The 67,052-nt window shown below is 54.6% G+C and overlaps 4 protein-coding genes across 10 annotated transcripts; 1 reads left to right on the top strand and 3 right to left on the bottom strand.

Moving 5' to 3' along the window:
* Positions 1–9,923: 9,923 nt before the first annotated feature.
* On the bottom strand, positions 9,924–16,625 carry EFNA4 (ephrin A4). Its single transcript, XM_049781606.1, has 7 exons — positions 16,610–16,625; positions 16,179–16,328; positions 14,742–14,924; positions 14,460–14,655; positions 11,863–12,158; positions 10,546–10,614; positions 9,924–10,060 (listed from the first exon to the last, which is right to left on the bottom strand). The coding sequence occupies exons 1-7, from the start codon at positions 16,623–16,625 to the stop codon at positions 9,924–9,926; spliced, it is 1,047 nt and encodes a 348-aa protein (XP_049637563.1).
* ADAM15 (ADAM metallopeptidase domain 15) lies at positions 16,476–33,121 on the bottom strand. 7 transcript variants are annotated; one of them, XM_049782227.1, is made up of 23 exons: positions 32,978–33,121; positions 31,692–31,807; positions 31,173–31,249; positions 30,625–30,703; positions 30,435–30,511; positions 30,161–30,353; positions 25,475–25,537; positions 25,134–25,202; positions 24,893–25,062; positions 24,695–24,779; positions 23,805–23,953; positions 23,539–23,713; positions 23,301–23,393; positions 22,763–23,067; positions 22,481–22,676; positions 21,998–22,075; positions 21,553–21,625; positions 18,679–18,817; positions 18,372–18,441; positions 17,700–17,771; positions 17,237–17,308; positions 16,847–16,971; positions 16,476–16,770 (listed from the first exon to the last, which is right to left on the bottom strand). In XM_049782227.1, exons 1-23 carry the CDS (start codon positions 33,054–33,056, stop codon positions 16,725–16,727), a joined length of 2,601 nt encoding a protein of 866 aa, XP_049638184.1. In that variant the 5' UTR covers positions 33,057–33,121; the 3' UTR covers positions 16,476–16,724. The 7 variants fall into 7 exon arrangements, with proteins under 7 accessions (XP_049638184.1, XP_049638179.1, XP_049638183.1 ...); XM_049782222.1 differs by lacking the exon at positions 17,237–17,308; XM_049782221.1 differs by lacking the exon at positions 17,237–17,308 and having other exon boundaries at positions 16,658–16,770; positions 17,700–17,828; positions 18,367–18,441.
* A 1,109-nt stretch (positions 33,122–34,230) lies between these two features.
* Positions 34,231–53,786, bottom strand: DCST1 (DC-STAMP domain containing 1). Its single transcript, XM_049781605.1, has 16 exons — positions 53,654–53,786; positions 53,236–53,361; positions 53,092–53,166; positions 48,867–48,995; positions 48,097–48,236; positions 46,947–47,148; positions 46,717–46,860; positions 45,205–45,326; positions 44,793–44,950; positions 42,376–42,475; positions 41,966–42,061; positions 41,760–41,886; positions 41,024–41,140; positions 39,454–39,596; positions 38,747–38,860; positions 34,231–34,482 (listed from the first exon to the last, which is right to left on the bottom strand). Exons 1-16 carry the CDS (start codon positions 53,784–53,786, stop codon positions 34,231–34,233), a joined length of 2,178 nt encoding a protein of 725 aa, XP_049637562.1.
* Positions 53,787–53,967: 181 nt separating this feature from the next.
* Positions 53,968–64,636, top strand: DCST2 (DC-STAMP domain containing 2). The gene is made up of 15 exons (XM_049781604.1): positions 53,968–54,223; positions 54,476–54,646; positions 54,840–54,941; positions 55,176–55,373; positions 56,271–56,336; positions 56,897–57,185; positions 57,430–57,587; positions 57,961–57,988; positions 58,053–58,198; positions 60,084–60,251; positions 60,336–60,436; positions 62,288–62,418; positions 64,112–64,128; positions 64,330–64,423; positions 64,498–64,636. Exons 1-15 carry the CDS (start codon positions 53,968–53,970, stop codon positions 64,634–64,636), a joined length of 2,064 nt encoding a protein of 687 aa, XP_049637561.1.
* The last annotated feature ends 2,416 nt before the right edge of the window (positions 64,637–67,052 follow it).

Below are 67,052 nucleotides of genomic sequence, written 5' to 3'. Positions count from 1 at the left end.
TGGACAGGAGGACAGGGCCTCAGATTAAGTTCTCAGAGCCCCAGGTGACCAGCTGGGCCCAGGGAGCCAGGCCTAAAACTCTGCTCTTTGGTTTCAGGAGAAAGGACACAGAGACCCACTTGGTTTGTCACCAGGCAGCACCTGGCCTTGAGTGCAAAGCAGAAGCAGCATTGGGACTGAGAGAGCGGCCGCCCCATGCTCAAGAGACTTGGCTAGTGCCTTGCTGCTGCCAGGCAAGCAAACGCTCTGCTCTGCCCTCTCTGGGCTCCTTTCCACCCCAGGAGAGCTCCCTTCTCAGGAGTCAGAAAATAAATTAGGCCCCTTGTGGGGGTACTGGGGGACTGCGCAAGCAGGCAAGCAGATCTCCACCCACCAGACTCCTTATCCCCCAAGAGATGGTTTCACCCAGTGATACTGCCTGCTCCCGGAGATAATGTCCCAGTACCCCCCATTGGCCTGGCTCTCCACAAACACACTGGGGCAGAGGCTCCCATCAGTGGGGGTGAGAACACACTGCATTCTGGGGGTGCTTAGATTTCTCAGTGGAATAGCAAGGCCTTTCGTAGCTTGGCTCCCTTATTTTTGGTGGGGGCCACACCCGGTGATGTTCAGGGGTTACTCCTGGCTATGCACTCAGAAATCACTCCTGGATTGGGAGACCATATGGGATGCCGGGGGATGGAACCGCAGTCCGTCCTAGGCTAGCACAGGCAAGGCAAGACACCTTACCTCTTGCACCACCACTCAGGCCCCTTAGATCCCATTTTTAAAGTTGGGTCCTTTTCCTTCCATGGAACTCACTATTCTTCCTTAGACCCTAGCATCCTTGTTCCCCTTCCAGCAATAGCTGTTTCCTTCTCTGTAGCACCTTTCTGGAATCTAGGCAGTGCTAGCCCCATAGCACTATAGGAGTTAGAGCTTTGTTCTGGTGCCCAGGCCTCTCTGACCCTGGAAGCTCTTTTTTGATGTTTTTTTTGTTTGCTTGTTTGGTTGGTTGGTTGGTTTTGGGCCATACCCGACAGCGTTCCTGGCTCTATGTGCAAAAATTACCCTTGGCTTGGGGGACCATCTGGGATGCCGGGAACCAGACCCGGATCTGTCAGGTGCGCAAGGCAAACGCCCTACCACTGTACTATCATTCCAGCTGATCCTGGAAGCTCTTGCCAGGCCTGATTCCAAGTGAGCTGCAAAAGGTCAGACTTTTGTGCAGAGCACAGAAAGTGCCCCTCTGTACAGACCCAGTCTTAGGGTGTGTCTCGGATAAGCACAAAACATAGTGTTGCTTTCTTTAGTAGAAAGCTGCTCTATGTATCTCTCCAGGATGAAGGCACTGGGGTGGGCAGCAGCTCTGAGAGCCTCCCAGGGGCCATGGGGGCTGCCTTTACTTATGACACTCAACCTGTACATGGGTGTCTGTGCAGGGGGTCGATCATCTCTGGGATTGGGTCTTTATGCAGGAGACCTAGTCACTGCCCACTTCAGACCTGACCTGAAGGCTCATTCAGTGGCATGTAGGATATGAAAGGATCCAGGGCTCCACCCGTGTTTATTATTTTATTTATTTATTTTTGATTTTAAAGCCATACCTGGAGATGCTCAGGGGGTTATTCCTGGCTCTGCACTCATGAATCACTTCTGTTGTTTTTTTGTTTTGTTTTTGGGTCACACCCCAAAACAGCAAGTGTTCAGGGGCTACTCCTGGTTCTATGCTCTATGCTCAGAAATCGCCCCCGGCAGGTTCGGAGGACCATATGGGATGCTGTGATTCGAACCACCATCCTTTTGTATGCAAGGCAAATGCCATACTGCTGTGCTATCTATATGGCCCCCATGAATCACTCTAGCAGTGCTCAGCACCTTACTTACTATTCTGTATCACTCCAGCCCCATCTACCTATGTTTATTGCTGTGTCTGAGATCTTTCCCACCTATGACTCACAGTAAGATGTTTATATGGGTTTGGGGCCCCTGCAGTGCTCAGGGCTTATTCCTGGTTCTATTATCAGAGGTCATTTCTGGCAACACTGAAGGACCCTTTGTGGTACTGGGGATCAACCCAGAGTTGTCCATGTGCAAGGCAAGTGCCTTAACCTTAACCACTGTGTTATCTCTTCAGTGTCTAAGATGTATGTTTTGCATCTGTAACATATATGTGTGATATGCCCACACATATAACAAACGGAAACTACATGCATTAGATGCACCCTGAAATATGTTACTTTAATTCTTTGTCTTGTTTCATTGTTTGCTATTGTGGGGCCACACTGAGCAAGACTCAGGGGCCACCAGTCTATACCTGTAAGTGCTCAGGGGATACTCCTGACTCCATGGTCAAGGGGTCATTTGTGGAAGGGTTGGGGTACCAGATGTGGGGCCCAGAGGCAAACCCAAAAATCTTGCCTACAAAACACATGCCGCTGTCCGTTGAATTTTCTCTCCAGTCCTGCTCTTTTAGCCTTTGCGAAATAAAACCAAAACTTGTTGAGACCCATAAAACTGGTTTGTTTCACCACCCCTCATGGGGCTTAAACTGTAAAGACTTGGTCTCCAGGGCCTGGATCCAAGCAGGCAGCTCTCCTGAGGGTCAGAACCTCTGAGAAGAATGGGACTCCCAGAAGACTGGTCCCCTCTCTCGAGGGCCCGGGGGCCTCTCTTCACACGCATGCTCTGCCTCTGCTGTCCTCTAACCTCTGCCTTGCCCCACTGCCACTGCTGTATTCTCTAGAGAGACTTCAAGCTCAGGCTCCCCAGAGCTCTCTGAACACAGAGCCTCACCCTTGGCCCCCAGGGACTGCTGGAGCAGGGAGCTGAGCAGGCTGGGGACAGAGGGAATGCTCAGGCAGTGTGGCCGAAGATGGCTCAAGGGACCTCCACTGGCAACCACGGAGCTGAACTGTGTTCAATAAATCATGGCGGCAGGGCCTGGGGGAGGGGGAGGCCAGCAGGGAAAGGGGGGGGCCAAGGGATAAATAATTCATTAAACAAATAAACAAGGAGTCTGCGAGAGGAGGAGCAGGCATGTGTGCAAATGGGAGAGGCAGCCGCCAGCTCCAGCCATGAAATATTCACGGCTTCTGCACCTTGAGCAGCCATGTGCGTGCCCCAGCTTGGGCAGCTGTTTGCAGGGGTTGAACCTGGTATTAGCAGGAAGACGGCAAACATATGCTCCAATGCGTGTGCATATGTGTGTGTGTGTGGGGGGGGGGTTACATAGTGCCCTAACAGCATGAGTCCATAATAGGGACAGACAGACAGACATCCAGGACCCAATGATGTGAACCATTGAGACAGGCAATCAGGATGCCAGATTTGGTGGGTGGAGTTGGGGTGTAACTGTTCCACTTCCAGTCCTGCCCTGATCCCTCTCACAAGTCCCACCAGCTGTAAAGCCTGAAGCAGGAGGTATTGGGAGATGGGGGATGGAAAAGGGGGTGAGTCCTCTGACAAGGAGGCAATGGGGCTCCACATGGAGCAGGACACGAATTCCAGTTCCACCTGTCCCAGGTCCTGCTCATCACCTCACTTTTACTGTCTGTAAAATGTGGAGAGGAACACCCTACCTCAAGGCAGAGGGTGTTATGAGTCTTCAGAGGCAAGTATGGGGAGACACCTTGTTAAGGAAAACTTCAGAATTAGGAGGGGCTCTCCTGGGACTCCTAAGATTGGACAGTGAGTGGGTCAGGGACTGTGTAGTAAATGGCCGACTCCAACTCAATCCCTGGCACTACATAAAGTCTTCTAAATCCCAGCAGAAGTGATCCCTAAGCTCAGAGTCAGGAATCAGCCCTGAGTATCACTGGTATGGTTAAAAAAAAAAAAACAACAAAAAAAAAAACGAGCCAAACAAATAAAACCTAAAAACCAAGGCTGAGAAACTAGTGGCCCTTGACCTGTGAAGAATTCCCTGATCCTGGCTCTCTGTTTTCTCCTGCCACAGAAATGGCGAAGGAAGGAAGGAAGGAAGGAAGGAAGGAAGGAAGGAAGGAAGGAAGGAAGGAAGGAAGGAAGGAAGGAAGGAAGGAAGGAAGGAAGGAAGGAAGGAAGGAAGGAAGGAAGGAAGGAAGGAAGGAAGGAAGGAAGGAAGGAAAGGAGGGAGGGAGGGAGGGAGGGAGGAAGAGAGGAAGGAAGAATGGAAGAAAGGGAGAGAGGAAGGATGAAAGGAACGAAGATAGGAAGAAAGAGAGAGAAAGAAAGGAAGGGAGGAAGGAAGGATGGAAAGAAGGAAGGAAGGAAGGAAGGGAGAGAGGAAGGAAGGATGGAAGGAAGAAAGGGAAAGAGGAAGGAAGGATGGAAGGAAGGTAGGAAGGAAGGAAGGGAGAGAGGAAGGGAGAGAGGAAGGAAGGATGGAAGGAAGGAAGGTAGGAAGGAAGGAAGGAAGGGAGAGAGGAAGGGAGAGAGGAAGGAAGGATGGAAGGAAGGAAGGAAGGAAGGTAGGAAGGAAGGGAGAGAGGAAGGGAGAGAGGAAAGATGGAAGGGAGAGAGGAAGGAAGGAAGAAAGGAAGGAAGGGAGAGAGGAAGGATGGAAGGGAGAGAGGACGGATGGAAGGGAGAGAGGAAGGAAAGAAGGAAGGGAGAGAGGAGGGATGGAAGGGAGAGAAGGAAGGATGGAAGGAAGGAAGGAAGGAAGGAAGGAAGGAAGGAAAGAAGGAAGGAAGGAAGGAAGGAAGGAAGGAAGGAAGGAAGGAAGGAAGGAAGGAAGGAAGGAAGGAAGGAAGGAAGGAAGGAAGGAAAGAAGGAAGGAAGGAAGGGAGGAAGGAAGGAAGGAAGGGAGGAAGGAAGGAAGGAAGGGAGGGAGGAAGGAAGGAAGGAAGGGAGAGAGGAAGGAAGGATGGAAGGAAGGAAGGGAGAGAGGGAGGGAAGAAGGAAGGAGGGAAATTACACTGTTTACTGCAGGAAGTGGGGGAGTGGTTTCTGAGTAGTGTCACTTCTTATACCACCCCAGTTCTCGCCTTGTCCCACAGCAATCATTCCAGGGTTTTCCTGTGAAGATGGCTATGCCTGGGCAAAACCCAGGCCATGGTCCTCCAAGTGGGTGTGGAGAACTGGGGCTAGAGAGAAGCAGAAGGCCAGGGTGGAGTCCCAGGGCCTCCAGGGAAAGCCTCGCATTCCCCAGCCCTCTGTCCCCTGGAAAGAATTGAGAGTCAGCAGACAGGTCTGAACCAGCCTGCGCCTGCATGCTGGGCAGGCCGGGGAGGGGGCTTGGTGGGGAGTGGTGAGTGGAGCCCTGGCATCTTCTGCAGGGAGCAAAGGGCCCTGGGAACTCACCTGGGCACCCGCAGCCAGTGTCCCTTGACCTCACTTGGACTACAGGCTGCCACTTGAGGAGCCAGGGTTCTGGGAGCCCAGGTGTGAAGCTGGTGCCTGCCCACCCCTTCCCAGAGAATCACCTCCGTTTTCGACTTCCCCTCCCCTGGGCTGGGCAGGTCTAGGCTAATCTGTGCCAGAGCTTCACAGCAAACATTGATCTGCAATAAAACCACAATGTGTGTTGGGAGAAGGGATTCCAGACACAGAAACCCAGACAACATGCTCTCTCTTTCACACATTCGCACACTCAGAAACACTCTCACAGTCACTCCCAAACACTCTCACACCTTCACACACACAGTCACTCATCCAGCCACGTTCTGTCACACATACATCCACGAACACACACGTCACGCTCATGCTATCGCATATACACACGCTCACACGTCTCGCACACAGACACTTAACTCACGAATACCAACACAGACGCTTTCACACACAGACCTACACTCTCCCACACACATTCACACTTACACATAATATGAACACACACATACAACCATCCATGCACATTCACACGAGTAACTTTAACCACACACACATATTCTCACACATACAGAGCTACCACTCTAAACACGCGGTGCAGCAGGGCAGCCCCCAGTCTTAAAAAGCCAGATGACGGGAGGCCGGAGAGATAGCATGGAGGTAAAGCGTTTGTCTTGCATGCAGAAGGTCGGTGGTTGGAATCCCAGCATCCCATATGGTCTCCTGAACCTGCCAGGAGCGACTTCTGAGCATAGAGCCAGGAGTAACCCCTGAGTGCGGCCAGGTATGACCCAAAAACCAAAAAACCCAAGATGATGGGGGGGGGGCACCTCCTGATACATACAAAAGCAAATTGAGATCCATCTGTCCTTTCACCCCAGTCCTTTTGGGACAACCTGTGTTCTCAAAGCACCTTTTAAAACATTTACACGACATAGTAAGCATTCGTGAGGGAGGCAGTTTATTTTCTCTGGTAATCTGCAGAGTCCTAGGAAATGGAATATTGTCTCTGTCTCGTGCAAGTGGCTCTCCCTAGCATCTAGCATGCTTCCTGCTATTGAGTAGGACCAGGTGAGGTGCTTAAGAAATAATTGCTGAATTGAACAGAAAAATAAAGACAATAGCACAGATCTCATATTTGAACTCTTCAGAAGCACAAAATCAGTGTGGCCTACTTCGGTGGCCTTTTCCTAGTTTCAAACACTCTCCCTCATTTCTGCCTCTTCCTTCAGTGTGAGGCCTTGAATTCTAGTTCTACGCTCTAGCTGGCAGGCGAGGTAAGGGTTAATGACACCTCATTAGTGTTTAATTGGAGGAAGGAAGCTGCCCTGGCACCAGACAGGTGGGCAGGCCTGCCCCTTGCTGGAAACAGGCATCCTTCTTCCAGCACCCCTGCCGGGCATGTGGGTGATTTGGCCCTGGAGACCCTCAGCCCAGCCGGGCCACCTCCCCCCACCACTTGCTTTGCCAATTTAGTCTCCAGGCAGTATGGACCAGCTCTCCCCATCTGCCACCAGATCCAGAGGGAGGGCTCTGCTCTTCCAGCCCCCGAGAAACTGGAGGCCGAGAGAAAGGGTGGACAGAGGAACTGGATGCAGGAGAGACAGCAGCGAAGGGATGGATTCTGGATCCAGACAAGCGACAGGCCTGGGAATGTGGAGCTGTCTGCCCAGTTTGACCTTAAATGAAGAGAATGCAAATGAGATGCAGCCGATATGCAAATGGGCGCCAGGATCTCAGAATGAACCTTCTAGATGGCAGCTGTTTCCATGTGCCCAGGACCCAGTTCTGTGGCCAATGGCACCCCTCTCCTGACCATGCTGGGTGGGGTGCATCGGACTTTACTTTGAGAAATAGGAAGTTGAGATGGAGATGGAGAACCATTTAGCCTTGCTCCTGCTTCCCAGCCCCCAGCCCAAGCTCTCAAGACCACAGATCTCCAGCATCCAGCAGAGATGCACCCTCGTTGCTATGGGCCCCCCTCCCCGCCAAGTGAGGCCTGAACCAATGGGCCTCCCGGAGAATGACCTCATGCCCCTGGACTGGGGATTCGAGGTGGCTCTCTTTGGAAGCCAGAAAGCCCCCCTTTAACTTCGTCACCGCTGGGGATCCCCCCTGCGACCTCAGCTGGCCAGGCCCACTGAAAGAAGGGCGCCCCGGGAGCTCCTTTTGCTGAATGGATGAACGAATGAATGAATCAGGAAAGGAAGGCCGATTTAATGAGAGCGAAGAAGAAAAAACAAGGGGGGCTCCGGAAAAGACCAAAAACTACATAGAAAAGGAGGCCCTTCCCTGCAAACAAGCGCCCCGCAGGACTCAACTCTTGGGACAGGGAACCCCCACAGTGAGGCCTCATGGCTGTGGGAGTGGACGCTTCCGCTCTGGAAAGCCAAGGGAGGGTCAGCCCTGCCAATTGGGGGCCCCACCCTGAGCCGCTGCTGCTGAGTTTAGGGGAGACCGGTGACACCCCAAAACCTGCAGTCCTGCCTGGCCTCCTGGAACCACGCCCTGGAACATGCCTGGAGGACTTCTCAGGGGTAGGGCCCGGCCCTAGAAGGCCGCCCGTGCCTGCAGTGCGTCTTGGGTGCGCTTGGGCCCTAGTTGTGCCCACCCGGGTCGTTGGAAATGAGGGGGTGCATATGGGGGGGGGCACACGCGAGGCGCTGGGGGTCCCCGTGGGGGGCATGGGGACAGAGGGGGGGCGGCAGGGCGAGTGTCTGGGGCGAGGGTCAGCGGCTGCCTGGATGCGGGGACGCCGCGGGGCCCCGCATCCACGCTCGCTCACGCGCGCTCTTATCAGCAGCGGATCCGCGAGCCAGAGCCAGCGCCAGGCCCGGGAGCGCGCGCGCCCGGCGGGGTCGGTCAAGCGAAGGTGTGGGCGCCGTGGGGAGCAATCGGGGCCCCTCGAAGAGATGGGCACGGAGGAGGCTGCTAGCCAGGGGTCCCCACCACCACCCCCAGCCTGCCCAGGCTGCCTGAGAGCCGAGGGACGGGCGTAAGATGCAGTGACAGTCGGTTGCCACGGTGACACTCAGACCATCTCTTGGATGACAGCTGGCGTGGACCTGGAACCCAGGACTTGGGTGGGCGGGGGGGGGGGCGGGGCCCAAAGCGCCTCTGCAGCTCCTGCTTCACCCCAGTGGGGTGCAGGCCCGGCCCAGGAGTGGACGCGCCAGCCCAGGGCATCCAAAGCGTCTTGCAAGGGGAGGGCCGGCCTGTGCACCCTGGGAACGCATGAGTGCAGGCCGGGGTTCGCGCGCTAGCTCGCCACGCGCTGCGCTGTCTATCAGGCTCCGGGCCCCCAGCAGCCCACCCTGCACCCCAGCATGTTCTCACGCCGCCTCTTGCTGCCGCAGCCGGACCAGCTAATCTGCACAACATCCACCTATCGATCGCTGGCCGGGCGCCAGGCGGGCCGGCACGGCGCCAGCACAGGCTGCGGGGGGCCCTGGGCCCGGGGAGGGAAGCGGAGTGCGGGGGAAGGGGCACCCCGGCCCAGACTCCACTCAGGACCCCCGTTTGGGAAAAAGAGCTTGTCCACCCGGGTCGGGGCTTGGGGGTGTCTGCAAGCCTAGCCAGCCAGAGGTGGAGAAGGGAGACCGGGCAGCCAAGAGCCAAGGGGGCCCTCCCTGCTCGGCCCCACCCCCTCCTCATAAAAGCGCAGAACAAAGAGGCCGCTGGGGAAGGAGGCTTTGATCTGACCCACCTCCCCAGTTCCAAGCCCGAGCACCGCCCAGAGCGCCCCTGGGGTGGTGGGAGAGGGAAAAGAAGCCCAGCTCTGCAGACCCAGGCGTCCTGGAATCCAGGTGCTAGCTCTCCTCACCCCTCCTTTTGCCCCCCAGCCCCAAGCAGGGCGCGCACAGGTAAGGGCAGGGTCCCCACCCCCACACTTTTGGATGCTGGCCAGCTGGGTCGAGGAGCATCTGCCCCCCCAGTCCCCCCCCCACCAGCGCAGGAAGCCAGGTCTGGAGGTGAGGAAGGATGCCAAGTGGGCTCCACAGCTGCCGCTGGCACCTACCCCACACTGCCCCGAGGGGTGCCCATCCAGGCCTGGCTCAGATGGCCTGAGCACAGCTGGCCTGGAGGTCAGGCCAAGCCTGCTGAGAGTCCCGGGGTCTGCGAGGAGAAAGTTTCTGGGCATTGTCCATTGCTGGGGGTAGATGACAAGTTTATTGAGGGTTTGGTCCAGATACTTATAAAAATACAGTGGCATAAACGGCGACCTCATGCCAAGTCCATCTTCACAGAAGATAAATGACTAACTCTCCCCCTGGAGGAAAGGTGCTGCCCCCAGGAAGAGGTGCCAGGGCAGTGGGCGCAGATGGCAGGCCTGGCCCTCTTCCTTGCCCGGCTGCCTGTCTGTCCACCTGTCTGTCTCTGGGGGCTTCATTCAGCTCTGGCTCCCTGCAGTTTTGAGGATGTGGTGCCTCCCAGGCCTATGCTCCTGGGAGATGGAGTGGGGACAGTCTGGTGGTGTGACTTGGCTGCAGATTGTCCCATGCTCTTCTTCACACGAGGGTCACACACGGTGTCCAAGAGACCCCAGACCCTGCTGGTCCTCTCATAGGGTCCAGCAGGGCACTGGGTGGAGTTCAAGGGCAGCGCCCCCTTGCAGGGTGTCCTGGAAGGGCTCAGAGAGCTCGCAGGAGCCTCAGGATGGGGAACAGCAGCAACAGCAGCACACAGAGGGGGCTGGGAGCACCCCCACCTTGCCACCCCGATGTGCCACTTTCTCCAGGGCTTCCCACAGGATGTGCCGACTCAGACTCTGTGAACGGGAGGGTGGATATTGGTTTGGTGGGTGTCCCCTCTTCAGCCTGCCACCCCCCTGCTCAGTTCTCCCATTCTTTTTTGGGGCAAGGCCACACCCAGCATTGCAGAGGACTTACTCCTGGCTCTTTGTTCAGGGATCATACGGGATGCTGGGGATCAAACCCAAGTTAGCCACATGCAAGGCAAATGCCTTTCTCACAGAGGCTCAGGCCTCTGCTTTTATGTTCTTCCAGGGCTCCCAAATCAACTATTCCCCTTCTCTCCTCCCCGTTACCTCCTGATCTCCTCTCAGCCCCCAACTTCAAAGTCTCCCCCAAACTGCCACTGCAGACCTCCAGTTCAGGGATGTTCTCCCTGGACCAAAGCAGGTGGAAGTACCCTCATAGCTAGCTGAGGGAGCCCCTTCTAGACTCAGAGTGTTATGTTCCCCCTCTGTCCTCCCTCCCAGGGACCACACCAAGCCAGCACCCTCATACTTACTGCTCTCCTTGCAGCAGACAGACACCTGCAGCCTCAGGCACTGGCCAGGACTTTCTGGACTTGGCACGGCTTGGAGAAGGGGGAGGAGTGAGCACAGTGTGGTCTGCCACCCACCCCATTCCTGTCCCTTCTTCTCCCCTGGGCTCCCATTCCTAGCCCCTCTTCCTTTTATTTTTTTTATTTATTTATTTATTTTGGTTTTGGGGCCACACCCAGCAGCATTAAGGGGTTACTCCTACTCTGAGCTCAAAAATTGCTCCTGGGGCCCAGAGAGATAGCACAGCAGCATTTGCCTTGCAAGCAGCCGATCCAGGACCAAAGGTGGTTGGTTCGAATCCCGGTGTCCCATATGGTCCCCCGTGCCTGCCAGGAGCTATTTCTGAGCAGACAGCCAGGAGTAACCCCTGAGTACCACTGGGTATGGCCCAAAAACCAAAAACAAACAAACAAACAAACAAACGATTGCTCCTGGTGGGGCCGGAGAGATAGCATGGAGGTAAGGTGTTTGCTTGCATGCATGGAATCCTGGCATCCCATAGGTCCCCTGTGCCTGCCAAGAGCGATTTCTGAGTATAGAGCCAGAAGTAACCCCTGTGCCTGCCAGTGTGATCCCCCCCCAAAAAAAAAAACCAAAAGAGTTGCTCCTGGCAGGGGCCAGAGAGATAGCACAGTGGTAGGGCGTTTGCTTTGCATGCAGAAGGACGGTGGTTCGAATTCCGGCATCCCATATGGTCCCCTGGGCCTGCTGGGGGAGATTTCTGAGCTTAGAGCCAGAAGTAGCCCCTGAGCAATGCCGGGTGTGACCCAAAAACAAACAAACAAAAATATTGCTCCTGGCAGGCTGGGGAAACCATATGGAATGTCGGGAATCAAATTTGGGTCTGTTCGGGATCAGCTGCGTGGAAGGCAAATGCCCTATTACTGTGCTATCCCTGGTGGGGGGCGGCAACCTTCTTCCTTCTAGATGCTCCTGTCAGTTCTGGATCTTCCCCTCCTCTCTGTCTGGCCCTCACTCCTTTGTTTTTTCGGGGGTACAACTGGTGATGCTCAGGGGTTACTCCTGGCTATGCACTCAGAAATCGCTCCTGGCTTGGTGGCCCATATGGGACACTGGGAGATGGAACCGTGGTCCATCCTAGGTCAGTGTGTGCAAGGCAAATGCCCTACCACTTGTACCACCACTCCGGCCCCTGGTCCTCACTCCTGGCCCTCTTCTTCCTCCACCTCAACCCTTAACCCCAAGGCTAGCCATAGCCATGGTCGGGGCCACTCCACTCCTTTTCCCACCTCCCCAAAGGGTGTGCCCATTTCACTCACAGATGTAATAGTAGGTTTCTCCAGGCAAGAACTCAAAACCGAGGGAGAAGGGCGTGAAACGCTGAATCTTCTCTGAGAAGCGGACAGGACCCAAGGGGGCAAAGGGGCGAGAGCATTCCCAGCGCTTGAATGCCCGAGGCCCCTCGGCCTGGCAGGCCTGGTAACCCTGCCAGTCCACCATATACAAGGCGAAGCTCTCGGGCCCTCCAGGGGGCCCTGGGCCTTCGTAGTGGGGGCAGAAGATATCTAGGTAATCGTTGAGGCCCAGCTCCACCACCGCATCACCTCGAAGCAAGCTGCGGGTGTGAAGGAGCAGGGATTCAGGGGAGGAGATGTGACATAGGCCCCTAGGGCCGGAGACATCCTGTCCATTGGGGTCCCTGCCAGACACCCCCCCCCCCCACTGGAGAGGAGGCCATGCAGTAAAGCGTGAGTTCTCATGACACACAGGGAACTCAGACAAGGCACAAGCGAAGGCCCAGGGACTCAGAGAGGTTGAAGGGCTGCTGTGTCCTCAGATAGCAGATGTCCACAAGCCCACCCTAACTTTTGGACTGGAGCTGCCACCCACATCTTTAGCCCTAGTGCCCCCCACTGGTCTGACCTGGCACCTGCATCTGGGAAATAGAGGGAACTTACTATGTGCTGCAAAGAAGCAGGGGGACAGAAGCAAAGGGCTTCTGGGCACAGAAGCCAGAGCCAGCCAGGGCGGCAGTTCCCACAGAGACGAGAATAACCAGGTTGACGTCATATAATTTACTATTTTGTTTGTTTGTTTTTTGAGGGGGGCACACCTGGCGGCGTTCAGGGGTTACTCCTGGCTCTACGCTTAGAAATCGCTCCTGGCAGGCACAGGGACCATATGGGATTCGAACTACCGTCTGTCCTGGGTCAGCTGCGTGCAAGACAAATGCCCTACCACTTTGCTATCTCTCTGGCCTCTATAATTTACTTTTTGTTTGGATTTGGGATCATAGCTGACAGTGCTCAGGGCTTACTCCTGGTTCTGCACTCAAGGATCATTCATGGTGGCGCTTGGGGGGACCAAATGGGATGCTGGGGTTTGAACTGAGATTGGTGGGGTGCAAGACAGGTGCCTTCCCTCATGGTCCTGTCTCTCCAGTCCTAGGCTATAGACCTCCAACATCTGCTAGAAAGAACCCCGGGGTCTAGGGAAGAGGCTGGTGGGTGCTTCCTCCCTTCTCTACAGAGCATGGTACCCCCTCAACCTGTCATCCAACCCTTAGCCCCCTCCACCTGTAGGAAATTTCTTGGGGAGCCAACAGAGTTGGAGGCTGTTCAGCTATCAGCTTCAAGGGACCCACACTTCCCCAGGCCCGCATACACATAGAACCCTGCTGGACTTAAGACTTCCAATGGGGAAGCCCCTCAATGGGGACTGATTAGAAATGCAGATTCCTGGGCTCAGTGCCCCAGAGGACAGTAGCTGGTGGACACTTGGCCTGGTATGTGTGGATGCAAGACACTGGGCGTCTGGAAGGGGTGCTGTGCCAAATTCTGCACTCAATATTAGTGGGTCCAATCGAGGAACCAGAAGTCTCAGGGTGGGAGGTTGGGGGGGGGTGCAGGGACTGGAATTTTTAACGCCCTTCCAAGTGATTCAGGGGCACTGGGCTGGAACGGGGGAGAGGAATTCTGAGCTGGAGGACAAAAGCACTATGACAGTGCATTGGTATTAAAATGACCTGTATAGAGAACTCTGCCCCTGAAGGGGGGTCAGCTTCCAGAGAGCAGAGTCTAGACTGGCTATCTCTTGGAGTCCCCCAAGCACCGGCCTCCTGGGTCCAACCCAGGATGAGTAAAATGCTTGCGAGCTAACATAACACACGTCAGAGGCGCAGATTGTCTCAAGGAAGAAAATCAGAAAGGAAAAACAGATGGGAGAAAGAAAGCAGAGGCAGGGAGAAACCGGGGGAAGGATGGAGGCGAGCAGAAAAGAAAAAAAAAAATTTAAGACACACACACACACACACACACACACACACACACACACACACACACACACACACACACACACACACACCACCGAGATTCAAACGCAGGCAGGGAAAGCTATCCAAGTTGGCTTCTGTGAGCGCACCCCTTTTTGCACGCTGCTTTCTTTCCCAGGGGGTGCAGACGTTCCTGGCCCATTTCACAGACCAGATCACTGAGGTCGACTAAATGGAGACCAGGTGAATCAGCCAGAAAGAAGGGCAGGCTGAGACAAGAGAGCCCCAGAAAGAGAGGCCTGAAAGAAGGGGGGGGGGTCAGGCCTCAGCCTCGCAGGACCCCTGATCCTCGCTCTTGGAGCCCCATTCCTTCTTCCACCCCAAGTTTACCACCCCAAGAGAGGAGCAGGGGGAGAGGCGGGTGGGGCTCGCCGTGCAGACCCAGACACCCCCTCCCCGGGCTCCAGAGCCCCAACACGTGTGCGGGAGGCGTGGGGCGGGCAGGGGGACCCCCGGAGCGCTCGCCCCTCCCCCGCAGACTCAAACAAAGGAGCCCCAGCGCGCGGCCGGCCGGGCTCCCCAAGCAACGCGCCCCAAGCGAGCGGGGCTGCCCAGACGCGCGCAGGCCCGGCCCGGCCCGGCTACCTGGGGTTGCTGGAGTTCCAGTAAAGGGGGTGTCGGAGGCCGGAGCCCCCCCGCAGCGGGGAGCCGAGCAGCGTGGCCCAGAGGATGGTCCGCAGCAGGGGCAGCAGCCGCCGCATCGCCCCCCGAGGGGTCCGGCCCACAGCCCGGCCTGGCCCGGCCCGGCCCGTCTCGCAGCGCAGCGCAGCGCAGCGGCGGCCTGAAAGGTACAAAGTGGAAGGTTTGGGGGTGCTCCGCGACGGGGGTGGGGAGCGTGCGGACTCGCGGGCCACGCCCACGGAGAACTTTCCACCAATGGCAACGCCGCCCCGCCCCTCCGCTCGCGGCCAACTCGCCTTAACCCCTGCCGGCCCGCGCGCGCCCGGCTGCTCTGGCGACCCTGGGGCGCGCCCGCCTGGAGTGGGGACGGGATCCAGGAGCTAGCTAGGTCTTGCTGCTCTTGGGTCTTGCTGCTTCTGGCTTTCGTAGCTGCACGGCAGAAAGTCTCCTTGGGTTGGGGGTGCAACGGGAGGGTTGTCTGTCTGCCTGGCACGCGCTAACCCTAACCTAGGTTCGATCCTCCGGCGGCGTCCCATAGGGTCCCCCAAGCCAGGAGCGATTTCTGAACGCATCAGCCAGGAATAATCCCAGAGCGTCACCGGGTGTGGCCCCAAAACTAAAAGAAAGAGAGAGAGAGAGAGAGAGAGAGAGAGAGAGAGAGAGAGAGAGAGAGAGAGAGGGAGGGAGGGAGGGAGGGAGGGAGGGAGGGAGGGAGGGAGGGAGGGAGGGAGGGAGGGAGGAAGGAAGGAAGGAAGGAAGGAAGGAAGGAAGGAAGGAAGGAAGGAAGGAAGGAAGGAAGGAAGGAAGGAAGGAAGGAAGGAAAGAAGGAAGGAAAGAAAGAAAGGAAGGAAGGAAGAAAGGAAGGAAGGACGAGAAAGAAGGAAAGAAAGAAGAAAGAAAGAGAAAGAAAAAGAAAGAAAAGGAAGGAAGGAAGGAAGGAAGAAAGAAAGAAAGAAAGAAAGAAAGAAAGAAAGAAAGAAAGAAAGAAAGAAAGAAAGAAAGAAAGAAAGAAAGAAAGAAAGAAAGAAAGAAAGAAAGAAAGAAAGAAAGTCTCCTTGGGTGCTTGGAGGGTGTCTGTAGGGTCACACCCCTTTGCCCCAAGAGGAGAGGGATGAGCGGACCAGGGTCCCCCGAAGCTTATCCAAGTCCTTTTCTTTCTTTTTTTCCCTCTTATTGGTTTATGGGTCACACTCAGCAGCGTTCAGCGTTTACTCCTGGCTCTGTGCTCAGAAATCACTCCTGGCAGGGACGGGAAACCATAAGGGATGCCGGGATTCGAACTACCATCCATGCTGCTGGATCAGCTGCTGGCAAGGCAAATGCCCTACCGCTGTGCTATCTCTCCAGCCCCCCCCCCCCCAAGCCCTTTCCTTGGCACATCTCTGGGCAGTGCCCCGGGAAAGGACTGATGCATCTCTAGGACTGTGTGTCCCACTCCAACACATGGCCAACTCCATGCCCACCTAAGGCTAGCGCATGGCTCCGCTCTTCCCCACAACCTCACCCTGCGCTCTCAGACACGGGATGAAATCGGGAGGTGGTTGTGGTCTGGACAAAGCACCTTTGTTCCGCAGCCCTCAGGTGGGGGTGGAGGAGGCAGGAGTGAGGCCTCGGGATCGTGGGAGCCGCTGCCACCGCCACCCTGGCTCCAGGGCTCTTAGAACCGTGGCCAGAGAGACCCACATTCCCGGGCCACTTTCAGGCTGGGGAGACTAGGGGACACCCCAGCTTGGCTGGATGTGATGGTCGTTGTCCCCAGGGGTTGCGTCGGGTCGGAGGCCAGGCCTGGCTGTGGAGGGTGCTGCGGGGCGTCTAGCTCCCAGGGGTCCTGGACTGCAAGGGGGAACCACCCAAACTGGCACAACCAAGCCGCTGACCCAAGCCTGGACTCGCCTTCCCGCTGGCTTTCTCCGGGGCAGCAGCGTGCCCTGGCTGCCACCCCCGGAACTACAGTAGAAGTGACCCAGACAAAACCGAAGGCACTCTCCCAAATTCTCTCCTTTTATTGGGACCATCCTAGGAGCCGAACCCTGTGCTGTCTCCCCCAGCCCCAACCCCAACTCCAATCTGCAGCTGAGGGTGATGCTGCAGCTCCTAAGGGTGCCCGGTGTTGCAGGACGCCTGCTCCATTGCAGCCTGGGCTCCTTCAGTCATTGTGTGTAGGGGGACCCCAGGAGGGGTATTCTGTGGGTTTAGATGTCTAGATGTCCTAAGTCTCGGATGGAGCAGTTAGAGGTAGAGTGAAGATGCTGCTGCAGGGGGCGGCGGTGCGGGCCTGCGAAGAGGGAAGGCCAGATGGTTAGTGGGGAGGCCCCTTTGCCCACCCACCCATCCTCAGCCCCCTCGGCTACCTGGAAGGTATTACTGAAGGTGGAAATCCTGCTTCTGGGCCGGGCGCATCCCCAGAAGGGCACCTGCTTGTGGGGCCAGTGGGTAGTGCCTTCCTTGGGGGTGGAGGCTTGGTAGGCCCTTCGCACTGAGAGAGAGAGAGAGCGCAGGGGTGCGCCGTCATGTAGCCACCCCTGCCCTGGTGCTGGGGAACACCAGCCGAGTGTGTGGGCTGCACCAGCGATCACCACTGTCTCTGAACAAACCTTTCACCACTCGAGAAACCACTGGGGGTAGGTGCCCTTGGGCACACAGGGGATATCTAACCACGGTCACCACCGCCACGGCCACCAGCATGACAAGCCTAGATGGGGGAGAGGCTGTGCCCTTCTCTCTCCCTCACTCACTATTACCTTGGGGCGCCTCAACACTGGGTCAGCGGGCAGAGGGCGGTTAGGGGGATTGGGTCGATCCACCAACTCAGCCTGGACAGAGAGAGGGGCAGTGACTTGTGAGTGAGGGGACAGTCGAGTGGGGTGGGCATGCAGTTGTGGGGTTTAAGTCAACATGCAGAGTCAGCCATAGGGCAGGAGAGGACCCCCCCCCCGACATGCGCATAAGGCTGGGGTGCATGCCAGCAGAAGAAGTGGGGGAATGGGTCCTTGGGGTGTCCCTAGGTGGCTGCAGTCCGCAGCTGACCACCAGATGGCGGTAGAAACCAAGGCAGGAGGCTCACCCTTGGCAGTTTCTGGGGTTCAGAGTGTCTGAAGGCGGAGGGGCACCCTGGTCCCAGAGTGATGAGCACCGCTGGCAGGGAACAGGGGTAAGAGCTGAGGCTTAGCGCCGAGCTTCCCACCTGCCCAGGGCCAGATTTACCTGGAGTCTCTTGCGAACAGGGTCAGGAGGCAGCGGCCTGGAGGGGGCGGCGGGAAAGCCTCCAGTGCTAGTCTGTGAGAGGAGCAAAGTGGACAGGCAGGGAGCAGGAGCAGAGACAGACAGACAGACGTGGGCGATGGGAGGAGGTTAGTAGCAGAAGATGGGCGCCAGACATGGGCATGGGCCAGTGCATGCGGTTATTCAGTTGCATGCAAAGGGCTGACCCAGGTTAATAGGGTGCGCAGACTCTACTCTAGGAGCCACCCTCCTAAGGTCCTAGCAGGCACACTGTCACCTACCCTTCTTCCTACCTGTGGTGACCTGGGCCTTGGTCTGTCCTGGTGCACTCACAGCAGTTCTGATTGCCACCAACCAACCCTGGCCCAATGGGGCCGAGTCTTGGAGCCCAGGCTGTCCCCCCTCCCACCGCAGAGCTGCTGCAGATCTTCCTGTGGGTGGTGGCCATGTCCCCTGCCTCTCCACTCCAGGTCTGGGCCTGCAGCTGGGCCACAGGGTATCTAGGGGAGGCTGGCCTCACTCCTCGAAGGATACTTGGGCTAAAGAGGCTTTGAGTCTAGGGCCATCTGTCCCCTCACCTCAGCCAAAGCTAGATGCCTGGTCTGGAGGGGGTATGTATGGGTGGTGTCTCTCTCCACTGGTATCTCAGCTCACCTTGGCACCTGGCATCAGCAAAGTCCTCTGAGGGGGTCCTGGGCGTTCCGGGGGTGTGGGTTGGGCTGCCCTGAGCACAGAAAAGGGCAATCTCAGCCCAGTGCCCTCCCCTCCCTCGAGCAGCCAACTCTGGGGAACTGCTGGCTGGCTCAGGCCAAATCAGCCCAAGGAAGGAGCCCCCTTCTTAGCCAGTTTGGGAAGGAAGGGGGCTGGCATCCTGGCTGTGGGTACAGGTAGGGAAGGGAGGTATGTGGGGTGAGGGGGTCAGAATCAGGGGGCAGAGGCAGAGCCATTGAGGAACTGGTACCTGTATTGGCAGCTGGGCCCCTTGAGCTGGCAGAGCCGCTGGCGGAGGCGGGCACGATGCCAGTAGCTGGCACCAAGCAGCACCAGGACTAGCAGTAGCAGGAGGCTGAGGAGCAGCCCTGTGGTTAGGGATCCAGTTGCTGTAGGTAAAGGAGGATGGTTAAAGGTGAACAGGTTAGCAGGGATGGAGCCACAGGTGAAGAAGCACCTGCTATGCAGGTTGGAGGCCCTGAGTTTGATCCCCAGCTCCCGCACACATTGCTCTCATGCGCTTCCTGGCACAGGAACCATGGCCCGGGCATGCAGCCACCATCTAAAAGACACCCAGAGGAAGAGAAAGGGGGCCCCAAAGGGCTGGAACACAGACATTAGAGGAGGGTTCTCCAGGCTCAATTCCTGCCATTGCGTGTTCCTAAGCACAGCTTGCAAGGCCAAAAACATAACAAATAAAATAAACAATGGGGCCTGGAATGATAGCACAGCTGTAGGGCCTTTGCCTTGCACACTGCCAAGCCAGGATATACCTGGTTCTTAGCATTCCATATGATCCCCCAGCCTGCCAGGAGTGATTTCTGAGTGCAGAACTAGGAGCAACTCCTGAGCACCACCAGGTGTGGCCCCAAAACCAAAAAAAATAAAATTAAAAAATAAAATAAGGGGCCGGGCGGTGGCGCTGGAGGTAAGGTGCCTGCCTTGCCTGCGCTAGCCTAGGACAGACCGCGGTTCGATCCCCTGGCGTCCCATATGGTCCCCCAAGAAGCCAGGAGCAACTTCTGAGCGCATAGCCAGGAGTAACCCCTGAGCGTCACAGGGTGTGGCCCAAAAACCAAAAAATAAATAAATAAATAAATAAAATAAAATAAAATAAATAGGTGGACAGACTGGTATGCCTGGAACCCAGAGTTGGTCTTATGCCAATAAACTTCTGGGGTGAGGCCTTTTTGTAATCAGGTCAAGGTTTTTTTTTCCATTTTCCCCATTTTTCTGGACCTATGCAAATAATGGCGATTGCCACTATCACACCTTTACTATATTTTTTACTCTTATCCTTTAAGGAAAAAAAATACAATTTATTGAACTTAAAAACAAATAACTGGGGCCGGGTAGGTGGTGCTGGAGGTAAGGTGTCTGCCTTGCAAGCGCTAGCCAAGGAAGGACCACGGTTCGATCCCCCGGCGTCCCATATGGTCCCCCCAAGCCAGGGGCGATTTCTGAGCACATAGCCAGGAGTAACCCCTGAGCATCAAATGGGTGTGGCCCAAAAACCAAAAAAAAACAAAAAAAAACAAAACACAAATAACTAGTAGAATGCCTGTCTCAAATACAGGCAGGGGATGGGAAGGGGGGGAATGTTACACTGGTGAAGGGGGGTGTTCTGTTTGTGACTGTAACCCAACTATGATCATGTTACTTAAATAAAAAATATATTTAATATAAAAAAATAAATTAAATTAAATTTAGGGGCCGGGCGGTGGCGCTAAAGGTAAGGTGCCTGCCTTGCCTGCACTAGCCTTGGACGGACCGCGGTTCGATCCCCCGGTGTCCCATATGGTCCCCCAAGCCAGGAGCAACTTCTGAGCACATAGCCAGGAGTAACCCCTGAGCGTTACCGGGTGTGGCCCAAAAACCAAAAAAAAAAAAAAAAAAAATTAAATTTAAAAATAAAATAAATAGGTGGGGAGGAGAAGAAAAGGAAGGAAAACAAGAGTGAACAGGAAAAAAAAAAAAAAGAATGAACAGAGGGCTAAGAGTAAGAGCCACGGGCCCAGAGAGATAGCACAGCGGCGTTTGCCTTGCAAGCAGCCGATCCAGGACCAAAGGTGGTTGGTTCGAATCCCAGTGTCCCATATGGTCCCCATGCCTGCCAGGAGCTATTTCTGAGCAGACAGCCAGGAGAAACCCCTGAGCACCGCCGGGTGTGGCCCAAAAAAACCAAAAAAAAAAAAAAAAAAAAAAAGAGTAAGAGCCAGGTACTCAGGAAGAGGCGGAGGAAGAGGAGATGCAGGGAGGAAGGAGGTCACGTGACCCAAGAATAAAGGGTCAGGGTCACAGGGTCAGGAATCAGCAGTGAGAATGGGGAGAGAGATGGGGAAGATGGGGTGGGGGAGAGAAAGATGGAAAAGCATCACAGTTGAATCCTAGGCACTGCTGATGTGGCCCTGGGACATCCTGAGACTACAGGGCCTGACAACCCCACATCCTCAGACCTGAGCCCCAAGCCACCACCTGATTTACTTCGTAGCATTGGGAACAGCCCCCTGACTCCCTGAGCAGTCAAGGGAAGGCTCCTTCCCCGGCAAAAATAAACTTTTACTTTTCTTTTGTTTGATTCTGAGGTCATGCGTGGTGATGCTCAGGGTTTATTCCTGGCTCTGTGTTCAGGGGTCACTTCTGGTGGGCTCAGGAAACCATAGGGTGGTATCAGGGATCAAACCCTGATTTACTGTGTGCAAGGAAAATCCCATTCCCATTGTACTATCTCTTCTTTTGTATTCCTTTTTTATTTAATGTCTTTATTTAAACACCATGATTTCAAACATGACTAGTTTGTACAGTCTTGTGGTTTGTAAGGCTTTTTGACCATACCCGGCAGTGCTCAGGGGTTACTCCTGACTATGTGCTCAGAAATCACTCCTGGCTCGGGGACCATATGGGACACCAGGGATTGAACCCAGGTCTGTCCTGAGTCAGCCAAGTGCAAGGCAAACACTCTACTACAGTGCTATCGCTTCAGCCCCGATGCTGGGGATTGAACTCGAGTCCATCCCAAGTCATCTGCATGTAAGGAGAATGAATGCCCTACCGCTTTTTTTTTTTTTTTTAATTAAGAAAAGGGAAAGGAAGAGGAAAGACAAGCCTGCTGGTTCCTCCCCACCTCTGATCTGGGTGGCGCAGTCCGGGGGTGCCCAGCCCTTCTCACAGTGACAGTCGCCATTGCTGTTGCAAACCTAGGAGGGGGGGTGAGCAGTGAGGGGCCTGTCCTGTGGCTGCACCCCAGGCCTCTGTTTTCCCAGACCTAATGCATAGGCAGTGCCCAAGCTCTGAGATGGCAATCTCCATTCTGGCCAGAGCAGAGGGTGCTGAGTGCCCTTCCCATTTAGTTTCCAACTAAATCAAATCCACCCCAGAAAGCGACCCCACCTGGCTGGCTCATGTGAGAGACAGAGATGAAGCTTAGCTCAGAGAGGTTAGGTAAGCTGGCCCAGGTCACAACGCTAGAGTGAGAATTCAAACCCAGGCCTGCCCAAAACCCCTAGTCAACCTTTCCTGGGAGGGGGTATACCCTTTGCTCCCCTTCCATCCCTTGAGAGTCAACTCACCCCATGTCCATGGCATTTTCTGCGACATTCCTGTGCTCCCAGGAGGCTGGCAGGTTGGCACCGCCGGTCGATGCACACCTGACCAGGGAGAGGGAGCAGAAGTCATGGTTCCCAGGAGCTTTCCTGGCTGAGGTGCCCCTTGTTCAGAAGGAGAAGCCCAGGCTCTTGAGGGCCAGTAGGCTCCTTCTGCAGACACCTAGCTCCCTCCTGAGGTGGGGAAGTTTTATTTATTTATTTTGGTTTTGGATTTTGGGTCACACCTAGTGACATTCAGGAGTTACTCCTAGCTATGCACTCAAAAATCGCTGCTGGCTTGGGGGATCATATGGGACACCGGGGGATCGAACCGTGGTCCGTCCTAGGTTAGCACGTGCAAGGCAAACACTTGCACTACCTCTCCAGCTCTGGAAGGGAGTTTTAGAGTCTTGCAGAAACCACCCACTACAATCCAGAGCGCCCTTCCCACCTACACGGGGTTCTCACCAGGCCAGGGCCACAGGTGGTGCCGGGTAGAGCCAGGAGTGGCTGCATCACATCACCACCCAGGTCCAGGCGCACGCGACTGCAGTTGAACCGGGTGCCATTGGCTTCCAGGGTCTCCCAGCGAAGCTCCTGAGCCGTCCCCAGCAGAGGCTGGACCCCGCCCCCTTGGCATTGAAGCTGCCCACAGATGGCATCACTGGGGCAAGAGATGTGCAAACTCAGCCAAAGGGTGTGGAGGCTCCCATGGACTCCTTCAGGAGCAGCCAGGACCCCACTACACACCTGGGCGTGCAGGCCATGTAGGTGCCATTGGGGTGGCGTCCACAGCTCCCAAATGCATTGCCCTGTACATTGGCAGTCTGCAGGCAGAGTGGCGCTGCTGGCTGGGCCCCGGGGCCCCAGAGTCCCTGGCATTGCTGGACATAGGAGGCACAGCGCCCCTGCATACACACAGCTGCACCATCGGCGCATGGCTCGCCATCCCCCAGGCCGAGGTCTGGGGGGCACTGTGCGCTGTCTCCGGTGCAGAATTCTGGCAAGTCACATTCCCCTCTGGCAGGGCGGCACTGCCCGCCTGCCACTCGCAGCTGTAGAAGTTGAGCGAACAGGAGTGTGAGTGCCAGCCAGGCCTGAGGGGTCAGCGCCGCCCTTGCCTCCCAGTCCCTGGCAGCAAGCACAGGCCAAGGTATCCAAGATGCCCACCTGAAAGATTGGCTGTGTGTTTTGGTATTGGGGGCACACACCTGATAGTGCTAGGCACTGAAGCCAGGTGGCCCATGCAAGGTTGATGCCCTCCCACTTTCTTTTCTCTCCGGCCCACCTGGCAGTTCTCACAGCAGGGTCCCTGGGAGGCACACTGCGCCCCTGGCCTCAGCTGGCAGGTGAAGTAGTCGCAGCATGGATCAGTGCAGTCCTGGGGGCACAGAGAAGGGATCAAGCCAGGCTCTCCCACCCTCACCCCGACCTCACATCATGGACCTGCTACTTGCAGGGGAGTGGAGGGTCCCAGGGAGGGTTCAATGGGGCACAGAGGTGAAATTTGAGGTGGGCAGGCTCACATCTGGGAAGCCACAGTCACACTGCTCCCCTGGCTCCACAAGCTGGTTCCCGCACATGCTGGTCATAGGGTGGGGGTCAGCCGCCTGTGCAAAGAGACAGCTGCCCATCCCAGTCAGCAGAGCCCTCTCCAGTGCCTGGCGGCTGCAGTTGCTGAAGTTCAGGCCTTGGAGGAAGCTTAAGGGGAAATGAGTGGTAAGGTGGTCAGGCTGCAAGTCAGCAACTGCGACAGCCCTGTCCCCCGCCCTCCACACCCGAGGTCACTCACTCGGTGGAGGCTTCCATGATACAGGTCTTGGCAGGGGCTGGACCTGGACAGGGGCAGCTATTCCCAGGCAAGTCGTGGCCCAAGCCCAAACTGTGGCCCAGCTCGTGGGCCATGGAGGAGGCGACACCCAGGATGCTGGTGGAGTGGTCCTGTCAGTGGGGAGGGGCACCCTAGCTTCAGAACCCCCCTCCCACTGCAGCTCTCGCCTCCTCTGCCTCCCTCCTTAAATGCTTTGTCTCCAGGAGGAGAGCCCAGACCTTGGTGGTAGGGAGTTTCAGTCTGTCCCCGCACCTGCCCCACCCCTGGTGGCCCTGGTATATCTTCTTTGTACTTTATTTATTTTTGGTTTTGGGTCATACCCAGCGGCACTCAGGGGTTAATCCTGGCTCTGTGCTCAGAAATAGCTCCTGGCAGACTCGGGGGACCATATGGGATCCCCGGAAACAAACCTGGTTCCGCCTCGGTTGACTGTGTGCAAGCCCTATTGCTGTGCTATCTCTCCGGCCCCTACACTTTAGACCTTCGGCTGCAACCTACTCCCCCTGGCAAATGGGTAGCGGGTAGGAGATGGTTCAAAACAGAATTTGCATTTGATCACTTGCACTTGGTCCCCAGAGTATCAACCCTGGAAGTGACCTCCCCCCACACATACTACAGTGAGATGCTGGAAGAAGCCCTTAAGCACAACCAGATGTTGTTACCCACCCATCCCCCAAAAAGAAAAGGGTGAGGAGAGCTCATTGACCTGGAGAGGATGTGGTAGTGTCAAGGGTCCCAGCTGCACCCTGCTTAGCTGGCTGGTCCAGTGGCTAAACTGAACCACCAATGGCAGGGGCTGAGTGGGGACGGTGGGGCCAGTTGGAAGTAGGGGAGATGTGGAGATGGCTCACCATGTTGACCCCTCCTGAGAGCTCTGGGGAGCAGATGGAATTCTGAACCGCCAGTCCCACTGCTGGTCCAGAGAACACAGTTGCACTGGGGGCCAAAGGTCAAAGGTCAGGGGGCACAGTCCAGGGGTCCTGAGCTTTAGGCCCTCAGGCAGGGAAGGAAGGAACTGTGGGATTGGCCTGCCCAACCCTGGGCCTTACGTCATCAGCTGGGCATTGTCATGGGGCAGTCGGGGTAACAGGTCTGTCCGGCGCCAGCGCAGGAAGTTGTCAAGAGTGACCCCTGGGTCCTGGCTGATTTCCACCAGGTCATGCTGGGTCCAGGCTTCCAGGCCCACCAGCGCCACTCGGACATTGAGGGGCTGGAAGAACTGAAAGGGAATGAGATCAGGAGGGGGTGCTCATGTCCCAGGGGGCAGGGGGCTGCGCCTCCCAAACTCACTGTGTCCAGGAGCATCGCCACTTCTAGAGAGCGGTTCAGCAGCTGCTGGAAATCCGGGTACTTTTGCACCTGCAGTACAAAAGAGGGGATAGGAACCAGAGCAGTGGCGCAAGCAGTAGGGCATTTGCCTTGCACGAGCTAAACCTAGGATGGACCATGGTTCGATCCCATATGGTTCCCCCAAGCCAGGAGCGATTTCTGAGCACATAGCCAGGAGTAACCTGAGTGTCACTGGGTGTGGCCCAAACTCCCCACCCCCAAAAAAGAGGGGACTGTGACAGACAGGGAAGTGGGGTGGGGGGCCTGAGTGGGCTCAGGACACCACCAGTCAGCTAGCTCACCTCAGAATGATCAGCCACAATCACCAGCTCCACGATCTTGGTCTCTGTCACCACATCTCGCCTCTGTGGTGGGCCAGGAAGGACAGTAATGAACCTGGTCAGGGCTCAGTGGCAGAGCCCTGACCTGGTCAGCAGGAGGCTCTGTATTCAGCCATTCAACCCCCAGCAGCACCCCGAGTGCCAATGGTGAGCCAATGACCATACATGAATTCTAACACTCAGTGCCTAAATATAGGCACACCCAGGCCTATATGAGCCCCAGAAACCACAGAGATAGCAGCAAAAAAAAAAAAAAAAAGGAAGGCGGTACAGAATTTGATGAGGCCAGAGAAAGACCTTTCACAAGGCCACCCCTCATTTGATCCCCACTGCATCAGAATGCCCCATGCACCAGTAGGAGTTATGTCTGAGCACAGAGTCAGAAGTCAATCCCAAACACCACCAGGAATTATTCCCGAGCACAGAGCCAGGAGTGAGCTCTGAGCACAGCCAGGTTTAGCCTAAACCCCTTCCTTCCTCCTACCAAAAAACTATCCTAAACAAAATAGTTTAAAGAAAAGAAAAATGGGGCCGGAGAGATAGCATGGAGGTAAGGTGTTTGCCTTGCATGCAGAAGATCAGTAGTTCGAATCCCAGCATCCCACATGGTCCCCTGAGCCTGCCAGGAGCGATTTCTTTTTTTTTTTTCTTTTTTTCCCCGCCCCCCAGGAGCGATTTCTGAGTGTAGAGCCAGGAGTAACCCCTGAGTGCTGCTGGGTGTGACCCAAATAAACAAAAAGAAAAAAAAGAAAAGAAAAGAAAAGAAAAAGAAAATTAGAAAAATGTTTTTGAGAGCTGGGACCTGAGAGATACCATAGAGGTAGAGCATTTGCCTTGCATGCAGAAGGATGGTGGTTCGAATCCTGGCATCCCATATGGTTCCCCGAGCCTGCCAAGAGCAATTTCTGAGTGGAGAGCCAGGAGTAACCCCTGAGTGCTGCTGGGTGTGACCCAAAAACCAAAAAAAAAAAAAAAAAGAGAAAGAAAAATGTTTTTGAGTTTGTGAGTCACTCGTTGTGTATGCAGTGCTGACTCCCAGCCTGTGTGGGCCACAGAGAAGGGGGAAGATTCTGTTTTATAAATGAACCACTGAGACCTGAGTTTCTGCCTCCAAGTTCACTGCTTTTTTCAAATTCTTTTATTTTTGTATACCATTTTTATTTAAAACACAAATAAATATTTATCTTTCTGTAATGGCAAATGGTTCAAATAATGCCAAACATAAATCATGACAAATATGAAACAAAATTACTTTTATAAATAAAAGCCAAATTCTTTTTTTATTTTTTTTTGGGTTTTTGGGCCACACCGTTTGACGCTCAGGGGTTATTCCTGGCTATGCACTCAGAAATCGCACCTGGCTTGGGGGGACCATATGGGACGCCGGGGGATCAAACCTCGGTCCGTCCTACGCTAGCGCTTGCAAGGCGACACCTTACCTCTAGTGCCACCTTCCCAGCCCCATAAAAGCCAAATTCTTAAAAATAATACTAAGAGGGCCCGGAGAGATAGCACAGAGGTTTGCCTTGCAAGCAGCCAATTCAGGACCTAAGGTGGTTGGTTCGAATCCCGGTGTCCCATATGGTCCCCTGTGCCTGCCAGGAGCTATTTCTGAGCAGACAGCCAGGAGTAACCCCTGAGCACTGCCAGGATGGCCCAGAAACCAAAATAATAATAATAATAATAATAATAATAATAATAATAATAATAATAATAATAATAAGAGAAGGGGCTGGAGCGATGGTGCAGTGGTAGGGTGTTTGCCTTGCATGTGGCTGACCCAGGCCTGATCTCGGTTCAATCCCTGGTATCCCATATGATCCCCTAAGCCAGGAGTCATTTCTGAGCGCATAGCCAGGAGTAATGCCTGAGCGTCACCTGGTGTGGACCAAAAATAATAAAATAAAAAATAACAGGAGGGGTTGCAGTGATAGCACAGCAGATAAGGCAGTTAGTTGGCCTGGGTTTCTTTTGTGTGTGTGTGTGTGTGTGTGTGTGTGTGTGTGTGTGTGTGTGTGTGTGGTTTTTGGGTCACACCCGGCAGTGCTCAGGGGAAACTCCTGGCTCCATGCTCAGAAATTGCTCCTGGTAGGCATGGGGGACCATATGGAACGCTGGGATTCAAACCGATGACCTTCTGCATGAAAGGCAAACGCCTTACCTCCATGCTATCTCTCTGGCCCCTGACCTGGGTTTCATTCCCAGCACCCCATATGGTGATCCCCTAAACCTACCAGGAGTGCTTTCTGAGCTCAGAGCCAGGAGTCACCCCAGAGCACTGCTGGGTGTGGCCCACCTCCCCCAAGAAATACTAGGGGAGTGAGATGATAGATAGTTCTGGGGATGAGATATTTGCCTTGCATACATCTGACTCTGGTTTGCTACCCAGTACCACATATAGTCCCCCCAAGAACTGCTGGTTTCTCTAGAACACAGAGCCAGAATAAATAACTTTGAGTGCCACCAGGTATGACTCAATCACCTCCTTCTCCTTCTCCTCTTCCTCCTCCTTCTATTACTACTACTACTATTACTACTTCTACTACTACTACTACTACTACTACTACTACTACTACTACTACTACTACTACTTGGGCCAGGGAGACAACACAAAGGACTGGGCAGGTGCTTTACATGTGTGGGGCCTGGATTTGAATCCTATGGTCCCCTGAACACTGCTAATAGTGACCCTTCAGAACTGCTAGGTAGGTGCTGGAGCAATAGCACTGTAGGTAAAGCAATTGCCTTGCACGTGATCGACCCGGGTTTGATTTCCTGCATCCCATATGGTTCCCTGAGCCTACCAGGAGTGATTTCTGAATGCAGAGCCAGGAGTAACCCCTGAGCGCCACCAGATGTGACCCAAAAACCAGAGAAAAAAATAGAGCTGGGGGCAGAGAGCTAGAACTGGAGTTAAGGCCTTACATGCAGCTGGCACTGGTTTAATCCCTGGCATTGCTCAGGGTCCCCTGAGACCTATCAGTAGTGACCCCTGAGCACAGAGCCAAGAGTTAGCTCTGAGCACTGCCAAGTGTGACTTATGCCAAGAGTAAATAATAGAGGGAATCAGAGAAACAGCTCAATGACATGTAGGCTTAGTATGCAGGGGTCCCAGATTCCATCCTTAACACTATATGGTCCATAATCATTGCTGGATATGACCTCTAAGCACTAAGCCAGGAGTAATTTAATTCCTAAGCACTGTTATGTGTGACCCAAAAATAAGTGAACTCTTAGGGGCCAGGGAGATGGTTAAAGGTTTGGAATGCCTGTCTGGCATGCATAGATAGGAATCTGGGTTTGGTTCCCATCATTGTCTGGTCTTTGGAGCACCACCCAGGAGATTCCCACCACAGCTTGACTCAAGAACCACATACTGAATATTGCAGGGAATGACCCAGGCATCTCCTTAGACTGCTTGGTAAATGGCTCTATTAAGGATGGGGAGAGAACTCATGACTTGCATGCTGGAGGCCCAGGTTTGATCCTCAGCACCACATAGGAGCACAGAGCCTGGAACTCAACAAACAACCACTATTGAAGGCCAAGAATGATACTCAAGGGCCGGGCGGTGGCGCTAGAGGTAAGGTGCCTGCCTTGCCTGCGCTAGCATAGGACAGACCTCGGTTCGATCCCCCGGTGTCCCATATGGTCCCCCAAGCCAGGAGCGACTTCTGAGCGCATAGCCAGGAGTAACCCCTGAGCATCATCGGGTGTGGCCCAAAAAAAAAAAAAAAAAAAAGAATGATACTCAAGTGGTAGGGCATGTGCATGTGTAGCTATGGTTCCATCCTAATCCTGTGAGGAGTGTTCTTCAGAGTAATAAAAAATAGGGACCAAAGGGGCCAGAGCAGTGGCGCAGTGGTAGGGTGTTTGTTTTGCACACGGCTGACCTAGGATGGACCGCGGTTCAATTCCCTGGCATCCCATATGGTCCCCCAAGCCAGGAGCAATTTCTGAGTGCATAGCCAGGAGTAACCCCTGAGCATCACCAGATGTGGCCCAAAACAATAACAACAACAACAACAGTAACAACAACAAAATAGGGACCAAAGCGAAAGCACAACAGGTAGGGCATTTGCCTTGCATGTGACTAACCCAGGTTTGATCCTGGCATTCCTTATGGTCTCCCGAGCACTGCCAGGAATGATCCCCTGAGCACAGAGCCATGAGTAACCCCTGAGCTAGGAGATCCATGAACACAGAGCCAGAGGAAACCCGAGCATCAGTGAGTGTGGCCTCAAAACCCAACAAGTGAAATAACAACTGTAACTCAAGCTACTAAAGGCCCCTTCTCTCCCAGGGCTGGATGAAGAATGAAGATTGTAAAACCCCACAGGGGCCTCGAGTGGGCAAACTCTCCATGTGTGGTTGCAGGAGCAACCTGTGCTGTGGGGGCCTCTGAGGAGCGCCCACTTTTTCTGCTAAACATCCTCACCCATGGGCCCGGAGAGATAGCTCAGTGGCGTTTGCCTTGCAAGCAGCCAATCCAGGACCAAAGGTGGTTGGTTCGAATCCCGGTGTCACATATGGTCCCTCGTGCCTGCCAGGAGCTATTTCTGAGCAGACAGCCAGGAGTAACCCCTGAGCACCGCTGGGTGTGGCCCAAAAACCAAAACAAAACAAAACAAAACAAAACATCCTCACCCAACGGCTATGATGCGGTCCCCTGGGTGGTTCTGTTGGAGAATGGCTGGGCACAGGCCCCTGCCCATTCCAGATGCAGGTACGGCCTGGCAGCAAGGACCGATGGATCCGAACTGCACGGGGATAAGAGCCCTGGTTTCCAGTTCTCAGCTCCAGAGCGTAACTTCTCTCTGGGGACAGCACCACCAAACCCCTGTGGGAGGCAGTGAGTAAGAACACTGCACTCCCTACTGCTCACACCCCACACTCTCTCCACAACCGGGATCCCCCATACCAGAGCCCAGAGCAGATGCAGATGGAGGCCCAGGAGTGTGCATGGCCCCTCACCAGGCCCTGGTAGCAGCAGTTCCCCTATAGAACAGGGACAAAAGTGCTCTCATGCTCAGATGTCACCGCACCATCCCGCTGTCCTCTCCCTGCTTCTCACTCCAAAGACATCACCCGCACAAGCGGCCCCGGCTCACCAGAATGTGTCCCTCACTAACCACCCGAGTGCCATCGGGCTGGTACCACACCAGGGTAGGACGATCTGACACCAGCTCCCTGCAGATGGAGAGAAAAGAGCATGGAGGCAGGAGAAGTGTGGGATGGCTAACATCCCAGTTTTCCTGCTTCCCCCAAGAGGCATAAACTTGGGTCATAAATTCTTGACAGATTATTTGGGTTCCCCGTGGTTTCTGCTGTGCTAGCTGTGTGACCATGGGCAAGTTGTTTGATCTCTCTGTGCCTTAAAAAGGAAGAAGGGAGGGGGCAGAGGTGGCACAGTGGTAGGGCATCTGCTTTGCATGTGTCTGACCCAGGAAGGACTGCGGTTTGATCCCCGGTGTCCCATATAGTCCCCCAAGCCAAGGGCGACTTCTGAGCGCTTAGCCAGGAGTAACCCCTGAGTGTCTCTGGTTGTGGCCCAAAAATCAAAAAAAAAAAAAAAGAATAATGACCACATAGTTCCTAAGGCTGAAGAGAGCAGGGGTAAAAGCGGGGTACATGTTTATGGGCTCCACCATCTCCTCACCTGCTTGGTAGCAGCTCCAGAATGTGATTCTCCCCATCAAGCTCCAGATTGATCTGAAAGGCCTCGGGCGGGCGTATCTGGGGCACCGGAGGACAGGTCAGCTCTCCTTGCCTCCCCCCACCAAGGATCTTAAGGAGCACCAGCCATGGATTAGCTCATGGGGGGCGGTCGTCCCAAGGGAGGTCCCGGAAGCCCTGCCTGGCCCGGTGCATTGTTCTGGGGGGTTGCTGGAGGAGGCCAAGGAAGGTTCCTAAGCCGCCCCCTTCTCGGCTTCCTGCCCAGAGAGGAAACTCATGGAGGACCCAGGGAGACTCCAGCCCTTCCTCTGACTCAGCTTTCGAGTCAGAATTTAGGGGACTGACCCTCTCTAAAGGGGACCCAGGAGAGGAATAAATGCAGGCAGAAACAGTTGTTGGGGTGGGCCTGGATGACCATACTGCACTCTGGGCCAAGTTTTCCAAGACCCCCCAAGGAACTCCCCTGAAGGTTGGTGACTTGAAGGGAGACAGGACCACTCACCTGTAGCACCTCTGCCGAATTCACCCCCAGGTGGTCCCGAAGGAGCAGGGCCTCCAAGGACCCGCTCCAGGCCCCGTCTGGCCTCGCCTGCTTCTCTTTCTCATCATCGGTGCCACCTGCAGGATTCCCAGACACCCCAAGAAAGTGAATCAGAAGAGAGAATTAGGGGCCGGAGAGATAGCATGGAGGGAAGGCATTTGCCTTGCATACAGAAGGATGGTGGTTCGAATCCCGGCGTCCCATATGGTCCCCCGAGCCTGCCAGGGGCGATTTCTGAGCGTAGAGCCAGGAGTAACTCCTGAGTGCTGCCGGGTGTGACCCAACATCAATCAATCATCAATCAATCAATAAATAAATAAGAAGAGAATCAGCACCAGGGCTGGAGCCCCCTGCCATATAAATAAATAAATAAATAAACAAACAAACAAATAAATAAATAAATAAGAAGAGAGTCAACACCAGGGCTGATCTAGATGAAGGAGCATCTGGCCAATGCCTCCTACCCATTTGCTTGGTCCCCAGAAAGAAAAGTTGTGCCTGTTAACTCTGTCCCCTTCCTAGCCCAATCCCAGGTCCTTCCAGCGACCCTCTCCCCCTGTTCCCCTACTCCCAGGCACTCCTCTGTCCACTAGGCAAGGCTCTTGGCCAGCTGCCTGGGCACCCGCCTCTTCCCTCTCGGTCGGCCCAGATGCGGGAACGCCCGTTTTGGGTGAGCAGAGCAAACACCCCCGATGCCCGGCCAGACACACCCGTTCCCCCACAGCCTCTGCTTCCTCTCCGGCCCCCACAATGGCCCTGTCACCGCCGGACACGCCACCCCTACCCCCTCCCCGCCTGCTCCCTCCTCGGGCCCGGCTCCCAGTTGCATTGATTGGGAAGTGAAAGCTCCAAGCGGGAGCCGGGCCTGGGCTACCCGGAGGCGGTGACAGCTCTTGGAGTCACCCCCAGGAGCCGGTGTCCCCCCCGGCCCTGGTGCCGGACGGGGCCTGGAGGCCAGAGGGCCTTGGAGCCGGTGAGTTAGGCCCGGGGATGGCACCGGGTGACAGATCCCCATGCCAGGAGGCGGCTGCCAGGCCTCTGGCACCTGGCACTGGGAGCTGAGGGTGCCCAGGGGATGACAGGAGAGCGCGCCCCAGCATGCCGGCTTTCTCCCCAGGATCCCGGGGTGGAAGGCGCTCCGGGAAGGGTCCCCCAGGCCGGCCCGGGCACCCCGATGTCTCCCAACTTCTCAGCGCCTCCTTGCTGGCCTCCCCGGCCCACCCACGCCTGGCCCGATCTGGACTCACCTAGCCTGGGGAGCGGCCGGGAGGGCAGCGGGCTGCCCGCGCCCAGGAGCCCCAGGGCCCACAGCAGCGCCAGCCGCATGGCAGCGGCACCCCGGGGCGGGCGAGGGTGCGGGCAGCAGGTGCGGGTGGCGCGCGCCGGGGCGGCCGATGAGTCTGCGGCGCTTCTGCTGCCGCGCTGAGTCCGCGGGTCCTCCTCCGGCTCCGCCCCCGAGACAGGCTCCGTCCCAGTGCTTAGCCCCGCCCCAGAGGCCACGCCCTCCCGGAGCCAGGCCACGCCCCTCCCGAGTCAGACTCGGCTTTCAGGCATCGCCCCCGCCCAAGTGCCAAGCGCCGTTCTCCGAGAGGCCCCGCCCCACTCTAGAATCAAGCCCCGCCCCCAGCCTAGCTCTGTTCCGGGAGGCCTGGCCCGAGAGCTAGGCCCCGCCCCTCCCAGGAGCCAGGCCCCGCCTCGCCCCAGATTCAGGCTTGGCTCTCTCTCCCTCAAGTCCCCGCCTTTCCCGAGTGCCAGGTGCTCTTCTATTAGGCCACGCCCCTTCAGAGGAAGGGGGAGGCTTCGCCCCGCCTCCCGGAGCCAGGCTGTTCCCGGGAGCCCCGCCCCGCTCGAGAGCCGGGCCACGCCCCTCCCACAGCCAGGCTCGGCTTCCAGGAGACCCCGCCCTACCCGAAGGCCAGATGTTGTTCTCCGAGAGGCCACGCCCCTTCCTAGGGAGGCTCCGCCCCCAGGAGGCTTCGTTCCGCCCTAGAGTCAAGCCACGCCCCCTATTTGAACCGGGCCACGCCCCTCCAGAGACCAGGCACCGGTCTCTGAGGGGCCACGCCCCTTCCTTGGACCTGGTCCCGCCCCCAAGGGTTTCGCCCCGCCCCTCCCTAGATCCAGGCCACGCCCCCGCCATGCTGGGCCTCGGGGCTTGAGACTCTGGCCTCACCCAACTCTGCTCCGGGCTCGCAGCCCTCTGAGGCGCTCATTCTCCCTCCCGAGCAGCAGCAATGTCCAAGGCGTTTGTTTGTTTGTTTTGGGTTTTTGGGTGACATCCGGCAGCACTCAGGGGTTCCTCCTGGCTCTGCACTCAGAAATCGCTCCTGGCAGGCTGGGGGTGGGGGACCATATGGGACGCCGGGATTCGAACTAACAATCCTTTTGCATCAAGGCAGACGCGCTACCTCCATGCTCTCTCTCCGGTCCTTATTTATTACCATTATTATTTTTTATTATTTATTTATTCTGCCCTTTGGGGAGCAGCGGGTCCCCCCCCTCATCCCGCGTAGGTGGCGTCGTCGTCGCTGTCGCTGTAGGCCGAGGAGGACAGCTCCTCGGGCGGGGTGCAGGCCGGGCAGCGCCGCCGCATGTCCGCCCAGCACGGGCCGCAGTAGACGGCGCGGCAGCCCGGCGTCGGGCACTCGTAGGACTCGCGCGTCTCGGGCGCCTGGCACACCACGCAGCGCCGGCACAGCCAGGGCCGCAGCGGCGGGAGGCGACGGTGCAGCCAGTCCGCCAGGTGGCGGCGCTGTGGAGGGAGAAGGGAGAAGAGGGGAGTCAGCGCGAGGAGGAAGGGAAGGGGTGCCGGGGAGGGAGGGAGGGGTGCCAGGGAGAGAGGGACGGGTGTCAGGGAGAGAGGGGTGCCAGGGAGAGAGAGAGGGGTGCCAGGGAGAGAGGGGTACCAGGGAGAGAGGGAGGGGTGTCAGGGAGGGAGGAAGGGGTGTCAGGGAAAGAGGGAGGGGTGCCAGGGAGAGAGGGAGGGGTGTCAGAAAGAGAGGGAGGGGTGTCAGGAAGAGAGGGAGAGGTGCCAGGGAGAAAGGGAGGGGTACCAGGGAGAGAGGGAGGGGTGTCAGGGAGAGAGGGAGGGGTGCCAGGGAGAGAGGGGTATCAGGGAGAGAGGGAGGGGTGTCAGGAAGAGAGGGAGGGGTGTCAGGGAGACAGGGAGGGGTGCCAGGGAGAGAGGGAGGGGTGTCAGGAAGAGAGGGAGGGGTGTCAGGAAGAGAGGGAGGGGTGTCAGGGAGACAGGGAGGGGTGCCAGGGAGAGAGGGAGAGGTGTCAGGGAGAGAGGGAGGGGTGTCAGGGAGAGAGGGAGGGGTGCCAGGGAGAGAGAGAGGGGTGCCAGGAAGAGAGGGAGGGGTGCCAGGGAGAGAGGGAGGGGTGCCAGGGAGAGAGGGAGGGGTGTCAGGAAGAGAGGGAGGGGTGTCAGGGAGACAGGGAGGGGTGCCAGGGAGAGAGGGAGGGGTGCCAGGGAGAGAGGGAGGGGTGTCAGGGAGAGAGGGAGAGGTGCCAGGAAGGGAGGGAGGGGTGTCAGGGAGAGAGGGAGGGGTTTCAGGGAGAGAGGGAGGGGTTTCAGGGAGACAGGGAGGGGTGTCAGGGAGGGAGGAAGGGGTGTCAGGGAGAGGGAGGGGTGTCAGGGAGAGAGGGAGGGGTGTCAGGAAGAGAGGGAGGGGTGTCAGGGAGAGAGGGAGAGGTACTAGGGAGGGAGGAAGGGGTGTCAGGAAGAGGGAGAGGTGCCAGGAAGGGAGGGAGGGGTATCAGGGAGAGAGGGAGGGGTTTCAGGGAGAGAGGGAGGGGTTTCAGGGAGAGAGGGAGGGGTGCCAGGGAGAGAGGGAAGGGTGCCAGGGAGAGAGGGATGGGTGCCAGGGAGAGAGGGAGGGGTGCCAGGGAGAGAGGGAGGGGTGCCAGGAAGGAGGGAGGGGTGCCAGGAAGAGAGGGAGGGGTGCCAGGAAGGGAGGGAGAGGAACAGGCCCGCGCCTGACAATGTCACGTTTTGAGCCCAGCTGAGTCGCCAAGGCAGTGGATCTAGACAGCTTTCCTTCCCCCCACCCCCACCAATGGAGTGGCAGGGAATGCAGCCGGGAGCCGCCTCTTCCTGGCAGCCTGGACCGTCCTAAGGATCAATCAATCGTCCTAAGGATCAATCGTCCTGGATGGGAGAAAATAGTACAGCAGGTAGGGCTCCTGCCTGCCACCCTGTGTGCACCAGGGTTTTGATCCCAGGCACCATATGTGATGTGCCAACCCCTCCAGGAGCGAGGGAGGAAGTAAGCCCTGAGGATGTGCCAGGTCTGGAAAGAGGGGGGAGACAAACAGACAGAGAAAGAAGGAAGGAAGGAAGGAAGGAAGGAAGGAAGGAAGGAAGGAAGGAAGGAAGGAAGGAAGGAAGGAAGGAAGGAAGGAAGGAAGGAAGGAAGGAAGGAAGGAAGGAAGGAAGGAAGGAAGGAAGGAAGGAAGGAAGGGGAAAGGAAAGGAAGGAAGGGGAAAGGAAAGGAAAGAAGGAAGGGGAGGAAGGAAGGAAGGAAGGAAGGGGAGGAAGGAAGGAGGGAAGGAAATAGGAAAGAATGTAAGAAGGAAGGGAGGGAGGGAGGGAAGGACAGAGGGAAGGAAGAACAACCAATCATCAATCCTATTTTGAGTTCCGTGGTTAGGTTGAGATAACACATTCACTGTTGTGTTCCCCACTTTGTACTTAAGAGGTTAACTGGTTTTCCTAAAGAAACCCTGATTCCATGGGGCTGGCACAGTGGCGCTAGAGGTAAGGTGTGCCTGCCTTGCCAGTGCTAGCCTAGGACAGACCATGGTTCGATCCCCCTGGCGTCCCATATGGTCCCCCAAGCCAGGAGCGACTTCTGAGCACATAGCCAGGAGTAACCCCTGAGCCTCACCCGGTGTGACCCAAAAACCAAAAAAAAAAAAAAAAAAAAAGAAAGAAAGAAACCCTGATTCCAAATAATAGACCTGGTTCATAACATTACCTTCTCCCCATCCAGCACCTGATCCCACAAATTGCAAGGCCACTGCATCAAGTATCTTTGCTAAAAATATTTTACCCCAGAGTGATAGCGATAGATATCTATCCAAGGAGAATGAGAGAAAATACAGTATCTGAGGCCAAAAGACAGATTTTGCTGAAGGGCTTAAGGACCAGGCATTCAACACAGCTCAGAGGAGGGAGATGGGGGCTGGATTGGGGGGGGGGGTCAGGTTTGCTCTGAAAGCTTGGAGCAGACAGAGGCTCTCAAGCATGCTGACTGGGAGCACCGTCCAGTTTTAGATAGTTAGCTAGAGTGATAGTACAGTAAGGCAGGCTCTTGCCTTGCACCAATCCCCAGCATTTCACATGGTCCCCTCTACCGCCCAGCATCACTAGGAGTAATTCCTGAATGCAGAGCCAGGAGTAACCCCTGAGCATTGCCAGATGAGACCCAAAACAAAACCAAACAAATTTACCATAGGGGGCCAGAGCGATAGCACTGCAGTAGGGCATTTGTCTTGTACGCAGCCTACTTGGGACGGACCTGGGTTTGATCCCAGCATCCCATATGGTCTCCTGAGCCTGCCAGGAGTGATTTCTGAGCACAGAGCCAGGAGTAACTCCAGAGCACCACTGAGTACAAAACAAACAAACAAAAACATTTACCATAGAGGTCCAGGAGATAGTACAGCAAGTAGGTCTCTTCCCTTGCAAGCAGCAGGCCTGGGTTCAATCCCTGGCATCCCAGATATCTCTCAAACACACCAGGAATGATCCCTAAGTGTAGATCCCTGAGCACTTCCGGGTGTTAACAAAAAACTACAGTGGAGGATATGGCTCAAAGGACTAGGGGCAGGTGCCATATGGTTCCTCCAAAGCATGATAGGGTGTGGCCCTACACACTGCACAGCTTTATTCCCTTGGTTGGGGATAAATGCCCTTCACATCTCCATCTGCTCATCAAAATCTATACAAGGAGAAGTCTATCCTAGCAACATCCTGAGGGAGTAGTTTCCTCCAGTCTACGGATGGGAAAAAGCATAGGATTCTGTTAGGGCTAATACCTTAGCTGTTAGATTAATGAGGAAAAGAGGCAGGGGTCTAACCCCGTTCCTCTGGCCCTGATGCTCCATATCCAATCCCCAATCTGTGCTGACATCTAGATATTGAACATGCCTTACAAATATGTGCGCACACACACACACACACACACACACACACACACACACACACACAGAGTTCTTCAGAGGGAAAAATTGGATCCAAGGAGAACCATGGCCAGGATTACAGGGCTAATAATTAAGGCAAGTGTGGACTGGAACTCGCCTTTCCTGAGTCAATTTATTCCATTTACCCCGAACCCAACCCACATCTCCCTCCTCTGCGCTGTGTTGAATGCCTGGCCCCTGTCTTTTGGCCTCAGATACTATATTTCCTCTCATTCTTCTTGGGCCAGTCTGGATTTATCACTTTGACTCTCCCCTTGTCTGCTAGGTTATCTGTTTCTGGGTCACACCAGAGATGCTTAAGGGCTAAATCGGGGTCCTATCTATTCTCAGGGATCACTCCTGCTGGGGCTCTGATGGACCTTACTACATGCAGAAAAGTACTTCCCCTCTGCCCTTCTCTCTCGCCTTGACTCTTTTTTTTTTTTTTTTTTTTTTTTTGGTTTTTTTTTTGGGCCACACCCGGTAACGCTCAGGGGTTACTCCTGGCTATGCGCTCAGAAGTCGCTCCTGGCTTGGGGGACCATATGGGACGCCGGGGGATCGAACCGCGGTCCGTCTCCTAGGCTAGCGCAGATAAGGCAGGCACCTTACCTCCAGCGCCACCGCCCGGCCCCTCGCCTTGACTCTTTTTGTGATTTTTTTTCCTGAGGTGTCACCTGAGTATCTTAGGTTATAATGGATCTCGGGGTACAGAGATGGTCAGAACGGTGTCCCTCCAGAGCATGCCTCCAAGCCAACTGCACTAAGCCCTGGAAGGCCTGGAAAGTGAGTGAATGCAGGCTGGATGTAGGAGCTGGCGCTGAACTCACGGGGGCACTCTGCTGCCGCGCACGCCTCAGGATGGCTGCCCTCCGCAAGCGGGTGAAGGCCTCTCTCTTCCTCAGCAGGTCATTGTAGAGGTATAGGATCCGCTTTTTCTCCCTCTGGGGCCAGGAGAGAAAGGAGGAAAGCGATCCTGGGAGCTGAGCACCGAATCATCTTTTTTTGTTTTTGTTCTTTTGGTGTTTTGGGCCTTACCTGGCTATGCACAGAGGTTATTCCTGGCTCTGTGCTCAGAAACTGTCCCTGGCAGGCTTGGGGACCATATGGGATGCCGGGAATTGAACTGGGGTCTGTCTTGGCTTGGCTGCATGCAAGGAAAACACCCTACCGCTGAGCTATCCACTAAGTCATCCTTTTTTTTTTTTAATTTATTTATTGATGGATTGATTGACTGGTTTGGGGCCACACCCGGCGGCATTCAGGGGTTACTCCTGGCTTTGCACTCAGAAATTGCCCTTGGCAAACTGGGGGACCATGTGGTATGCCGGGAATCAAACCGTGTCCCTCCTGGGTCAGTGCATGTGAGGCAAATGCCCTATCACTGTGCTATCTCTCTGGCCCCAACCGAGTCTTCTTCTAAGGCCAGAGTGAGTGTTCTTAAGGCCCAGGGCGTGGACACACAAGGACTCACAGGACTCACAAGGACACTTGCAGGCACACAGAAATAGAAAGGGCTCGGGGGAGCTGGGCGCACCTTGGGGAAATAGAAGGCTGCAATGACCCTGCGGAGCCGGTAGCCGAAAGCCTGGAGCAGACAGAGGCTCATGAGCACGATGACTGGGAGCACAGTCCTCAGGTAGGCACTGGTACTCAGGCTCAAGGTCTGGGGCAGGCAGGCTGCAAGAGGAAGGGCATGGCTGAGACCCAGAAGAGCAGGGTCAGGAGGCCAGTCAGTTTAGGCCTCTACCCAGCCTTTCTCTCCACCTTCCCTCCCTCATCTGGTTTGGAAACTCACTCAGGTTGCGCCTAGGTGCTACTGCCTGTGCATTTTGCTCTGCAATCACTCCCCAGGGTTGCTCAGGGGACCATTTGTGTTGGAGACATAGCACAAAGGGTCAGTTCTTGCCTTGCAGGAGGCTGAATGCAGTTTGATCTTCAGTACCAGGTGGTCTCTGAGCACTTTCAAGAATGAACCCAAGGGCTGGAGCAGCCCGGGTTCCACCCCTAGTATCCCATATGGTTTCCTGAGTTTACAGGAGTAATTTTTTTTTTTGTTTTGTTTTTTGGGCCACACCCGGCGGTGCTCAGGGGTTACTCCTGGCTGTCTGCTCAGAAATAGCTCCTGGCAGGCACGGGGGACCATATGGGACACCGGAATTCGAACCAACCACCTTTGGTCCTGGATCGGCTGCTTGCAAGGCAAATGCCGCTGTGCTATCTCTCCGGGCCCATCATTTTTTGTTTTGTTTTGTTTGGGGGTCACACCCGGCATCACTCAGGGGTTACTCCTGGCTATATGCTCAGAAATCACCCCTGGAAGGCACAGGGGACCATATGAGATGCCAGGATTCGAACCGTCATCCTTCTGCATGAAAGGCAAATGCCTTACCTCCATGCTATCTCTCTAGCCCCAGGAGTAATTTCTGAGCACAGAGACAGGTGTAACCCCTGAGAACCCCTAGGTGTGGCCCAAAAATTGAAATAAAAGAATGGACCCAGCTCTGAGAGCTGGGAGATCCCCTTGAGCAACACTGAGTATGGCACAAACCCTTCCCAGCAAATAAAACACATTCCCACCCTGTTTTCTATTTCATGAGCACCAGTCTATGAGTCTTTTTGTTTGTTTGTTTGTTTGTTTGTTTAGTTGGTTGGTTTTGGTTTCAGTTTTTGGGCCATGCCCAGTGGCACTCAGGCGTTACTCCTGGCTCTGTGCTCAGAAATCACTCCTGGTACAGGGGACTACATGGGACGCCAGGGGTCGAACCCAGATCTGTCCTGGGTCAGCTGCATGCAAGGCAAATGCCCTACTGCTCTGCCCTCCATGTGTCTTTTTTATCCAACGTGGCACAGAGGAAGAAATGACCATGCAGAGAATCATAGGCCAACACTGCTTCCAAAATCTGGCACTTCCCTGTAGCTCAGGCCTCAGCCCCAAACTGCTGTGACCCAAACCTGTGACATATCAGCTCTTCAAGCTTAATGTTTTCCCCCAACTCAAGCATGCCACACCATCTCCCCACACCCCAGGCCCAGCCCCTCACCTCTCTGCCCTGAAACTGTCCTGTGTCCCCTACCACCCACTCCACTTTTTCTGCATCACTCACGCAGGTTGTTTGATTCCACCACCGTTTCTGAGGATGTATTCAGGGCCCCGATGGTTTTCCGAAGAAGTCGGGCAAGCACTGAGTCTCCCTCGACCTTCACCTCTAATTTATGGCTGCCTGAAGCCAAGAGAGGGAGGGCAGTCAGGAAGGTGTTGGGGAGAAGGGGAGGGTCAGGAAGGGTGGTGGCAGGTCACCCATCCTTCTCCACAGACCGACTCTGCTGTTTTTATTTGTTTGGGGGCCACACTTGGAGATGCTTAGGGGTTATTCCTAGCTCAGGGGGTCACTCCTGGTGGTGCTCAGAGAACCAACTGGGGAGCCAGGAATCAAACCCAGTTTGGCTTTGTGCAAAGCTAGTGCACTCCCTCTACTGTATTATCACCCTATTCCACCTCTCCTGTTTGTTTGTTTATTTATTTATTTATTTATTTATTTATGGGGCACATACCCAGCTGTGCCCAGGGGTTACTGTTGACTCTGCATTCATGAATCACTTCTGGCGGGTTTGAGGGCCTTATGGGATGCTGGGGATCGAACCCAAGTTGGTCACATGAAAGTTAAGTGTCCTACCCACTTTGGTTTGGCTCTAATCCCCTTAAATCTCCTGCTGTAGGCAAGAACTAAGGGCCTGGGACAGCAGTCACTCAGGCACTAAGGCTAAAATCTGACCCTGAGGGGACAGGGAGGATCTGAGAGGGGATAAGAAAATGTGGGATGTCCTCAGGTGTCTGCTCACTGTGGAAGGAGTACTGCAGGAAAGAGTAGTGACGGATGGTGTCAAAGATGGCAAAGAGCGCCCAGTCCAGACCACACATCAGCAGTAGCAGCAGCAGCACGGGCATTGTCTCCAGGAGCTCCCTGGCCTGCCAGAGAGCCAAGCAGGGAGCTGGGCTGTGCCCGGCAGGCCCCCACCCCTCTGCTCCTGCCCTCACATTTGCTTACCATATTCTTTGTTTCTGAGGCCTGGAAAGTGGGGTGGAAGGGGAAAATGACTTCTTTTCTCTCTGCTTTGCGGAGTGGCAGCAGAGACGTTCTGCCCTGAAACACCACAAATTCATGTAAGGAGGCTACCCCATCCTGCTGTCCCCGACTAACATGCCAGGGCTTTTATTTTTTTATTTTTTTATTTTTTTTTGGGTTTTGGGTCACATACAGCAGCGCTCAGGAATCACCCCTTTACACTGGCTTTACACTCAGAAATCGCTCCTGGCAGGCTGGAGGGTCCATATGGGATGCTGGGATTCGAACCACCATCCTTCTGCATGCAAGGCAAATGTCCTACCTCCGGTCCCCAGGGCTTATTAACACATCTGCCCCCAGTGGTGCTGTGCCCGACCCTGACCCTCACTTACCAACTTCTTCCTACGTGTATCTATCTGACCGAAGTAAGTGCTGATGTAGATGTTGTCGAAGCGGATGTCTTTGTTGTAGTTGTCAGTGTAGGAGAAACACCTGGAAACCAGGTGGGCACCTCTGTTCAGTCCCCACAGCCTGGCACTTCCTTGAGGCCCTGGCATTCAGCAGAGCCAGCAGGAGGAACAGCACCATCGCTAGCCTGGGAAAGAACTCTGCTGGCCCCCGACAGCCCACAACCCCATGAAAGACAGTTACTCTAGCATGTAGAGAAGAGCTGACTGGGATTAGATGTGGCCTCAGTTGATGGTATGCTTGAGAGCCTTGTCTAGATGTGGAGCAAGTGGAAGGAATACCAGGAGCAAAGATACAAGGATGGGGAGACCCCCTTGGGGTGATGGGTGTCACCTTATCTTGTAGAAGCCCACATTCTTCTTTAGGTCCCTAATTCTCTGCTGAGTCTGAAGAATGAAACTCTTGGGATTCTGCAAGCTCATCTTGAGCCCCCCCACCCAGACCAGAGGACAGTCATGGTTTCTCTGGGTATGGCTGTGTGCAGGGGCACGGAGCTCTCTGCCCCCCAAAGTGCCACAGAAAGCTGCGTTCCCAAAAGGAAAATGCTAATAGCTTGAGATGTGCTTAAAACTGCAATATTAGTGACCAGAGAGATAGCATGGAGGTAAAGCGTTTGCCTTGCATGCAGAAGGATGGTGGCTGGAATCCCGGCACCCCATATGGTCCCCCAAGCCTGCCAGGAGTGATTTCTGAGTGTAGAGTCAGGAATAAACCCTGAGCGCTGGTGGGTGTGACCCAAAAAAACAAAAACAAAAGCAACAAACAAAAACCTGCAATATTAAGGGACCAAAAAAAAGGCAGGAGCGATAGTGCAGCCATATGGCGTTTGCCTTGCACATGGCTGACCCAGGACAGACCTCGGTTTAATCCCCCTGCGTTCCATATGGTCCCCAAGCCAAGGGCGATTTCTGAAAGCATATCCAGGAGTAACCCCTGAGTGTCACCGAGTATGGCCCCAAAAAAAGAAAAAAAATCGCAACATTAAGGGTCCAAAGAGATGGTACACTTGCTTTGTATCAGCAGACCCATGTTTGATCCCTTGCACCTGAGCCCCACCAGGAGGGATTCCTGAGCTCAGACCCAGGAGTAAGCCCCAAGCATAGCCGAATGTGCCCCCCACACACAAAAAAAACTTGCCACATTACATTAAATAAACCCTATAAACTGTGAAATAGATGTCATGCTATTGGTTCTGTAAAATTCCAGCTTGGCCTTCAAGCTAGAAAGAACAAGGAGGGCAAAGGAAGGGTGTGAGCACCCCCTAGTGGTGGCTCCGTTGAGGCCGAGCCTGGCCCTCTGGCCAGTTCTGCCCCTTCTGGGAGCGAGTGACCTCACCCAGGTTGAAAGCTCGGAAGTGGCTTTTGACACTTTGCCTCCTTCCTGCCCTCCCCACACTGGCCTGAAGCCTACAGATGCTTTCCCTTTCCTCTGACCATCTTGGGCCAGTTTCCTGCTCCACCCCACCCTGGCCCCCCACTCCTAACACACTGCCCCATCCTGCCATCACCCCCAATTCAGGATCCTCAGGTGGGGCCTTCTTAAATGTCCTGTCTAGGCTTTTGCAGTCTTCATCCTTCATCCAGGTCTTCTCTTCTTCCCCTTCACATATTTCAGAGGCCAGAATGAGGCCCAAGAAAAGACCCTTCATGTCTGCAACCAGACAGACCCCCAGGCAACCTTTCAAGGCCTACTCATGGCTCTAACATCTGTCTGAAAGGTAGCACCCAGCACAGCCCTGAATCACCTCTGTTTTCCTGTCCTGGACTATGAGTCTCTGAGGGCAGACCCTGGTCTGAGCCCTTCATCCACTCCCTGATTGAACTTGTCACATGCAAGCATCCTTGGTTCCTTCCACAGGAGGCACAGAGGAAAAGAAGAGGCTCCCAGTGGCTCTCTATGCCCAGCTCCTGCCCAACTCAGGCCTTTGGGTGTGGAGGAGAGGCAGGAAATGCAGGGTCCAGAGGTCAGCAGGGGATGGAGTCAAGGTGGGCGCAACCAGTATGGACACCGGGCTGGGTGGGGTTGAGGACTTTGGTTCCCATGTAGAGAAAGTAGCTGCCAGCTTGGCAAGCGGGAGAAAATGAAAGCGGAATGAGATGATAAAAATGGCACAAAGTCAAATCCAAGGGGAAACTGAAGGGCAAGAGGGGGAAAAAAAAATCAAAAGTGAAAACGATCTGTGAAGAAGACAGCCTAGGGATGAAGGCTGGGAGAAGATTACTGCAGTCTCCCTTTTCAAGTCCGCTTCTCCTTCTCCCGGGCTGTTTCCTTGAACGTGGGAGAGGGAAGGGCCCAGGCCTAAGGGAGACCTTGTGCCCCACCCAAGCCCCTGCTGACTCACAAATGCAGAAGAAGTAGGAAGGTGCAGGAAAGCAGCACACGCAGAAGCCCCAGGATCCACTCCAGCTTGGCCTCCTGGTGCCTCACATAGTCCTTTACCTCTGCACTCATGTGCTGCCAGCCTGTGCCCACTCCCACCAGCACGGCCTGCTTCTCCTCCTGGGGGACAAAGCACACACTCAGTCCCACGGCTCCCGCCATCCCCTCCACCAGGTGCCTCTCCTCCTGTGGCCCTGAGCATCCCTGGCTCTTCCCGAAGACCTCAGGCACCAGCCCACCAGGCCCCCTTCCCTGCCAAGGGCTTGCCGCTCCCTCCCCATCTTTGCACCAGCCCTCCTGCCTGCAGACACTACATCCTCTCCCCCTTCCACCTGCCCTGCCTCCTCCACCCCTTCTCCCACCTGCCCTCCTACCCTGAATTCGATGCTAGCTGAGAACTCCTGCTCCAGGCCTTGGACAGACTGGTTGAGAGAGTCATAGGTCTGCCCGAAGTTGCCTTCCACGGGGATTCGATTCCGGCACCAAACCCCCATTACTGTGGAAAGGAAGGTGGTGGTGGGGGACAGATAGGTCAGCCCCTCACCCACCTCTTCACCTAGCTTTAAAAAAAAAATTTTTTTTTGGTTTTGAGTCACACCCAGTGACACTCAGGGGTTACTCCTGGCTATGTGCTCAGAATTCACTCCTGGCTTGGGGGGCCATCTGGGATGCCAGGGTATCGAACCTTGGTCCATCCTAGGCTGGCACATGCAAGGTAGATACCTTACAGCTCACGCCACCACTCTGGCCCCTACCTTTAATTTATTTTTATTTATTTATTTTTTGTTTTTGGGCCACACCGGATGACGCTCAGGGGTTACTCCTGGCTCTGTGCTCAGAAATTGCTCCTGGCTTGGGGGACCATATGGGACACCAGGGTCCATCCTAGGTCAGCCACATGCAAAGCAAATGCCTTGCCGCTGTGCCACCATTTCAACCCCTCACCTAGCTTTTAGTTCTGCCCTTGACTTGGTGACACTGAGCTCTTCCCTTCCCCAGTGCCCTGATTCTCTTTGCCAAAGTGGGAGTCCTGATTCCCTGCACTCCTGCATGACAGGTCAAACAGAAACTATGGAAAACATCACTGAAGTCCATCTGCTTTGCTTGCTGGATGGTTGGTTTGGGCCACACCTGGTGGTGCTCAGGGGTCCTTCCTGGAGGGGATGAGGGGAACTCTGGAAATGGAACCCCTGGGTGTGTAGCCTTCCCTATTGTGCCATCTGTCTGGCCTCCTCCTGTTTCACAAAGCTCATCCCCTTCAGCCCTCAAAATTCTAGAGTGGAGGGCCCGGAGAGATAGCACAGCGGCGTTTGCCTTGCAAGCAGCCGATCCAGGACCAAAGGTGTTTGGTTCGAATCCCGGTGTCCCATATGGTCCCCCATGCCTGCCAGGAGCTATTTCTGAGCAGACAGTCCGGAGTAACCCCTGAGCACCGCCGGGTGTGGCTCAAAGAAAACCAAAAAAAAAAAAAAAATTCTAGAGTGGAGTGTGTGCTGGTATTGTTATTTATTTATTTATTTATTTATTTATTTATTTATTTGGTTTTTGGGTCACACCGGTGACCCTCAGGGGTTACTCCTGGCTATGCACTCAGAAATCGCTCAGGCTTGGGGGACCACATGGGACATCAGAGATCAAACCGAAGTCTGTCCTGGGTCAGTCGCATGCAAGGCAAATACCCTACTGCTGCGCTATTGCTCCAGCCCCAGGCTTGTTGTTTTGCAGCCTAGTTGAAGTCCTGAGCTCTGGCACTGGATTCTAGGTTCTATGGAGTCAGAGAGGGGTATCCACCTTCAGAACCCACATGGGCCCCCTCTCCCAGGGGCTGCCTCATGGTCCCCAAGGCCACAGCTCCCCAGCCCCAGTGCCCCATGGCCTGAGCTGACCCTTGGCGATGTTGCAGAAGAACTTGAACTTCATGGGGAGGCAAAGTAGGTGCTGAAGAATTGGGACCCCGATTTGCAGCAGACAGTGCTCATACTTCTGGTCAAACCAGAGGCGGCAGCTGACGATGGCTTTGTCCACCACATCTGGGGGAGGGCCAGGCGTCCTGAGGTGCCCTCGCTGTGATGGCCTGCTGCCTCGCCCACCCAGCCTTGCCTGGGATATTCCTCACAGGAGCAGCGTAGCCTGGTCTTAAACTCGTACATCTTCTGGGTGGAGAGGTAGGTCCAGGGAGCCCTCGCGTGGCGGGCCCCAGTCTGGGGGGCTGCGTTGGCCTTGGGGGCATAGCCCTGCTCGCTGTTCACTTGAGCATCTAGGTCCTTGAAGGAGCTGGAGATGTTCTGAGTCTCAGCTTTCAGAAAGTCTCTGCTGCTCTGAGGTGAGGGGTGAAGGTGGGGGAAGGGGTCAAGATGGAGCTTCCTAAACTGCCTGCCCCAAGTAGCCAGACTGTGGGAGCTGAAGGGAGCCCCAGTAATTCATGTATCCTCTTCCTGTCTAATGCTCCTCGCCTCACCTTCTAGCTCCTCACTGGCCTTTCCCCAGCCATGAACTTTTTTTTTTTTTTCTGTGACAACTAGCTATGCACAGGGTTAATTTCTGGCTCTGTACTCAGGAATCACCCCTGGCAGGCTGGGGGGGATGACCATATGGAATGCCAGGGATCAAGCCTGGGTCCACTGCGTGCAAGGCTAACACCCTACCTGCTGTGCTATTACTCTTTTTTGTTGTTGTTGTTGTTGTTGTTGTTGTTGTTTGGGGGGCCACACCCAGTAACACTCAGGAGTTACTCCTGGCTATGTGCTCAGAAACAGCTCCTGGCTTGGGGGAACCATATGGGACGCCGGGGATTGAACCCAGGTCCATCCTGAGCAGCTGCTTGCAAGGCAAACGCCGTAACGCTGTGCCCTACCGCTGTGCACTCTGGCTCTATGACTGTGCCTCTCATACTGTTATCTGATGCCCCACGCTGTGTCAGCGCCAATCCCACCCCTCAGCTTTCCCAATTTCCCAACCTCCACCCCACCCCAGTCCTGGAAGCTTCCAAACTCCCCTGGCCTAGTCTCCAGGATCCTGACACTATTTTTGTTGTTCAGAGCAGGGTGCCACCTCACCCCATCCTACACCCATATTTAGAAATGTGGTAAGGGAAGACAGTGCCAGTGATGGGGGCATGAGCTCCCCTGGCGCTGAGTGCCCAGGGATCTGGGTACAATCTGCAAATACAGAACATGTTCCAGCCCCTGGGAAATAATGTCAGTTTCCAGTTCCTGCTCCCATATCTTGCTTGCCACCCTTGAAAGGGGAACCCTGGGGGGCCCTACCACCAGGTCCTTGAAGACAGTCCGCAAAGGAGTGGTGGCAACACGCCAAGCCGCCCGCGTGTTGTTGATCTGCAGCTCCACTGTGCAGCCCAGTGAGGCGATCACTTCATTGAGGTTGTGGCGCAGGTTGGCCACAGGCCCTGGGGAAAGACCCCAGCAAGGTTTTTTTTGGGGGGTGACAGGGGGTGGGTTGTATCACCCAGGAGTGCTCAGGGTTTACTCCTGATTCTGTGCTCAGGAATCATTCAGGCTGGTGCCCAGGGGACCCTAGTGGGAATTGGGGATCCAACTCATATGTTCATATGCAAAGAAAGTTGCTTTATCCCTGAATTATCTCTCTAAGATCATTCTTTTCTTCATTTTTTTTTATTTGGGGCCACTTCTAGTGGTGCCAGGGGATCATAGGAGCTAGAAAGCAAATAATGCCTTCTACAAGCAAATCCTGTGCTCCACCCATTGAGCTCTCTCCCTGGCCCTGTTTAGATTTTTTTTTCCCCACTGGCATAGGGAGTCAGACCTGATAACGCTGGAAACCCAGGCCACTGCCTACATTTCTAGGGAGTGAGCCCAGAACCTCACACATACAACACATGTGCTTTACTATCTGAGACCCAGAGAAATGGATGAACTCTGCTCTGTGTGTGTGTGTGTGTGTGTGACACACAGCCAGCAGGGACAGGGGGATTGACAATGGGTCTTTCTTCCTCATGTTCCTGTTGTTTTGGTGTTGAGATTGCTGTTGTTGAGAGTGCCCTGGGCCACACACTCACCCTCATAGATGACAGTCAAGGCGTATCCCATCACAAAGAGCCTTCCTTCCTTGCCCAGCATCTTGGGGACAAGAAGGAGAGTGGCACAGCGGATGTGAGGCGAGGTTCCCCAGCCCAGGGCCCCCAAGCCTGTGAAGAGGCCAGAAGAGGCTACTGAGGAAGCTGCCTTGCTCCCAGTCTGTCCCCACACTTCCTTCTAGAACTACCCAAACTGCTTTACCCTGACTCTATTCCAGGCCACTCACTCATTCATTTTTTTCAATTACCAGTGACAGAGTCGCCCTGTCATCTTTGCACCCAGCTCTGGGGTAGACACCTGGACTGACCTGAACTCTGCTCTGTGTGTGTGTGTGTGTGTGTGTGTGTGTGTGTGTGTGTGTGTGTGTGTGTGTTGGTGGCAGTGGTGCTGGGAAGGGGCCAACACTCTCCTCTCCTGCGTGGAGAGGAGTTATAGGGGCAGAGAGAGCAAGAGAAATATTCAGACATGGTACTCAGAACAGTGGGAAGAAACTTTCAAGTTCCTTCACATTCCCCGGGCACCTCCCCTATAGCACTCCCAGTCTTGGTCCCCAATCCCAGCCCGTCATCTCTTCCTCCTGGAATGTTGTAGCAGTTTCACATGTGGTCTCGACCAGGAGACAGTGAGCTCCTGGAAGCCCATAATCCAGAGAGACAGACAGACAAGTAAACAAATGACTCTAGCGCCATGGGCCGAGTGCTCAGGGAGGTGCCCGGAGCCTGTGGGAGCCGCTGGGAGCGGGGATTTCTGCAGGGTGGGTGGGGCAGGGAAGGCTGGACAAAAGAGATGATGGGTCAGCTGCGGGATGACTGTGTTGTCAGGAGCGCAGAAGCATTCCCAGCCAAGGAACCGGAAGAGCTGCTCAGGGAACCCAGAAGATTCCAACAGGAGTCTGACAACCGCCAATGCCTTTTTCTTTTTTGGTTGTTGGTTTTTGGACCACACCCGGTGACGCTTAGGGTTTACTCCTGGCGATGCACTCAGAAATCACTCCTGCTTTGGGGGACCATATGGGATGCCATGGGATCAAACCAGTCAGTCCTAGGTCAGCCCATGCAATGCAAATGCCCTACCGCTTGTGCCACTGCTCCGGCCCCTTTCTGGACATGGGACCTTTCCTTCTAGCTCTACAGGGTCCTCAGCATTTTGCAGGCACCAAGCTGCCTCCAAGTTCCCCTTCACGTAAAATTCAGACTCTAGTTTTCACTAGGCAGCTTAAGAGACCCTGTGAAAACATACATGGGACACGTGGCCTGCTCAAAATATACAATGACTAAAAAACTTCATATACCCTGCAGACTGTGCTGCTGGGGCGTCCACCACTCCAGGTGTCTCATGCTGCCAGGCGTTTCCCCCACTGTAGCCACCCTCAGTGGCCTGTTGCCAAGCTCCCTCTAGTCCCGGTGTTTACCACCGTGTTCTCCGCCCATTTTCCACCAGGCCGGCTCCATCTGGTCCTGCAGGTTTGCAGAAAACCCTCTCGGTGCCACCCAACAGTTTCTCCTGCCTTCCTCTGATTTGCTCACACACTCAGCTTTTGTTCAAGGGCTCGGGCCAGTCCCTACCCTGGCCCCTGGGGGAAACATGGCTGGGTCTCACCCAGTCCTGCCACAACAGGACATTGAAAGGGACTTGTTCCTTGGCCTAGACTTCTTGGCCAAAGACGCAAGCTGTGGGTGATAGTTGACAAAAAGTTGCCTCATATTCTTTCTTTATTTTTGCCTTTTTTTTTTTTTTAAGGATAGGCATTTTGGGGCTACTGAGGGGAAGGTGACAGTTTTGCATGTAGCCAGCCCAGGTTCAATCCCCAATTCCCAGCACCTGGGGATGCATACATAGCAGAGCGGTAGGGCATTTGCATGAGGCAGATTCGGGACAGACCTGAGTTCAATCCCATATGGTACCCTGAGCCTGCCAGGAGCGATTTCTGAGTGCAGAGTCTGGAATAATTCCTTAGCATAGCTGGATGTGGCCCACCCCCCACCCCCCAATCAATCCCTAGCACCTCTTAGGGTTCTCTGAGCTCTCTCCAAGAATCAAGCCCTGCATAGAGCCAGGTGTCAGCCCTGAGTACTGTTGAGTATGGCTCAAAACCAAAACTCAGGGCCAGAGCAATAGTATAATGGATAGGATGTTTGCCTTCCTGACCTTAGAAACAGCAGCAGGAGAAGGGAAAAGAAAAGAAATGATCTGGTCCTAGAGAGATAGTACAGCAAGTAAGATGTTTGCCTTGAATTATTCTATCTAAATTTGATTCCCAGAACTCCATAGGGTTCCCCGAGCCCTACCAGGAGTGATACCTGAGTGCAGAGCCAAAAGTAAGCCCTGTTGAGTGTGACTTAAAAACAAAGCAAAAAAAAAAAAAGGTCATGATTACTAAGGCAAAATTGGAACTACTAAAATAAAATAAAATAGCCAAAAGGTGGGAACAGAGAATTAGGACAGCAAGTGAGGCACGCTGCCTTGTACATGGCAGACCCAGGTTCCGATCTCCAGTACCAGTATGGGGGGAGGGGGGAAGGGGGAGAGAAGAAAAGAAAGAAAGAAAGAAAGAAAGGAAGGAAGGCAGGAAGGAACGAAGGAAGGAAGGAAGGAAGGAAAGAAAGAAAGAAAGAAAGAAAGAAAGAAAGAAAGAAAGAAAGAAAGAAGGAAGGAAGGAAGGAAGGAAGGAAGGAAGGAAGGAAGGAAGGAAGGAAGGAAGGAAGGAAGGAAGGAAGGAAGGAAGGAAGAAGGAAAGAAAGAAAGAAAGAAAGAAAGAAAGAAAGAAAGAAAGAAAGAAAGAAAGAAAGAAAGGAAGGAAGGAAGGAAGGAAGGAAGGAAGGAAGGAAGGAAGGAAGGAAGGAAGGAAGGAAGGAAGGAAGGAAGGAGGGGAGAGAGGGAGGGAGGGAGGAAGGAAGGAAGGAAGGAAGGAAGGAAGGAAGGAAGGAAGGAAGGAAGGAAGGAAAAGAAGAAAGAGAAGGAGGGAAGGAAGAAAAGAAAAGAAGAGGGGCTGGGAAGGTGGCGCTAAAGGTAAGGTGTCTGCCTTGCAAGCGCTAGCGTAGGACGGACCACAGTTCGATCCCCCGGTGTCCCATATGGTCTCCCCAAGCCAGGGGCAATTTCTGAGCATGTAGCCAGGAGTAACCCCTGAGCATCAAATGGGTGTGGCTCGAAAACCAAAAAAAAAAAAAAAAAAAGAAAGAAAGAAAAGAAGAAAGGCCAAAGGAATGTGGGTCCTTGTGCTGGGTCACTGAACTGCAGAATGATCCAGAAACACTGTACCTGGAAGTTTGTCACATGAGATAAGCAGCCTTCTTTGTGGTCAACCCACTTGCAGGTAGGCATTCTGTTCTTGCTGCCCAAACTCCTGACACAATGTGCCGATTCAAATGGCACCACCTCTGAGAAGCCTTCCCCAACTCCTCCAGCTAAGGGTATTCTCTCCATTTGTTTCATAGTCCTTAGTTGACATGATTTCATACTAGACATTACCACCAGAAACACAGCTTCTCCTTCAGATACTTTGACTCTCCACTAGTGACAACTTCCAAATAACAGGTGCTGGTCAGCCCTCATCACCTCCTAGGCCTCCATGATTTTGTGCAGTGAATAACTGATTCAACAAACCAATGAGTTAACAAATGAATGAATTTGGAGGCTTGAGCTACACCCAACAATGTTTAAGGGCTATTTCTTTTTTTTTTTTTTTTTTTTTTTTGGTTTTTGGGCCACACCCTGTGATGCTCATGGGTTACTCCTGGCTATGCGCTCAGAAGTTGCTCCTGGCTTCTTGGGGGACCATATGGGACGCCGGGGGATCGAACCGCGGTCCGTCCTAGGCTAGCGCAGGCAAGGCAGGCACCTTACCTCCAGCGCCACCGCCCAGACCCAAGGGCTATTTCTAAGGGTGCTCAAGGGATCCCTCTGTGGCTTTGGGCAGCAAACCAGGGTCAGCTGTGTAAGGGATTTAACCCTTGTCCTGTCTCTCCAGCCCCATTAAGTTGAATTTATCAGGAACAGCAGCAAAAGAGACCCGGGGAGGTGGAGGTCCTGGAGGGGAGAGGCCTGGACTGCATTATGAGGATCCTAGTGAGTCTCTTAGCTTGGGGAGACACCTTGAGAACTAAGATTGGCTTCTCTGCTGTGTGCCTCCCCTCATGGCCACAAGGGACCCTTGAGAAGAGACCCTTTCTGGACCCTACACACACGCAGTCGCACAGCACTGACCCACCGCACTGTACAAGGCCACCATCTTCTGCTCTTCGTGGATATTCATCGGGTTCACCAGGAGCTGAAAGAGACCTACGGCCACAAGGTCCCACCAAAGGCCAGAGGCAGGCCCCAACCCCAGCTCTGCCCATACTCACTTACCTATGGTCAGGAGCCCCCCAGTGCCTGCCCCCAGCAGGACAGCAGTGACTGGAAACTCACCAGGCCGGCGCTCCAGAAAACGGTTCCAGGATGCAGGCAGCCCCCAGTGCAGAAACCTCTGCACCGCTGTGGGGTAAAAGGCTTGACTCAGAAGGGCCAGCACTGGCTCGCAGGGCTGGGGACAGGGGTCCTTAGGGGTCAGGGAGTGACAAGGGGCACAGGTGAGGGGGGGCAGGAACTAGGGAATACCCAAGTGGGAGTGCCAGAGGGAGTGCCAACTGATATGAGGGACGGTGGAAGGGTCAAGCTAGAGAAGACACCAAGTGAGTGGGTGTGTTGTCCTTGGAGTTCCTGTAAAGACATGGCCCAAGTGAAATGGGGGCACACAGGGTGGGCACAGGGATGGTCATCAACTCACTGGTGTGGGGCAGTTTCTTTCGATCTCTTTTTGCTCTACCCTGAATTCCGGGACCCTTGGGTTTGGGGGACCAGTTTTCGGTCCAGGAGGTTTCTCCTGGTTGTCCTGGTTCTGCCATCCCCACCTCTCCCATGCCTGACTGAGGAGAATGTGAGGTTGGACATTAGAACCCTGACTTCCTTTCTGGGCCTTGCGGAACCAGGTGTAGAATTCTGAAGTGGCCACAGTGACCAACATTAGAATTCAGGGAGAGTCACAGAACTTGGGGGCTCCTCCTGGAGATAAGGACATTGGCACTCACTATTGAACCCAACATGAAGGCCGACACGAAGCGCCAGGAGCTCCAGGAACCCAGCATGACGAGGACAATAGTCCGGAGTGTGGGGGGCTTTGTCCTCGGCCTGTCCTTGGCCACAGTCTATGGGACCCTGGAGCTAGTGGTAGAAGGACGCAGCCCTTGGGGGTGCCTGGTGGGCACCTTCACCTTGGCGATCTTCCTTGGCCTGGGCATGGGCTTCTCTCGCCAGGTCCGAGTCTCTGTTCTCCTGGTGCTACCCCAGGCCTTTTCCAGTGAGTAAGGGCAGGGTATAGGGACAAGATGGAGTTTCGAGACTCATTCTAGTTTTAAAGGGGGGGGAGGGTGGAACATACCTGGTAGTGCTCAAGGATCACTCATGGCGGGTCTTGGGGATCATATGTGATGTTGGGGTTTGGACCCAGGTCGTCTGTGTGCAAGGCCTTCCCCACCATCTCTCTGGTCCCAACACATTCTGTAGGATTGTTAGGGCTGGGTTCTGCTTCTGAGGGTACCATCGCCCGCAGAGCATGGCCGGATGCTGTTCTTGGTACTCGCCTTTGGATTGGTGCTGCAGGGCCCTTGTGCCAACACCCTTCGCAACTTCACCCGGGCCAGTAAGGCTGTGGCCTGTGGAGCAGAACTGGCCTTGAATCAGACAGCCCAAGCACTGCTGCGAGCCCGGCAACCCCTCGTCAGTAAGAGCTTGTGCCTCCACTCTGCTCCCCTCTTCTCTCTGGCAACCCCCAGAGTGTCCAGTCACAGGGACAGCCTTATTGCTGGTCCTCTACCCCACTACCCAGGCCTCCCCATCTAGCCACTGCCCTTCCCCACAGCCCCGTGGCTACTCCAAGACTTAGTCCCTAAAGTGCCACTGCCCTGGTCTCCCAGGCGCCCTGAACAAGATCAAAGCCATCGTGATGAAGGCCAAGGAGGTGGCCGACTGCGTGCGCAAGTTCTTCCGCTCCATCATGGATGGCGTGAAGCACGTAGGTCAGCAGTCTTCACACTTGGGGGTTTCTTGCAGGAAATATTCAACCCCTCCAGCCTCTTCACCCTGATCCCTGATCCCTGGGTACTAGTAGCTGCTACTGCAGCTGTTCATCAGGGCCAACCATCGGCCGCCCCCTCCACCACCCCCATATGCTCTGAGCACTGTCTGAAACTCCCTGGAAAGAATCTGGTCTTTCTACTGGCCTCCAGCCCCAGCCCTGTCTCCCACCCCAGCCAGGGCCCTGCGGAACGTGTGGTACTGGCTCCTGCACATCGGAGACGTGTGCAACGCGGAGCTGGGCAACCCCTATATAAAGTGTGCACAAGTCTTCGACAATGCCAAGGACCAGTGCATGCAGCTCATCCCCAGAGCCTACTACCTGTGCTACGTGCTTACACCTTTCAAGTTGGTGCTGTGTGGGTTGGCCAGCGGTGAGGGCGCTGGGAGCTGGTGGGCAGTGGCAAGGGGTGGGCAAAGGAGGGCTTGGTTGGGGAGGGCTATAGGGCTGCTGGGGTGAGCATGGAGGAGTAGGTAGAAAAGGAACTGAAGGGGGTAGAGCAATAGTACAGCGGGTAGAGTGCTTATCTTGCATGGAGTTCAATCCACAGGATCCCATATGGTTCCCCAAGACTACTGGGAGTGATTCCTGAACATAGAGCCAGGTGTAAGCCCTAAGCACAGCTGTGTGTGCCACACACACACCAAAAAAAAAAAAAAAAAAAAGAAAGAAAGAAAGAAAGAAAGAAAGAAAGAAAGAAAGAAAGAAAGAAAGAAAGAAAGAAAGAAAGAAAGAAAGAAAGAAAGAAAGAAAGAAAGAAAGAAAGAAAGAAAGAAAGAAAGAAAGAAAGAAAGAAAGAAAGAAAGAAAGAAAGAAAAGAGAACTCATATGGTGTGGGTGTAGTGAAAGGAAGACGCCAAAAAGACATTGAGGGGGGCTGGAGCAGAAAAATAGCACAGCAGTAGGACAAATCAGGGTTTGATCCCCAGCATCCTATATGGTACCTTAAGCCTGCCAGGATCCATTTCTGAGTGCAGAGGCAGGAGTAACCCCTGAGTACTGCAGGGGTGACCCCCCAAATAAAGATGTTGAGGGGGAGCCAAGTGATAAGACAAGAGAAGGCTGTCACCTTGTATGTGACTGACAGGGTTTTATCCCCAGCAGTACACGGGGTCCCTGAGTCCCTTGAATAATTCCTGAGTCCAGAACTAGGAGTAAGCCCTGAGCATGTTAGGTGTGGTCCAAAAACAAAACAAATAAAAGACATTGAGCCCTTAAGCAGCAGGAGACAAGGGCTCCCACAGCCCCTCTGATCCACTTCTGGTCCCAGTGGTCCAGGTGTTCTGTGTGATCCCGCAGTACGTCCAGCCCTTCCTGCGTGAGACCATCGGCACCCGTGAGTGGCCCCTTTGGCCCCTGCAAGAGGGAAGTGTCTTGCCGGCCCCTTCCCCTGCTAGACCCAGGCCAATCCAGGGGGGCTCCTAGAATGGCTCAGACATAGAAACAGGGAAGAAACCCAAAGGCGATTGATTTTAACATTTCTGAGCTGGACAGGGCAGAAAAGAACAACTGAGGGGCTGGAGAGATAGCACAGAGGCGCGCAGCTGATCCAGAGCCAATGATGGTTCAAACCTCAGCATCCCATATGGTCCAGGTGTGACTTATGAGCACAGAGCCAGGAGTAACTCCTGAGCACTGCCAGGTGTGATCCCCCCCAAAGAAGAAAAAAGAAAGAAAAGAAAAAGAACAACTGAGGGTGGTAAAATGGAGCAGTAGGCAGAGAGGGCACTTGCCTTGCAGGCAGCCAGCATAGCATAGGGCACCCATCACTGCAAGGAATGATCTCTGAACACTACTGGGTGTGGCCCCAAAACAAAAACAAACAAACAAAACGGGGTGGGGGCAGGGACGGGGAAAACTGCTGTAGCCCATCCTGCCTTTGAGCCTGTGTGCCAGATCCTGGGGGTCCCCCCAAACCTCCTGGGCTCTTCCCTGCTCCTCGCTCACCACTGCCCTGGTCCTACTGGCCAGCTGTGATAAAACTCATTAACCGCGTGCGGCGGGAGTTCGAATTCAACATGACGGCCACGCATCATTTCTCCGTGGACCTCAATGCCTCGCGGAGCCTGTCACAGGTGGCGCTGGACCTGCAGGAGGCCGTGGGCCTGAAGGTGCACCGTGTGCGGGAGATGCTGGCGCTCAGGGGCAACAGCACCCCGCTGCTGCTCATGTTGCTCTACCTCCAGTGAGTGGCATGGGGTGCCAGCGGGCGGCCTGGGAAGATGAGGATTATGGGGTGCTGGAGGTGCTGGTGGGTGGGTTTGGGTCCTGGAGCCCCAACCCTGGGGGAGGGGAGAGGCTCAGGCCACTCCACTCTCCTGCAGAACCTGAGATTTGTGTGTGTGTGTGTGTGTGTGTGTGTGTGTGTGTGTGTGTGTGTGTCTATCCGTCTGTCCGTCTGTCCTAAGGACTCATCCCTTCTCATGCAGAGCTCTGTTCTACCGGTACCGGTACTTGAACTGGGACCATTTTGACAACGTCTACATTACCAACCGCTTCCTGAGTATGGAGGCCCGTCGTGCCAAAGCCGGGCTGCCCACTGTGCTGCCCCTCAGCTCCCAGGAGGCGAAGCACTACATCCAGCCGGGTGAGAGTGGGGCCAGGCCACACTCCAAGGCCCTAAGCCTGATCCCCAACACAGACAGGCCACAGGGACACGGGTCTGTGTGTGTGTGTGTGTGTGTGTGTGTGTGTGTGTGTGTGAGAGAGAGAGAGAGAGAGAGAGAGAGAGAGAGAGAGAGAGAGAGAGAGAGAGAGAGAGAAAGAAAGAGAGAGAGAGAGAGAGAGAACACAGCTGAGGTTTCTGGGAACACCCAGAATGTTCACAGGACAGAAGAAAGTGAGAAGAGGACAGGGGAAGTTTTTAGGTTCACCCTACTAAGCTCCTGGCTACTAGAATGAGCCTCTGCAGCCTTCTAAGAGGCTCCCACCCACTCTTCCCCGGGTTCTCCTGCTTACAGGATTCCTTCTTCAGAGAACAGAGCTGGGGTGCATGGTAGGAGATTGGGGTGCCTCTTTCTGACCACCCCCCAGGCTCCATCTTTTTAACCAGGTGGGAACAGACGCTCTACTTCCTGGACACCCTTCATCTTATCCGCCATCTCCTCCTGGCACTACTGCTGGTCTTCCTGGACTATGCCGTCTTCTGGGTGCTAGACCTGGCACGGTACCACCTGCAGGGAGAGATCGTGGCCCGAAGTGAGTCTCCCTACCTCTCTCTCCACTCCACCAGGAGAGAGTTTGAGACCCAGTACATTCATTCACCATTACCTGATATGGTTCCCCCATTTGGGAGGGAGGTTGGGCCACAACACCTGGCAGCGCTTAGGAATTAGTCCTGGCTTTGTGCTTAGAAGTTGCTCCTGACAGGCTCTGGGGACCATATGGGATGCCAGGATTCGAACCGGGGTTCGTTGTGTGTTGGCCACGCGCAAGGCAAATGCCTTACTGCTGCTGTGCTTTCGCTCTGGCCCTAGTTCTTCCATTTTTGACCGGCCTGCATACAGAGTCCAGTGCAAAGTAGTTAAGTGCCTTAGGACCTGAGAGATAGGTACAGTGGGTAGGGCCCTTGCCTTGCATGCAACTGACACTTGTTCAGTCCCTGGCACTGTGTATGGTACCCCTGAGCATCACCAGGAATGATGCCTGAGCACCACTGTGTGTGTCCCCAGAAGAGGAAAACAAGGCTGTAGCTTACCAGAGTAGTTTCACAAGCTATAGAATGGCAGACTGGCTAGGTTCAGGTCCCAGCTCTCTGTTTGCCTTGACCTTGAATCAGCTGCATAACCTTGCAGTGCTTCAGTTTCCATAGCTGAGCCATGGGTAACGAGGTCGCCACCGAGCAGAGAGATGACTCGGAGATCTGAGAATGTGCTTTGTACGTGGGAGCCCTGGGTTCATCCCTGCCTCAACACTGTGCTGGTTGAAACTTCTGAGCAAGGAGTATTGCTGGGTGTGACCCAACAACAACAACAAAATGATAATAAAAATTGCTAACAAAGGGGCTGGAACAATAGCACAGCAAGTAGGGCATTTGCCTTGCACACGGTCGACCCTAGTTTGATGCCTGGCAATTCATATAGTCCCCTGAACCTGTCAGAAGTGATTTCTGAGTGCAAAGCCAAAAGTAATGCCTGAGCACTGCTGGGTGTGGCCCCAAAAGAAAACAACCAAAAAAAAAAAAACAAACAAACAAAGCCAGAAAGTAGTACAGGGGTATGTCTCTTGCCTTGCACGCAGCTGACTCAGATTCCATTGCTGGTGCCACATAGGGTCCCTGAGCAGTCAGGAGTAATTTCAGAGCACAAAGCCAAGAGTAAGCTCTGAGAACTGCCAATGTGGCCCCAAGAAAAAAAGCAAAACCAGAAGAAAAAGCAAAATCAAAGCAAAATGAATGAGAACTATTAAGTCCAGTACCTGCTACATGGTCAGTATCCTGAAGCTGCTAGTTTTTTTGTTTGTTTTTGTTTTTGTTTTTTGTTTTTGGGTCACACCGGCAGCACTCAGGTTACTCCTGGGCCTATGCTCAGAAATCACTCCTGGCACGCTCGGGGGACCATATGGGATGCCGGGATTAGAACTATTGATCTTCTGCATGTAAGGCAAACACTGCTATTTAATAAATACTTCTGGGGACTGAAGAGATAGCACAATGGTAGGGTGTTTGCCTTGCATGCAGCCTACCTAGGACAGATGGTGGTTTAAATTCTAGCATCCCATATGGTCCCCCATGCCTGCCAGGTACAATTTCTGAGTGCAGAGCCAGGAGTAACCCCTGAGCTCCGCCGGGTGTGACCCAAAAAACAAAATAAATACTTCTGGAGTGCTTCAGAGAACAGAGCACAGGCCCACAGACAGACATCTGGGCCATTTCAGAGCCAGTAGGCCAGAAGGTGACCAGACACTGGTGCCAGGCAGCTAGTCAGTCCCAGGAGCCAGGGCGGAGTCTAGGCTTCTGGTATTAGGAGGGGTTCTGGTGTTCCAAGGCCCAGGAGGATCAGGGGCTCGACATTGTCACCTGGCCTGCTTCCCCCTCCCCCTAACTGAGTGGGGAGGTGCTCCAGAATGTCCTTGTCTTATGCAGGCCCTGTACTGGTCTCCATAAAGGTGAAAGGTGAAGGCTACACAGGAACCATTTTTCAGGACCTGGTGTCGGCCTTCGAGGTCTTGCAGCGAGGTAACATCAGTGTCTTGTCTCGCCGCTGCCTCCTGCAGCCCTCGGAGCCTGACTCCACTAGCTACATCGTTATAGGTATTGGTGGGACCTTGCTGGGCCTGGCCCTGGGTGGAGGCTGAGACTGGTACCTGCTCCCACTTACTTCCTGCTGTGCCCCAGGTGCCATGTACGGAATGTGTTTCTTCGTCACTCTGTTTGGCAGCTATATCAGCCGGTTGAGGCGGGTCATCTGTGCCTTTTACTACCCGTCCAGGGAGCAGGTGGGGCTCAAGGGATCCCCCCTCCCCTGATGCTCAGCTCCTGTCTGTCTTGTTCTGAGGGACCGTAGAGTACTTCAACAATAGTTCTTCCTCTCTGTAGGAACTCCAAACCAAATCACCTATTGGGAGTTCTCTGACTCTATCCCAAAGGGACTGGGAGGGCAACAGGGTTGCATGCTGCTGACCTGGGTTTAATCCCTTAAACCCCATATTATCCTCGAACCCTGCCAGGAATGATCCCTAAACTCTGAGCCCAGAGGCAGCCTTTAGCACTGAGAGGTATGGCAGGAAGGCAGGAAGGCAGGAAGGCAGGAAGAAGGAAGGAAGGAAGAAGGGAGGGAAGGAAGGAAGGAAGGAAGGAAGGAAGGAAGGAAGGAAGGAAGGAAGGAAGGAAGGAAGGAAGGAAGGAAGGAAGGAAGGAAGGGGGAGGGAAGGAAGGAAGGAAGAAGGGAAGGAAGGAAGGAGGGAGGGAAGGATGGAAGGAGGGAGGGAGGAAGAAGGAAGGTGGAGGAAGGAAGGAGGTAGGGAGGGAAGGAAGGAAGGTGGGAGGAAGGGAAGGAAGGTGGGAGGAAGGGAAGGAAGGAAGGAAGGAGGTAGGGAGGGAAGGAAAGAAGGAAGAAGGGAAGGAGGAAGGGACAGAGGAAAGGAAGAAAGGGAGGAAAGGAGGGAGGAAGGGAAGGAAGGAGGGAGGAAGGTAGGGAAGGAGGACGAAAGGAAGAAAAGGAAGGAAGGAAGAAGGAAGGAAGGAAGGAAGGAAGGAAGGAAGGAAGGAAGGAAGGAAGGAAGGAAGGAAGAAGGAAGGAAGGAAAAGGAAGGAAGGAAGGAAGGAAGGAAGGAAGGAAGGAAGGAAGGAAGGAAGGAAGGAAGGAAGGAAGGAAGGAAGGAAGGAAGGAAGGAAAAGAGCCAGAGTGATAGCAAAATGGGTAGGTCATTTGTTTTGCACACAGTTGATCAGGTTCAATCTCCAGCATCCTGTAAGGTCCTTCAAGCCAGCCAGGAGTGATTTCTGAGTGCAGAGCCAGGAGTAACCCCTGAATGCTGCCAGGTGTGACCCAAAAACGCTCCCCCCTCCAAATAAAGGAAAGGAAAGGAAAGAACAATTGACACTGTTCAAGGAAGACTAGGCTTCCTTAGACAGAGCTTGACTCCAATTTGGTTAAAACTTCGGGTGGCGGGAGGAGGGCTGGAGCCATAATACAGCTGACAGGGCTCTTGCCTTGCAGGGGGCAGTCCCAGGTCCAATCTCCAGCATGCAACCCTAGCCAGGAGTGATCCCTGAGGGCAGAACCCTGAGCATTGCTGGGTGTGGCTCCCCAAAGCAAACTTGGGTGGACGTTGAAGAGATAGTATAGTGGGTAGGGCACTTGCCTTGCACACAGCCATCCAGGGTCCATAGTGTCCTGAACCCCATCAGCAGTGATACATGAAGGGTGTGCCCTTCCCAACTAACCCCAAAGACCTCAGTGACCAGGCACCATGCTGTCATGTTGAGGTGCATGGAAGCTGGGGCCTATGTCTTTTCTGACCAGTCATTTGCCTATTCCTCATTATCTGCTGGTCCTCAGCTTGGCCAGACACTGTCTGGAACTCTTAGCACAGGGCAGGCTAGATGGGCTTCTCCACAGACACTCCAGTTACAAAGGATTCTTGCAGGCAGGAGGAAGTGCCTTGGAAAACCAGGAAGCAAGGAGGCAGACAGCCTCCTAGAGGTCCTCCTAGAGGACAGGTCTTAGAGTCGAATCTGAAGAAACCCAGAGGTGTTGAGAGGGGAAACTCAGGGGAAATGAGTAGGGTGAAGTGATGGGGGGCTGGAACAGAGGCAGCAGTGGACACCCCATCTCTGCCCCCTAGGAGAGGATCTCTTATCTCTACAATGTGATTCTGAGCCGCCGAAACACTCTGTCTGCTGCTCTGCAACGCACGGTACTGAGGCGGGCAGCTGACCAGGGTTATATGAGTGCCTTCCAGGTGCTGGCCCAGAGGTGAGCCCAGGGACTAGGAAGACAGGGCAATAGGGAAGACATAGCCTCACAAGACACTGACCTTGATTCAATCCCCAGTATCTAATATGGTCCCCTATGCACTGTCAGGAGTGATCCTTGAGTGCTGCTCATGGCAGGTAGCTAGCCAAAACTTAAACCAAAGGAAAAAAAAATTAGGGGCTTAAGCGATAGCACAGTAGCTAGGTATTTGCCTTGCATGACCCAGGTTCGATCCCTAGCATCTCATATGATTCCCGGAGCCTGGAGCGATTTTTTTTGGGGGGTCACACCTGGCAGCTCTCAGGGGTTACTCCTGGCTCTATGCACAGAAATTGCCCCTGGCAGGCTCAGGGGACCATATGTGATGCTGGGATTCAAACCACTGTCCTTCTGCATGCAAGGCAAATGCCTTACCTCCATGCTATCTCTCCGGCCCCACGTAATTTTATTTTATTTTTTTTGCCAGGAGAGATTTCTGAGTGTAGAGCTAGGAGAAACTCCTGAGTGCCACCAGATGTAGTCCAAACACTAAAAATAAAATAACTTCTGGGCCCAGAGAGATAGCACAGCGGCGTTTGCCTTGCAAGCAGCCGATCCAGGACCAAAGGTGGTTGGTTCAAATCCCGGTGTCCCATATGGTCCCCCGTGCCTGCCAGGAGCTATTTCTGAGCAGACAGCCAGGAGTAACCCCTGAGCACCGCCGGGTGTGGCCCCCCAAAAAACAAAAAATAAATAAATATAAAAACATAAAAATAAAATTACTTCTAAAGTGGGGCTGGAGCAATAGCACAGTGGTAGGGCATTTGCCTTGCCACAGCTGATCCAGGATGGACCTCGGTTCAATCCCCGGCATCCCATATGGAACCCCAAGCCAGGAGTGATTTCTGAGTGCATAGCCAGGAGTAACCCCTGAGCTTCCCCAGGTGTGGCCCCAAAACCGAAAATAAATAAAGTGGGGCTGGAGATAAAGTACCGTGGGTAGTGAGCTTGCCTTGTAGTGGCTGACCTGGGTTTGATCATGGAACCACATATGGTGATCTGAGCCCCACCAGGAGTAATCTCTGCATGCAGAGCAAGTAAGACCTGAATAAGGCCTCAGCAGATGTGGCAAAAACAAAACAAACAAACAAACAAACAAAAACAACAACGGTCAAACCCTTGAGTGAGTTGAAAGTTGGTTGTTTGCTGCTTCTGCTAAAATCCTAATTTAAGGGCCAGTTTGCAAGCAGGAGGCCCAGATTGATGGCATGGTCCCTGGAGCACTGCTGGTGTAACTCCCAAACCAAACCCAACTAAAGCAAAGAAAACGAGGCTAAAGTCAGAAAAAACCACCCAACCCACCCAGAATGGAGGCTAGATAGGAGAGGAAGTGTTGTGCTCTCCCACCCACCCCCACTGTTGGGTGAGAATTGGGGGAAGTGGGGAGTGGAGGGAGGAAGGCCCCCCCTCCCGCATCCCAGGAGGGCTGGCTGCTAGGCTGCATAGGTCTCCAGGGCAGGAGAGCAGAACTGAAGCTTGTGGGGTTGGGAAGTGCACAGGAGTTGGGGGTTCAACTCACTGGGGCTCCTGGCTCTGACTTCAGGTGCATGTGCTTTGCCCCATATCTGAGTCGTTTTTGGCTACCCAAATCCTACTGCCTTGGGTGTGGACAGACTCTGGATCAGGTGGACACAGAAAGCTTGGTGCCCTGTAGTACCCCAGGCTGCAAAGGTGAGGTGTTCCCCACAAGAGTCGCCCTCATTCAGGGGACCCTTCCATTCTGGGTTTCCTCCTCATTCCCCTTCCTTAGGAGCAGAAGTCTCCCAGGAGAACTGTACACACTGGTTTCCCAAGAGGATAATCCCAGGGGAGGCAGGAACAGGGAACGATGGGGAGGCAAGGGGCTGTGAGGACTCCCCTATTCCTGTCCAGGTCTCTTCTGCCTCACTTGTTTTGGCCTCCTGGACAACACCTGCCCTGTGTGCTCTGCCCCGCTCTCTTACCAGGGAAGAGTGGACCCGGAGGGGTGAGTCTGGCAGGGCAGGGGGCCAGTGGGATCTGTGGCCAACTTGAGTGAGTTGAAAGTTGGTTGTTTCCCAGGGACTCCAGCGAGGAGGAAGGACCTGGGCTCTGGTCTGCCATGGCTCCGAGGAAGAGCCCAGAGCAAGAGTGGCTGCTGGGGGAGGCACCCCCCAGAGCAGGCAGCCCTAAGTGGGCCTCCAGCTCTGAGTCCAGGTGAGCAGGAGCAGCGGAGCATCACTGGACGTGATGGGGTCTCAGGTGCTGGGAGTCTGAGGGGAGGGAGGTACCATTGCATCAAGTCCGTAAGTGGAGTCAGTCAGGAGTGGGAAGCATGCCCCAAGGCAGGGGCAGAGAGGGCCATCAGCAAGCAGGGGGCGCTGAATGACCAGCTGGGGATGGAAGGAGGGAAGATCTGGGCTTGGGGGCAACCTGGAGGGGAGCTAGGCTGAGGCCGGCAGGAGTGTGGAGAATTTGAGATATTCAGTGGGGGAGGCTAGAGGGTGGAGAATGTGGGAGATAAGGTGGGAAGGGGGATGGGGAGACGGACAGGGCCTTGGCAGTTTTTGGCCTTTGCCGACCTGCCGGAAGGCAAGTAGAAGCTGGCTAGCCGGCCGGGGGACTGGGGAGCTGGCTGGAGGTAGAGCTTACCCAAGGTCTGGAGCTGAGTTTGGTGGGCAGGGCCTGAGTCTGGGAGCTTTGGGAAGAGGCCCCAGGGCTGCCAGCGGAGGGACTGGGCATGGCTGGGACAGGCAGGGCTTCTTGGAGCTCGATTGAGGAGGCTATTGACATATTGCAAGAGACACTAGAGCAGGGTGACCTGAGGAGGATTATGGAGGCGGATAGAACAGGAAAGGAGCTGCAAGAGCAGACAAGAGAAGGGAGAGTGGGCTTGGGGCATGCTCTGAGGCTGGCCTTTGGGCTAGCAGGGGAGAACCAGAGTGGCTGTGGGGCTCCTTCCCCTATCTTTTACCTGGGTCTGAGGCATGGTAGGCAGAGAAGACTGAGACTGAGAAAAGGGGACTGTGGCACAGGGAACACCCCCACAGTTTGATCCTTTATAAAAACCATAACTGCTCTAGCTTACAGAAGGAAGCTGGAGGGTGAAGAGGAGGGAGTAAACTGCTCAGAACCCCAGGCTTTAGGGGGCCCAGTCAGTGGGTCCTGCCAACCTGTGTGGCAGGACACCAGCCTCGGGCAGGAGGGGAAAGGACAGGTTCAGGGGAGCAGTCACGCCCCCTCGATTTCTCTGGGGATTTGGAGTGAGGAGGGCCTCCTGGAGTGGAGAAAGGACTCAGGGTGTGGGCGCTGGGGTTGGGATAACTCAACTGCCTGGGGGAGTGAGCACAGAAGCCATGAGGAGGGAGGTCTGATGTGGAAACCCTGAGCTGTAAGGACTGACCTGGACTCTGCAAGGTGGTGAATATGGTTAGGATAAGGTGGTGGAAATTGGAGCAGTTGGGGGGATGAGATAGGGAGAACCAGGGTGTCTATGGAGCCAGAATGATAGCACAGTGGGTAAGGCCTTGCATGTGGCCGACCCAGGACAGATCCAGGTTCGATTCTCAGCATTCCCTGAGTCTGCCAGGAGCAATTTCTGAACTGGAGCCAGGACTAACCCTTGAGAGCTGTCGGGTGTGGCCTAACTCTCCCCCCTAAAAGAACCAGGGTGTCCTTGGAGATAATTGGCTTTGGAGAAGAGAAGGGCTGGGCTGGACATGCCATCAAGGGTAAATGGTACATGGGAAAGGAATGGCCCATCTACAGTCAGCGAAGGTGGCAAGGGTGATGCAGCGAATGTCTGAGTAGAGGGAAGGTCACAGGGTCAAGGGGCAACACCCTATATGGGCATGGCTCAGGCTGCCTGAGGAGTGTGGGACACCACTTGCAGCACTGGGGACTTGGAAAAATGTCACTGGTCAGCTGCCCCTGAGGACAGGGACCTCGGTCAGGAAGGAGAGTGAGCTGAGCAGAGACTTGGGTCCAGGGATGAGGCTGAAGGCAAAGCTTTGGTAGAGGTTTCTACAGGGCTTGATGGGATAGAAATCTGGGTTGGGGGCCCTCGAGAGATAGTACAGCGGTGTTTGCCTTGCAAGCAGCTGATCCAGGACCAAAGGTGGTTGGTTCAAATCCCGGTGTCCCATATGGTCCCCCGTGCCTGCCAGGAGCTATTTCTGAGCAGACAGCCAGGAGTAACCCCTGAGCACCGTCGGGTGTGGCCCAAAAACCAAAAAAACAAACAAACAAAAAAGAAAGAAATCTGGGTTGGGGGCCAGATGGCACAGTACTTGCCTTGTACCTGGTCAACAACCCTGGTTTGATCCCAGGTACCACATAGGGTCCCAGGAGTGATCCCTAGCAGTCTGCCCTGATGTGGCCCCCAAACAAAACAAAAAAGGACAAGCTGGTTGCCAGTGGGGGCAGCGTGAACTTTGTGCAGCTTTTTGCATCACACATAGGGTAGTACTTGGCAGCTACCACTGGTTAAGAGCTTGGGGGTTGCTACCAGTGATGTGGTGCTTCAGGCGCGCACCCAGGTTGGGCGCAGGGTGCCCAATCCTTAGATTATGCCCCCAACAGGCGTGGTCACTTAGGTCTCTATGGAATTGTCTGTCCTTCCACCACTCTGACCTTGG

Source organism: Suncus etruscus, chromosome 10, assembly GCF_024139225.1.
Source record: "Suncus etruscus isolate mSunEtr1 chromosome 10, mSunEtr1.pri.cur, whole genome shotgun sequence".
NCBI lineage: Eukaryota > Metazoa > Chordata > Mammalia > Eulipotyphla > Soricidae > Suncus > Suncus etruscus.
The sequence above is the reverse complement of the archived record's forward strand: the minus strand, read 5'-3'. Positions and strand labels throughout refer to the sequence as shown.

What these genes read in the sequence shown, in the direction of transcription:
- EFNA4 (XM_049781606.1), bottom strand. An exon ending in CCTGAAAGTGGCCCGGGAAT is followed by an intron (nt 14,925 to 16,178) that starts GTGGGTCTCTCT and finishes TCTGCCGTGCAG; the next exon opens with CTACGAAAGCCAGAAGCAGC. An exon ending in TGTCTGCTGCAAGGAGAGCA is followed by an intron (nt 10,061 to 10,545) that starts GTAAGTATGAGG and finishes TCCCGTTCACAG; the next exon opens with AGTCTGAGTCGGCACATCCT.
- ADAM15 (XM_049782227.1), bottom strand. Translation starts at nt 33,056, where the DNA reads ATGCGGCTGGCGCTGCTGTGGGCCCTGGGGCTCCTGGGCGCGGGCAGC. An exon ending in CTGGAGCTGCTACCAAGCAG is followed by an intron (nt 30,704 to 31,172) that starts GTGAGGAGATGG and finishes CTCCATCTGCAG; the next exon opens with GGAGCTGGTGTCAGATCGTC. An exon ending in CTGTTCGCAAGAGACTCCAG is followed by an intron (nt 17,309 to 17,699) that starts GTAAATCTGGCC and finishes CTCTCTGTCCAG; the next exon opens with GCTGAGTTGGTGGATCGACC.
- DCST1 (XM_049781605.1), bottom strand. Translation starts at nt 53,786, where the DNA reads ATGGGAGAGGTGGGGATGGCAGAACCAGGACAACCAGGAGAAACCTCC. An exon ending in GACCAGGCTACGCTGCTCCT is followed by an intron (nt 46,861 to 46,946) that starts GTGAGGAATATC and finishes GCCCTCCCCCAG; the next exon opens with ATGTGGTGGACAAAGCCATC. An exon ending in CCTCAGAAACAAAGAATATG is followed by an intron (nt 41,887 to 41,965) that starts GTAAGCAAATGT and finishes GCTCTCTGGCAG; the next exon opens with GCCAGGGAGCTCCTGGAGAC.
- DCST2 (XM_049781604.1), top strand. Translation starts at nt 53,968, where the DNA reads ATGAAGGCCGACACGAAGCGCCAGGAGCTCCAGGAACCCAGCATGACG. An exon ending in GCTGTGTGGGTTGGCCAGCG is followed by an intron (nt 55,374 to 56,270) that starts GTGAGGGCGCTG and finishes TTCTGGTCCCAG; the next exon opens with TGGTCCAGGTGTTCTGTGTG. An exon ending in CACTAGCTACATCGTTATAG is followed by an intron (nt 60,252 to 60,335) that starts GTATTGGTGGGA and finishes GCTGTGCCCCAG; the next exon opens with GTGCCATGTACGGAATGTGT.